Genomic DNA, 60,948 nt, shown 5'->3' with positions numbered 1-60,948 from the left:
TTTAAAACATAAAAATGATTTTTTTGTTTTGTTATTTCACTAGAAAAAAAAAGTAAGACTGTAATAATACTTAGATAGAGCAGTAAATGCCAATAGGAAAAGAACATGTTTTTCCTGTGTAGGTTGAGCAAAGTCAAGTGTAGTGATATTGCATTGATGCTACATTCTAAAATAAATTTTGAAGTCTGAAGAACCCTTAAAGAGCTTTCAAGTATTACCCTGGGAACTAGAGCCCACATCTGAAAATCACTGAGCTGGAAAAAAATTATGAGACTCAGTCAATCCAAATCTAACTTTATTGTCTTTCTTATTGCACATGTTGAAATCCATGTAATCTATGATAAAAATAATAATCCCAATGATCAGTTATGTACACTAAAAATGTGATAAATCTAATGTGAAAGTGCCAAAGTTAAAATGATAGAGGTTTGTCTGTTTTGAGCTGCTGGTGGATCGCTGCTGGTAACGTCTTCAACCATGATTAGTTTTCCAGCTTAAAAAGCAAGGGACACAAAAATATAACTGTAAACATCACAGCACAATTGTCTTATGGATCTAACAATTTTCACTTACAGCCAGGGAGGCGGAGCGCACAGCTTGTAATTGGAAAAAGACCCTCCCGCCTTCTTCTGGACACACCGTCTTCAGTTCTTCTCGGGTCATACTGAGCAGCGTGGAGCCTTTCAGCCCCCCTAGACAGCGTACCGTACTGCAAACAGAGAAATATTTAGAGTAGTGAACCTTGCTTTGTGGATGTACCAGCAACCTCCCCATTAGGAACTGCGCTCTCCTTGCCATACCAGTCGCAGCGTATTACCAACTTTCCACCTTTGGAAAAATAGGAAGTGCCCGAGACTGAAGGAACAAGATGACTTCCTGAGACAATGTATTGTACACAATGATAAAAAAAACTGCTGGTTGTTGCTCTCGGGTTTGAGATGTAAAGTACGCCATAGAATAATTCTTACTCTCCCCACCGTCTTATATTTTCCTTTCGTTCAATAAACAGCGCTTTTCAAGTTACTGACGACCTCCCCTAGTGCTTTACAATGTGCTTCACACGTACCCATTCACACACACAGTCACACATGGATAGTGGCGTCAACCATGCAAGGCATCTACCTGCTTATCGAGGGGAATTAGGAGTTCAGTGTCTTGCCCGGCTACACTTCGAGATTTAACTCAAAGGAGCCAGGAATCCAACCTGCGACTTTTCTTCCCAAGACGATACACATCAATACACATCCAAACATGTTTCCATCTTCTTTGGATAACTTTGTCTTAGAAACTGGTGGATTACTAAAATAGGTCCCTGAGTTTTCCAGCTAGAGTAAGTTTCTTGTTTGATCATCACATCATTGTTTTGATGATCGTATTGTTCATTTTGGTTGTTGTAAATGCACATCATGTTTGTGAAGTATTTACTCGCGGTATCCTTTCTTATCAGTACTTTCCCTCCCTTACCTTATCATCCAACCTTAGACTTCTCAGAAATGTGCAGTACCAAACCTTGCAGAGGGAGTTATCCTTTCTTTTTGCCTTGTAATGCAAGATCCTAGAGGTGCCTTTAAGATTTCCATGTTCCATTTTGCAAATCCACACCCTTTTACTATTTAAACTGTGGTTAACACATTTTGATGCCATTTGATGGGAGATGTGCTTCCTATCGAAAGGACCAGACGTCACTCTGATTTTAATTTTTTTTTGAAACTTTGTAATAAATGTCCTCAACTGCATTGCCTCGCTCCTGCTTTATTTTTTCATAGTCGAATACTTTGTCTGGTCCTGGAAAAGAACACGTTTGTTTCGCCTTCAAAACCTACTGATTTTCACATTGAACGGTCATTATTGATTTTCATTTGAATCTAACACACTTTCTTCAAAGAGAAGTCATGTACAGTAAAAAGATGAATAAATACACCTTTCATAGTGTATGTAACAATAATGTCTCAAGATTATCCAAGGGCCGTAGAAAACCTTCTAACGGGCCACATCCAACCTGCGAGCCTTGATTTTGACATATGTGAATTTGATACACAAAACGTATTGCGGTCTCTATACTATAACTCACATCTTGGTGAAGCCCATATGTTCAAGCCAGGCTTTCACCTCAGCTGGTGTGGACTTCTTGCTTAAAACCGGAGAGCTTTCAGTAGGCTTAGGAAAGAGAGAAGAAGATTTAGCAACATTCCATAGACAACTTTTAAGACAAAGGTCGGTAACCTTTTTGAGAGAGCGCCACAACTCTTAAGACAAACCTGCTTTCCAGACAAAAGCTAATTCTTCTGCAAATTTTATTTTACTGTGTGACAGTGATTTGATGAAATGTATGAGTTAATAATAATGCCAGACCCTGTGTCTCACATTCCACATTTTAAACTTGTCACCCTCCCGCAGTTACTTTAGATTGTTGAGGCTCATTTTCTATTTTTTTCGTAAATAATGGTTCCAGAAATAGGTACAAGCAGTTGTTTTTTGAAAAATGGTCACAAAATACTGCAAACGAAAGTATTTCCCTTCAGAGATTTGCCACACCCAATCAAATTCGTTCACTCCTCCAGCTCACCCAATCTAATTGCTTTATGTACTTGGGTGGCATTTATGGGAGTTTACAGTTTATTTTCTGTGGGTTTTCATCATAATGTCTGTTAACAGTGAACATACGTATTTAATGAGCTCACGTTCAAAGGATTTCTTAGCGGCGTGCAGTCAAAACAATCGGTTGGTGTGAACCTTGCCTGTAAACTACTCAAAACGGTGCTCTTTATATACTGGACCAATTATAATTAATAGTGTTGGATAGGCTTTGCACATGCCTAGTTCCATTCATGGCAAAACAATTGGAGCAACACGGATGAAACTTTTATCTCCGAGCCATATGTTCCCAACCCTTGTTTTAAGACATCATTTAGTGCAGGGGTCTCAAGCAAGGATCTGGGGGAGGTTGGGCCAAATGGGGGTTTTCATAAAAACAGCTGTTAAAAAACATTCCGCTGTTCTTAAAGGGACAGTGTTAGATATTTGTCTACTAGATGTCGCTGTAATGTGTAGTGCAACCAAAAACGAGTCCAAAGAAGACTACCAACTACTGAGAAAGAAAGTGAGCAAAGAGAACCATTTTCTTCTATTTTTTATCGAGCCTTACTCAAAGGAAGACAAAAAGAAGGGATTTCTTTTTTAAAAGCAATAAAAAAAATTGAGTGGAAGAAATTGGAAAGAGGCAAAAAAATGAAAATGAGGAAAGTGGGGAAAAATAAAGCAAAAAGGAAAATGGAGAAAAAAGACAAAAATAAGAAATGAAACACAATTTTCTCCTATTATTTTTTTATTTTTTACCCCTTTTTTCTTGAGTTTTATTGTTATTTTTCTTTTGTGTTTTTCTTTTTTCTCTTTTCTTTTCAAAAGTATTAAGGTGTGTTTTGTTCACTTTAATTTTCTTCTTCTTACGTTGTGTTTTCAGCACTCGTTTACGGTCGCACGACGGAATACGTCGACACCTAGTGGGAAAATGATACACACTGGCCCTTTAACTTTTATATCAAGGTGGGGGGCTCATCATCCCAAAGGGCGCTAGTTTGAAACCACTGATTTAGTGTATCTAATGCATCTAGCAATCAAGCCTTATGCTTAGTCTGTAAACAAACACAGTGCAGCTCAGAGCCCGGTAACCTTAAAGTGACAGTAACTTGCATAGCAGTCACCTTATCATCAAGTTGTTCTGGATTGTCTGTAAGGACGTTGTTGGGAACGAAACCTTCTTCTCCTCCACTGTTCCGCACTTTCCACCACAGCTTGGACACATCCAGCAGCTGCAGCAATGGCCCAGAAAACTTTGAATTGGATTTTGATTATTTGATTTTTTTTCCTCCTAAAAACGGATTGGACGACATCCCACCTCCACTTCTTCGCCTTTGCTGATGCTCAGCTCTCTGCTGTTCCTGGCGATGAAGTCGTGCGTGGAGCGCATGCGACGCAGCTTTTTCTCCAGGGGCCTAGCATGTCAAATAAATCATGCGTTTACCTAAATATAATCAACAAATGTTTAATTACAATATCAGCAAAACATTATTTTCTTATTCCACTCAAAATAATCTGTTTTCATGGAGCGTGTTGTAATATTGAAATATTTTACTTGATGTAAATAGTCATAATTTTATGATTTCTTCTCGGGTGGAAACATACAGTGTGCAGGGATCAGAATTTTCCGCGGATCCGCGGATTTCCGCTGTTTTTGAACCCCAAAGGTCATTCCCGTAAATCGTCTAAATTCGATGAGAAAATATTTTGGGGGGGTGAGGTATGATACGTGACTGTTTCATCACCCCAAGTTAGCAGTTAGAGATCGCGAGAAAAATCGGCAAAAAGAACCGCAGCGCATTAGATCTATAACACACAACGTGGTTTAGCTAACAAATAGATCGACTCCTACCATTGGTCGATAGGTTCGCTGATAACCAATCAGCGGAGCTTTTGTTCAGAGCATTGGCTTTCTCAAACATGGCGCTCCTTCCGGTCTTTTCAAACGGTGAAATGAGTGTTTGAAAAAGTAAATATGAAAATACTAAGAAAAGAAGACGAGGCTTTTGTCTCCGAGATTGATAAAGGAATCAAGAATAAATTTAAGTGGTCATGGCTGGAGGAGACTGTCACAGACTGACATGTATTTTCTTTAAGCATGTTCAGTTTGTGCATTCTATTTTCAAATTAATGATGAATGGTTATTAATGTATATATTTTCATATATATTGTTGATTAGTAGCTAAATACAAGGTCCATCTTCATCATCAAAACACAACAACAATGGTGATGGTTGTAACATTGTAATCCCCCAATTGTTTTAAACATCTTAAAACTGAAAAAAATACATGGTTTCTGTTTTGTTGGATTTAATTCATTCTAGTGAAATTTTCACATAGCAAATAAGATAAATGCTGTTGACCCCTGGACCCTGGCTATTTCAGCTGAAAATGAAAATCTCCATTCTGATCCCTGAGTGTGTTGGCCTGGAGAGGAATGGGCACACCCAGGCTGTACTTGCCCAAGACACACCACAGGAAATGCCCCAACGACCTTATGGTTAAGGGATCTAACCAACCAACCAACCAACCGTAGTCGTATTTAATCAACTTTTTGATTCATCTAATTAGTCTTAATTAGTTGACTTCCAATTTTTCAGTCTTTATTATTCAGCTTCTCTATTGTTTCTGTTTTATTTTGTAGCCATAAAGTGGCCTTGAACGATATCAGTACCTGTTAAAACCACTTAAATCAATGGGGTTTAGGTTTGTTTTTCTCAAAGTTTAGGGTTTGTTTTTTTTGGACCTCCCTTATACCGGAAGAGTGCCTCTATGCCGTTATCAATTTCTTTAGGTTTTGTTTTTACTCATGGTATGAAACTGATTGTCAGCCTTGTTAGTTTTTGCACTTGGGAATTACTACAGCTATTGTGCTGTAGCTCATTTGTGTCCGAAATGTTCTGTACAAAAAACTTCAAAGGAACTACTCCTCTCTTCAGCTTTTACTTTGACCAACCTCTTGTTGATGATGAAAAGATGAGCACACCAAGGAAGAAAAGTTGTTCTTCAAGAGCGAGTGAAATAGTCATATTTTACACAAAAAAAGTTTTAGGAATTTCAAACCCTCAAAAATGATTTAAACGATTAATGATCAAAATAGCCTTCATTTCATTTGTAAATCACTTAGTTGTATGTCAATAAAATTTATAATGATAATGACATTGAGAGTAAAAGATAAGGCTTTAAATTAGGATTTTAACATCTGGTAAGGGAGGGGTCGGAACCCTTTTTGAACCCAAAGAGTCTTAAAAGCGAAAATATTTTTATTTTTTTGTTTTTGTTTTGAGAGAGCCACACCAAGTATTTTAAGATAAAATCTATCAAAACCGCCAAACCTGATCTTCAGACAATAGCTAATTCTTCAGCTCATTTTATTTAACTGTGTGACATCAGATGATTTATAAAATCTATGAAATAATAATAATACCAGAGCCTGAGTCCCATATCAATATAAATATGCTACTTTAAATCAGTCTTCCACCTGCAGTTGCTTAAAGGAATACCCAAATTCTAAAAAATGTGAGAAAATAGTACATGTTTTTTTTAAATAGTATTTATATATATGTCGATGGTACATTCCAATTATTTTCCGAGATAATGAATTTTGAAGACGTCTGTCTCGTCTTTGACTTCCTGAGCTCTGACATCATGTGAAGCACACCTGCACCTTAGCAAGGCGGTCACCATATTGGTTAACATGTTAACTACTCGTAAAAAAATGTGAGTGTTTTAAGCCAAGTTTTGTTCGTTTTTGTGGAGAATGCCTAGGCTTTGTTTTGCAGGTGGGTGCAGCAATGGTACAACAAATGGCAAGCAGCCAAAGGGGTGCGAACTGGCAAAAGCAAAACATAGAGAGCTAAAAGGGGCGAGACCAGCCGGGACACGGCATGCTAGCCGGCTGCTAAAAGTGGATAACTGTGACCAATCAGCTGAAAAAAGGGGAGGCTGGCTCACCCAAAACAGTGCAAAGGTGTGCAGAGATAAGCCTACAAAATACATTGATTGGCATTAAATGAGAAGAAAAAACTTTCAAAGCATATGTCTATGCTCCAAATGTAAAACTGTACTGTTATACTTGGACAGGCGCTTAGCTCTATATTGTTGCCTGTGAGCATTTTAAAAACGGCATAAAACCCTCTGTAGGCCTGCACGTGTACCTTGCAGGGATCCTGGCCTGCTGTGTTGCGACGACAGGAGGTGACGGTGTCCTCTTGGTGTTTATCTGCACACACAAAGTGAATGTTCTCTTGGTGTTTTTTTTTCTAGTTCACTCCAAAAAGAAGGGCTGACCTTACTGGGCTGGGACCGCAGAACCTCATGCGCCACTCGTGGGGTCTCAGGCGCGGCTGCTGGGGCCTCCCTTATCTCGGGTGGTTGCCAGCCATCAGAAAACTCTAATGTGTATGTTGGGATGTCTTCGTCATCATCTGGCCATTTGGTACTAGGTCAAAGTAAGAGACATTTTCACTCGTAATTTCACTTTGATATATACTGTCGTCTTAAGAATTAGGTCTTTATAGTCATTTATAAAAAGGAAGTGAACATTGTTTACGAATTAGACGTGGAACTCCAAGAAAAGTATGTAATCTAAAGTTACAAGAGGAAACGAGATAAAAAAAGAAAGTTTAGATAAATAAATGTTGAAGAGGATCTACTGAGCAGAAGTAAATGGAAGGAGACCAAGAAGAAGGCCGCAATTGACGTGGATGGATAGTGTTATGAGGGCACTGCAGGAAAGAGGTCTATATATAATGGAAGCTTGAGCTCTTGTTGGTGATAGGAATGAGTTGAGAGGTGTTGTGAAAGGATAGTGGGATGTTTGGACGTGTTGCAAGGGATGGGCAGGGCACCTGTATAATACGGCAGGGGTAAACCAGTGAAAGCTGTTGGGCCCTGCTGTTGAACAGAAGAGTGTGTTGTGTCACCCTGACATGGCCGCTTTCTTGTGTCCCGTTTCATCTGGAGGGACGAAAGCATGACCCACTTGGGTACCGAGGTGCTTAACTTGTTTGGGTGTTTGGGCATTTGGATTGGCCATAGTCCCAAAAATTTTGTGTGTGTGTTTTTTTGCTACTTTTTCCCTTTTTTATTTTCTTTATTTTTGTATGTGTTTCTCTTGCTGTCAGTCACCCCTCTCGATGGATATGACCAGGGTAGATAGATAGATAGATAGATAGATAAATGGATAGATAAATGGATAAATGGATAGGCAAATATATTTACAAGGCAGTGCTTTCATGAGTTAGTGCAATTAAAAAGTACTGCAATGACATTTAGCAGCAACATAATTTCAAAATAAGTCGAGTAATAAGGAATGAATACTCATTTTTCTGTAAATAGACGAACTACATTGTTTTTCACACTCTTCTGTGCTTGTTTAAGATGGTGATGGCCCTAGGGAAGGAACTGTCTCTGAGCATGTTAGTCCTCGTTTAAAGAGACTTGTAGGGTCAACCAGAGGGCAGCAGGTCAGATATGTGATGGCAGGGGTGAAAAGTCTTTTATAATGATCGTGCAGTGTTTGCCTGCTGCAGCTACGGAACCAAGTTATTATGCGCATTCCCTGAACCCTACTTAAGTGGGGGAAAAAAAAACACTTTTTTAAAAAAAATTCAAAAGATAGTTTTTCTCTCAGATCTGGGACTACTGGACACAAGATGCCTTTACTCATGTCCTCTATTCTGTTGCTGATGGTGTTATTTAAAAGGAATTTGGGGATTCTTTATCTTAAAACAGCTGCGTAAAGTGTTCCTTTAGTCTTGCTAGTGCGAAGCTAGAGTTGCTCAACTTGACATTGCAAATCATGCAGATAAGATGCTGGCTTCCTTTCGGTTCCATTATAAATGTGAATCTATATGGTACTTAATCTTGCGACCAATTTTTTTTCCCCAAACGTAGTAGAGATTGAAATACGAAGAAAGTAATTACACAACGTACTCCGATGACATTCACATGTTGGATGACACCTGAGTGCACTAAATTCCATGCAGCACTGATTGGCCAAGCAATGACATGTGATCATCTGCTGCCGAGCACTGCTTGTCATTGCGTATAGACATAATGAGGCGGTATGTCTTCACCTGAGCCGGAGAGGCTCCACCAAACCCCTTAGACTGACTCCCTGAATCCCTAGCGATCGATCAAACCCAAGGTTAAGAACTACTGTATTGGTGACTCTGCTGCGGTATCACAAGCCGACAATGTTCTCCAGACTGGGCAGAGAGCATCCAATGATTTTCTGGGCTATGTTGATAACTCCTGTCAGCTTGCTAATGAGCTGATGATTTGTATCACCTGAGTTGGAGAAGAGAAACCTAAAAAATTGTGCAGGACATGCGGCCATCAAGAACGTGAGTGCCCAGGTCTGCTGTAGAAGAGCATCAACAGCTTCTGTTACAGGTTGCTTCTCTTTAGCAGTGAATGCTTAAAGGGACCACAATGTCCTTTATATCAGGTACAATAAAGTTGTGACTTAATATGAACAAATGAAAGATATACATTTGGAATGTTTTTATACATATTTAGAATTTTTTCTTATAACGGCAACAACAAACCGACTTGAGCGTGCCATTGCTGGTAGTGTGTTGCCAACCTTGGGATGTTCCACGCATCTCCGAGAGACTGCCACAACTGGTCCTCCTCCGCAGACGCCTCCTCGCTCATGAGGCAGATACACTGAGGACTAAGCAAGGGTGCCACCACACTTGCAGGAAGCTCCTCAGAGCAGTGACCCATAATCTGGAAAACACAGGGCACAAAAGTCCATGGTAGCTCAGAAGATCTTCAAATATGAATACATGAATTTTCAGCTTAAAAGAATTGTGGAACACTTCCACATTTTGTAGAAGGGATCCCTACCTACCCTCTTTCCTGAATCTACAGATTTGCACACTTAGTTTTAAAACATGACAATTCTGAGTTCTGGGTTTGGATTTCTCGCTTTCGTTATTTCTTGCTCTCAATCAGTCTCGTTTGCCTTTACCTATATTTATCACCCACTTCCAAGTTCTGTTGTAGTTGTCTTGATTTCACGGTAGTTTTCCTCCTATCTTGATTCGTCGTCTTATCCTTTTGCAGTACTCTGTCTCCTTGGTTCAGTGCTAGTTCGTTGTCTTCCAGGCAGCCCTATCACAGCACTCGGTGTACTTAACGCCAACTTGACCTCCTACAAATACTGCCTGATGAACTTTTAGATCTTCTGGTTCACTGCTTGGTCACTCGCTCTCCAGACCTTTCGCCTGTCTATTTAGTAATACTTGATTTCCTCCAGTGTCCTGGATGCTTACGCCTTGCGGTCTGCCTTTCTGTGAGGCAAACACTACCCCAATAAAGGACAACCGTTAAATTGTACTAATCTGTGATGCATTGTGCTTCCGCACCATCCTGAGAGAGCTGCTGACAAAAAAAAAATGGATTTATAAATATATTTTTTTTCAATGATTTTTCTCAACCATTTTTACAGAAAACATACTTGGAATTCAAACACTGCTTTTTGTTTTTTTGAATGTTACTAGGTATTATTTTCATTGAGTTTTGATCTCAACCAAACACAAAGTTTTGATGTTAGGAGGTTTTTTAAAAAAGAGGAATTGAGAGTGAATGTGTTTATTTTCTCCATTACAAGTTTTATTTCTTCAAAAAATAGAATCATAAGTGGAAACATAATTCCATGGGATCGTAATGTTGTTATGTTAGAAGTTTAGGCCCACTTACAAACGCCAACGCAGAGAAGAAGGAGTGCACAAATTGAGACACGTCAGGATTCGCAATTTTTCCATTTAGCTCCACCTGTGTATACAAGTACAAGTTTATATGCATGCAATGAGGAAAACAAATTCAAAGATACACACACCAGCTGGTTAAAACCACATTTGATCTTCTGAAGACACTCTGCAAACTCTGCTGTTGAGGGCATACCGGCTATTACTATCAAAACAAAAAGAATAAAAAGGAAAATAATATTTTAACTGGATTCAAATTCACAATTACGTCACAATTCAACTTGCGTTCGCAAACCTTTTCCTTGTTTCTTTTTCTTTTTATTCTTTGCATTTTTTGCTGCAATAGCGGCGACTTTCCCCATGAAGATTTCAATATCGGTGATGATATGATTCAAGATGTCCTGTAAGAAGGCATGGATGATGTAAGACCTCTTTTAAATTAATTGGGATTCTAATCAATGTTTTCAGATAGAAGACTCGATAAATAACAGGTCTCTAACGTTATCAGATACTTGAAGCAGTTTACTTTTTGACTTAGCTGTCTGGTCGCTCTTTAAACACCCGTTTTAAATTAATAGGACAATAATGTACAATGTCAAGTCAAGTCATGTTTATGTGTATAGCCCTTTATCACAAGGAGTCTCAAAGGGCTGCACAGACCAGATTATTGCAAACTAAAGACTATTTTTACACCACCCCCTGATCTGAAACCTACAAGAGGGCAAGGAAAAACTCAAAACCTCAACATAAGGTAAATGAAGAAACCTTGAGAAGGGACTGCACATGAAGTAATCCCCCTTACAGGCTGCAATGAATGTTGCAATAATAAATAACACACAGATATTGTCAACATGAATTATAGGTCATTCGTAAGCTATAGAATAAAAGTGTAATGGAAAAAAAAATTCCAAACAATGGAAAAATTGCTTTTGATACTAGATATTGATGTCTAGATTCCATCCCTTTTGACGTACCACGTTTTTATTCAATTCTGAGTAAGGTCTTTGAGGATTTACAGCTTCTACGTCGATGAAGGTGGCCTCCTCTCTGTTCTCCTCTTCTTCCTCCTCGTGGTCATCAAAATCCATTGGTAAGTCTTTTAAATGGGTAAACAAACAAGATTTTAACAAATACTTAACAATGTTGTTATCTTTAGATCAGTGTTTTTCAAGCAGTGTGCTGTGAGACCTTGCCTAGTATGCCGCAGGGAATTGCCCAATTTTATAATTGAAAGAAAGAGCATGCCATTTTTCAGTATCTTTGCTTTCCATCAGTTATCCATATCAGTAGGTAGCAGCAGGTCATTTTTTTTCTCCCTTTTACATTCATCTGCTCATGGGGTAGTGCAGTATATCTAATAACTTATTCTGTTTGATTAAGCTTTTTAAGAGTGCACTGCAAAAATATGATGAAATATATCAAGGAAAGTAGAACTTTTACAAACACTTTGCTATTTTTAATTATTAACTTCTCATCTCTCTCACCTCATTAGCCGTACCGCTTATCCTCATTAGGGTCGCGGGGAATTATTAACTTATTTAACTGAAAAATGCCTGCGATTGGCTGGCAACCAGTTCAGGGTGTCCCCTGCCCACTGCCCGGAGATGGCTGGGATGGGCTCCAGCCCCCCCCTGCGACCCTAATGAGGATAAGCGGTACGGCTAATGAGATGAGATGAGAGATGAGAACTGAAAAAAATAAATTGAAACGTAGTAAATTATTTTTGCTCATATTGTTATTTTTTGTATCTAATAGAAAAAAAATTGATACAAATATAGTAAAACTACAAAAAAAGATGACAGCTAAATTATGAACATAAATTAATAACCTGTATTACCTTTGGTGCCACAATGACTATAAATGATAGGAAACACGTTATACTCTGTCAAAATAGGCAAACATTATGCTTAAAAAACAAAAAACACATGAAACCTGTGCTGGAAAAATATTTCAAACATTTTGATGGATGATATTTTTTCAAGTGTGCATTGGCTTCAAATAAGTTGAGAAAACACTGCTTTGAAATATCACCATTGTAATCCGGAGGGACCCATTCGGGGACGTCCTCTCTGGGTTCGACTTTTCTTCGGGTTTCTGTTTCTTTGTTTTCTGCACTATTGAAAAGAAAAGTGGAAACTTGAATCCAAATTCAAATATTTCTCATTGAGTTGCTGTTCCTACCTTAAACAAGCTTGCCAAAGACCCTTTTGCACATAATCAGCCTGTGAACAAAAAAAAAAAAAACCTTTTTATCAATGGCTTCTTGTTATGATCCCTAAGCAGTCATTCCGAAATGTTTTCTAGCAATCTAGGGCCTCATGAATGAGTTTTTTTCCCCCTGACCAATTTTCGATTCAGACTAAGTTGGTTGGAATTCGGACTGTGTTTGAAACAGTCCTTTTCTTACTTTCACCATTCTGATCCTAGAGTAAAAGAAAACAGCGAGCATGCGTGTGAAATCGCTCACAGCATTGAGGAAAAAAATGGTGTGGTTGGTCACTTTGAGGTTCCGTCAACGCATAAGTGAGCTAAGCGGCTGCTTATGGTCCCAAAACCACAAGGGGGCCCCAAAGAGTAGTTAACTTTTTGGCCACCAACTTTGTCCCCATTGTCACTTTGTGCGTCTACAACAAAAAATACCTCTTCAAAAATACAACAAAAATAATACAAACTAACGACATAACTAAATATTAAATATAGTGCTTAAAAACAGGGACTTCATATTATTTGGCTTTCACTCTGAAAATAAAAAAATATGATAGAAATACTAAAACAATACTACTACAATAATACTATAATATAAAATACTACTACAAAAATATTACCCCAGAAACACTACAAAAAATACAACTACATTAACATTACAAAAATACTAACGAAATATGAAAAGAATTGACAAAAACACAACTAAAATGTTGCTTTGGAGATACATAAACAATTACTTCCACAGAAATACTACATAGACACCACTTCATAAGACTATAATGCAACACTGCTAGAAAAATATTATTACAGAAATACAACTACAGAAGTATCACAAGAGAAATACTGCAAAAATACAATTACAGCAACACTACAAAATATTTACTAGGGAAATGCGACAAAAATACCACAAAAACAAAACTACAGTAATACTGTACCACTGATACACAACAAAAATTCTACTATGGAAATACTACAAAATACAACATAAATAATACAAAAGTACTAAAAAAAATAATACTGCAGTAATATTACAAAATGACAAATCTTATAAAAACTACTTTAATATGTCATGATTGCCGAAGTGAAGACACCTGTGGCAATCGTTTGGCGCGCCAGAGCGTGCTCTCTGATTTGCTGACGTTCACTTCTTAAGCGGTCAGCGTCCAGACAAGGACGTCCGATCGCACTCCTGTGTTCTTGTGTGTTTCGCCAGATTGCAAGTACCAAAGACTACTCTCCTGTTTTGATTCCTGCCTTCGGTTCCGACCTGTTTCTGCCTGCGTTTACTAGCTACTCTCCTGCCCTGGCCATCGACCTGCCCGCTAAGACGTATTGATTCTGCCCACCTCTCACGGGACTGCTGTTCGTCCGATCGCTGCGAACTTTCAGCTCCCGCTAAAATAAGTGCCACTTCCGCATCACGAGCGACCTGCTCCCCACAATCAACGATCACTGGATCGTGGATGCCAGCTTACATCTCTTTTCAAATAAGACTAAGAAACTAACACAATTGGGTTCCCGTCTCTGTTCCTGGTCCTTGACATAATACAACAAAAATTCTATAAAAACCCAACAAAAATACTACAGACATGCTAAGAAAATACTACTATGGAAATATTATAAAAGACTACTGCAGAACTACAAAAATACTATCAAAAAATACAGCAATACCACAAAACAACCATAGAACTTCAACAAAAATCTAACACAAGAAATATAAAAAAAAATACAAAAACAAATACAACTAGAGTAATACTTCAAAACTAAATATCAAATGAAGTGATTAAAACTGGGACCTACTATATTGTTTTGCTTTATCTGTGATAAAAAACGACAAGACAAAAATTTTCAAAAGAAATATAACATGTAAATGTATGCATGTATATTTATTCTATAAAGGAAAATTGGATCCGTCTCCAAGATGGGCCCCCGACTCCAAATCGTTGCCCATGGAATGAATTACACTTGTACGTATGCAAATGGTCAAGTAATAGGAGGGCCCTAATCTAAATTTGCTTAGGGCCCCATGATGGCTTGTAGTTTGAATTCTTTCTTGTGCATTGTAGCATTCGTTTTCGGGTGCATTACACAATTCAACGACTCCTAGGGGTCCAATATTACACTTTTCCCTTTAAGTTGAATGTGATAGACATGTATATAGAATTCAAGTAGAATGAGTCTTACTTTTTTGCTCAGTGTATCTGGTTTAAAATAATTTCTCATAGTATCGTTGCTTCTTTTTTGGTGCGTGTGTGTATTTGGGGTCTTCAGTATAATTCTTCATACAACTTTGGCCATTTCCGCGTATTTTCGACTCTTAGCTGACTCAAGTAGTCAGGAAACCAGCAGAGGTGAATGGCTGTTACTCATGAAGCATAGCTCTTTTAAAACATGTTTGGATGTGATTTTCTTACCCTGACATCCTCACAGTGGAAAAGAAAAACACTTGTGACATGTTTCTTGCTTGATTTGACTGTCACCGCCAGGAGTGAGTTTGACACCGAAGTGTCGAGGACCGCCTTCAGTTCCAGGACCTCACCCGTGTAAATCGCCTCCAGCACCTCCTAAGACAAAATCCAACATGATCTTTGAGTCCTTGAACTCAAAAGCGGCCTTCTAAGGAACAGATTCCTTATCAGCTGGTGCAAGTGACCTTGGTCTCTGTATCAGTAAGCAGCAGGTCTGATCCGCGAACCTCCAGCAGCATGTTCTGGCCCCACACCCGACCCATCTTGTCCAGAAGATTCAGCCTCTCAACGCAGTCAGTGAGGCCTTGTAGATCTTCGCCATCCAGCTCACACGTGAGGAGATGCTGACATGACACAATAAGTTGAAGGCAGGTTTTTTACTGGTGCTTGAAATCCTCGAGAATGCTTGAATTTCAATGTCCTATTTTCAAGGATTGTAAAGTGCTTGAAATTTGGTTGAAGTGCTAGTAAATGGTTGAATTTGCCATGTTTCTTAACCCGTCTTCTTATAAATGACACAGACACTCATGTCTTTGCTTCGCTATTGCATTTCTTCTTCCCACGTGATAACCGCAGCTGGCATTAGTTTGTATGGCGTCCTATGAAGCATCATCGCCTCCTACAGGTCACGCCCAAGAGGACAGGTGCATGCTACACCTAAACAAGGCGCTATGAAATGTACATTAATGTAAGGATTACGATTCAATTATGGACATTTATTTTGGGCCAGGCAAAAAATGTAAGTAAGCTTCCCAGTGGTAAATCGTAATGGAAAGATTTTCATGTAACTGAAAATCTAAGGCACATTTTACTTAGTCACTTATACGGGATAGAGATTTGTCTCAACTTTTACACGCATATTGTTCAGATCCAAAAAGATATTCGAGATTTACTCAATATCTAAAAATCATGTTTTGATTAATACACACGCAAGATTAAAAATCATACATGTAAATCCAGATATATTTGTATCTCTGCAAAATACACGATTGACACCAGATTTCTTCTTTTAATGGTACTGGAGAAATTGGAAAAATCAGCTTTGAAAGTCTTTTAAAAAGAGCTTGAATTTGGGCATGAAAAAGGCATACCAACCTTGTAAATGGGTACTTGAGTGTGAAAATTAGGAGGTGGATTTTCCATGACTTTTATCAGTATTTCAAATGTTTTACCAAGTGTTAAGTATATCATTAACTATTGGACACATGCAAAGGAGATTGCTGAGAATACAAGAGTTGTCTGTTAATTTGGTTATTATTGCCCACTGTGAATTATTGGCTCACTTGATGGTTATTTTGACTATTATGCACTGTTTACATCATCGTCTCTGTTGTTCAATCATGTTGCTGTTCTTTTACTACAACACTCTTTAAAGTGATCTGCTTTGTGAGTATCTACAGATCAATACATTTATAAACAAGAACAATCGCTTTTGTTTACTTTTTATACTTTTAATTAAATCCCAATGTGATTGATAATGTGCTTCTTAGCATTTAGAATTATTTTTTTCCTAAAGAAGATTACAGTTTTCTTACGAAACCATTCCTGCCAAAAGAAAAAAGGGGAAAAAACGTTCTTACTCTCAGCGGGCAGGTTCCGACAGTGTTATTCTTGGGTTTTAATATTTACTGACAAGTCTAGGACATCTGGGTAAAAATAACCCAAAACTGGTTAAACAAAATAAGACCGATTCATTACTTAAATGAATATCATTCAACTTTATGGGTTGTTTTGTTCAAAACAACCACTTTTTTGGTTTTGACCTCCCTCCATCCATCCATACATCGACCACACTGCTTATCCGCAGTAGGGTTGCAGGGGTGCTGGAGCCCATCTCAGTTATCTTCGGGCAGTGGGCAAGGGACACCCTGAACTGGTTGCCAGCCAGTCGCAGGGCACACAGAGACGGACAACTCACTCGCTCATTCACACCTAGGGACAATTTAGACCAGCCAATTAACCTGACATGCATGTTTTTGGAATGTGGGAGGAAACTGGAATCCCCGGAGGAAACCCACACAAGCACGTGGAGAACATGCTAACTCCACACAGGCAGGTTCTATCACACGACCTCAGAACTGTGCCGCACACACTCTAACCACTTTTGGGGAATTTTTTCATGCAAGTTTCAGTTTTGACAAATTATCTAAGTGAGGTGGGATTTGGGGAATTTTCCACTGACTCAAGTTTCCTTTTTGCTACAGCCCTCTTCCTCTGTTATACAAATGACTGACAGCCACTTTGATTGCACAATTGTGAAAGGATCGCAGCTTTGTACTCACAAGCTCATAATATTCTGTTTGATTGTAATAAAAATCACAACGTAACTGCTTCACTCCAGCGTATCTTATCGGTCCTCATAAATTGTTTTATGTTTTATCCCTGCATTTAGGGTGTGGATCCCTTTCTAACAACAAATTTGCTTGTACAATGTTTTGCAGAAACATTTGTCAAATGTATTTTTCCGTTTTGAGTAATGGCACCTCACCTCCACTCGGTAATGGAAATACTTCATGGTCTTGGTCATGGAGGCAGCGTACTCCTTCCTTCGCACTGTTGAAACATGATCCAATCGCTCAGCAGTTCAGAAAACTCATCTGAAATCTCCAACAGTGAATGGTGCGGTTCCTTACAATATATTGATTTAGCGCTGGGCCTCGAAATACACGAAACCTGCGAGGATGCTTCATCTGTGAATGAGTACACGCTGTCGCAACAAATGGGAGCAGATTAATTGAGGCCTGGGAAAGGTACCCACACCCTGAATACTGAACAAAATCACAAATCAAATACAGTGACATGAAGTCAGGGGAAGCAAGTTATGCTCTGCCTCACCTAACATCATGGAAAATTTAAATGATTTTGTCACTAATCCATTAGGGTTGGGTAGGGTTACTTTAACTGGATTACTTTCAATTACTTTTGGATTACTCCAATACCAACTATGCTAATAAAAGACAAAATAAACTAGATATGAATAAAATTACTAAATTTTGTGCAGGCTTGGAATACATGGAATGGTAAAAATGATGTTGGCAAGCGGTTTGGATTTATTTTCATTTTGTTTCTGTCGCATTTTATGTTAGTTTTGCCAGAGATCAAAGCCAGGAGAGAAAGCTTACCACGTGTTGTGAGTCATAATTTTATTCATATTTAGTTTATTTTGTCTTTTATTAGCATAGTTGGTATTGGAGTAATCCAAAAGTAATTGAAAGTAATCCAGTTTAAGTAACCCTACCCAACCCTGTAATCCATCATACACTTACTCTATTAAAATACAGTACTCATGTTCTTATTGTAGTTCTGTTTGGTCACTGTTGTGTGTTTTAATGAAATCATGACGTGCAACAGGAAGGCGGACATACTTGGAGTGGATGGATCCTGCATAACTGCTGGTGTCACTCCTGAGTGGACTTTCACTATTGAACATTCTTGCACACACCTGCTGTGTCACATGAACGTCATAAAACAAGGTTGGTTTACAGTGTTTTTAGGTTGGTTGCGGTTCTAAAAGAATTCAGGAATTGTAAGGTTATGGTAAGGGCGTAGGTTTTTATCTTGGCATTATTAGGGGCGGCACATTTTTTTTAAGTGATTAGATAATATCGACGGAGACAAAACAATGATCGCTCAATATTGGTGGGGACACCTCCCTTCTGTCCATGCCAAAAACGATGTCCTTGGGTTAGGGCTATAATCATGAATTAAAAAGTCAGCGATGGCAAGGATGTAAATAATCTTGTTTTGATCAAACTTACCTAATACTATTTTTTATTATCTTTATTTTTAGGAATGTTAATACATTTGCTGCATTTTCCCCTCAAAACAGTCTTTTCTGTATACAGGAACTAGAAACTTAAACCAAAAAGTTTTTGTACAACAAAATCTGAACTAGCTCTTACTGAAACATTTTTCAAATGCTTTATATATTTCAAGAACTACAGTCATAAAATAATGAATGTATCGATATTTTTAGGTATAAAAAAACCCTTTATTATTTGGGAATATAGAATATTTTAGGGTTTCTATTATTTACAATTACAAATTTTCACATTAACAATAATAGCATACCTGACAACCTCAGCCAGTTGCTCCCTTTATCAATGATTGGAATCCCTCTTATTAACACAACGTGGCCCCCATTTACTCACGGCAAGACCAAGTATGTAGAATGGAAAGGGTAATATTTTTTATGACCAACTGAACAACACATTTCTCTCAGCAAATTACCCATGTGAGGTGGAATTTGGGGAAATTTCCACTGACTTAAGTTTTCGTTTTTGCTACAGCACCCCTTCCTCTGGTATACAAATGACTGACAGCCATTTTTATTAGCCAATTGCTCCCTCTATCAATGAAAGGAATCCCTCTTATTATCAACACATCCTTATTCATTCTTTTCCCACCTGTTATAGAAAGCAGAAGCTTCAATGTTTTTTCTCCCGTACAAATTATTAAGACGCTGTAGCTACACAATTAAAAGTGATCAAAAAAGGTATAAAATACAGGGTAGATATCTAAGTTAACACGTATGTAATAGCAAATCCAATTTGTCTTCATACAAGACCGTTTTTCATTTTTTATAGTCAAAATTACTTTTATAAGATAAAATTGTCTCAAACCAAAACAGGGACCAACCTCGAATTCAACCATCATAATAAATTCATATATTTTTGTTACAGTTACTACTAACTTAAACAATTGATTAACAACAGTTTAAAGTTCTTACCTTTTTACGGCCTTTTATTCAAAATCCAACACAAATGGAAGTCATCCTTTGAGCAAACGCTTGAGGGAGAAGACAAAGTCCAACGTTTGTGACACAGCCTTGGGGAATCCAGGCGCGTCCCTGCTGTGGCATCACGCCCGAGCAAAGGTTAGGAGATACGGGAAACCGTGTGGAGTCGCAAAATGTTTATTAGTCGCCATAATGATCCGTTAAAGTGTGTTTTTAACAGTTTGACAGCTGTGTTTGCAAATCATCACCTACTGGAACTTAAACACATAATTGCATGTAAAGTCTAACACCTTTTTTCCTGAACCTTGGGTGATACGCTGAAAATTCTGCAACACTGCTTCAGATAAACTAAAAGTGAAACATGGAAAACATTTGAGAAAACATTGTGCTTTAAACCCTAATACTTCATTTTAAGAATAAATAAAATAAAACTAGGGCAGCACGGCGGCGCGGTGGTTAGCGCTTGTGCGGCACAGTTCATGTCATGGGAACCTGTCGTGGGTTCAAATCCATTTCCAGACATCCTGTGCGGAGTTTGTATGTTCTCCCCGTGCTTGCGTGGGTTTCCTCCGGGCACTCCGGTTTCCTCCCACGTTCCAAAAACATGCATTTCAGGTGAATTGGCCGGTCCAAATTGTCCCTAGGTGTGAATGAGCGAATGAGTTGTCTGTCCCTGTGTGCCCTGCGATTGGCTGGCAACCAGTTCAGGGTGTCCCCTGCCCACTGCCCGGAGATGGCTGGGATGGGTTCCAGCACCCCCGCGACCCTAATGAGGATAAGCGGTACGGATGATGAGATGAAAATAAAACTATGCTGTGCAATGCACACACTACACAGGCCTGAATTAGTGAGGTCCAGTTCAGGGAGGCATTATGGAAATATAAAATCAAAAAAATATTGAAAAGTTATAATTATTCAGTGTTGAAGTTCTTTCTCATTTTATTTCACGTTGTTTTCTTTTTCAAAACAACTGAATTGTCTCACATAATGAGGACCTGCAAGTGCAGAGTGAGGCACGCAATTCTTTTGCCTCATGGCACATGGTGGTTGAGAAAACAAGGATTCTGATTTTTGCGCAGACCTCGTTCGTTTTAAGGCTGTTTTTATTACAGGAATGTTCAGTTTTTAATGGAGGTATGGCACTCTTGGGCTTCCATAATACCATAATCTTCTCATAATGTACTGGAGCATCCACAGACTCAAGCCGCAAGTGACACTAGGTAAACAAAAGGGTAGCTAGGAGGGGCGGTGCGCGGAATCAAATGGACTAAACCATATCCAGGCAGTGGAGTATTTCTGATGTTGCGTTGTTCTCATTTTTGTTTCGTTTTACTTTCTTGTATTTTAGTCTGTGTTTTTTTATTATATCCAGGCCTACCCTATTATTTTTTAACAAAAAGAGAGTTTTTAAAAACCTATAATTTTGGGGGGGGTGCTTGAGCACCCCCAAAACAGGCTAGTTACGCCCATGAATTAGGGTAAGACAATACAAATATTTCCCCCCCCTGTGCTACTTTTCTTGCCCCCTAAATCAAATAATGAGTAATATGTAGCTTTATTTCTTGTAAATCCAACTGTGCCGTGTTCTTTACACGAACCTCGCCGCACGTCACTGACTCGTATAAAAATATCAAGAATATTCTTTAAACAATAGATTCTAATGAGATTATATGTGTAGCATTTAACGATTTTTTTTTAAATTACAGATTGGTCTAAAACGTTTAATCAATTGTGCATTTTAAACGTTTTGTAATCAGATTTCTTGTGACTGTTTGACCACATATCCCAAAAGTCCTTGCGTTGCTTTGCACAACAATTGACTTCCGTTCCTTTTCAATGTCACGCGAGAAAAGTTCCGGGTTCATTTTTGTCGGTGGTGGCAAAAAAGTCAAAACACTCTCCCTTTCGAGGCGTTTTAAACACGTCTTTTTGCTGTCACGAGGTAATGTTGTGTTCAATTTTTGTTTAAGCGATTTTAGGATAAATTGAGATAGAATTCTGTTTGCATTTTAGCACCTACTGAGCTTCACTTACTTCACTTGGCAGGACAAAAAACTTATAATGATGCTCAAAGCTGCTATTTGCAGATTTAAAAGTACAGTGTGTATTATTTTACGCCGTATAGTGCTAGAAAAACAATGATTGAATTAATAAGCAATGATTCCAGAATTAACTTATAAATGTGCCGTTTTAAAAAATACTCGCAGGTCGTTAAATCTGTATTAAGTGTATTTTACATAACATGAGCCTCACCTATGGGCAGCTGACATAATTGTCTGCCATCTTGCCGCTACGGATACCCTCAAAAACGTTCTTAAAGACTGGTCAAAGAAATTACGTTTTAAAAAATCGTGTCAGGAAAGCAGCAAATGATTGATTCCATACTAAGGTACTAATAAAAGAAGTTAATATCTTAAAGGGATTTATATTTTAACATTTAGGATACTAATTCGTACATTCTATTCCGCTAAGGTTGCCCAACGCACAAAACCAAACAGCATGAGTTTGAAAATAGAAAACCTCACCCCAGATTGTTTTGAAGCCAATAGGGGCAGACAATCAAAACAGAATACCTGTCCTGTATGAATATCCAAACTTAACACGTGTTCTAAACAAGCATCATTCATCATGATTCATACACGGTCAAGAATGTTTTAATTACGATCACAAACTTCATGTTATCAGACTTTATTGTAATTCGCTGAGGATTTGTGGACTCTCATGAGACCTGGGTACGCCCGGGAACTGTCCATTAAGGGTAGCAGTCATTCCACCAATCCTGAAGGCTCGAGTTCTTTCAATTGGGGTAGAATGCAAATTTTCAGTTTGTTCTGTCTGTCATAACAAAAACGCACAACCAGAAGGGTGGAAGAAAAAATCTATCTACCTTGGTCATATTCCTCAAGAGGGATGACCGACAGCAAGACAAACACATACAAAAACTAGGCAAAGAGGGGGACGGTAGACCGAAAGGCCCCGCAAACCCTAGTTATAGGGTCACTAAATGTGAGAGGATGTGGAAGTAAAGCGACTGAGTGGAAGAAAGAGGATATCAGAAGGATGATGACTAAAAGGAAGATTGATGTCTTAGCCTTGAGTGAAACAAAGATGAAAGGAAGGAAAAATAAAAAGGGGAAATGTGGTCCTGATGAAACAAAGATGTACGTTGTCGTAGTAGTGGAAAGGTCTTGGGATTACAGTAAGGGTGTGTCTTTCGGGTCTGTGAGCAAGCATAAAAAGGGAGAAAAAGAAGAATGGAGTAGTTGTTGCGATGGGCTTATTTGCTGTCCAAGATATCTTATTTTAATATTATTTTTGGAAATTAAGTACGGCACTAAAATTAGTCTGCTTTTCATTTTCAAATAAATTGCTCACAATGACTCAAATATTGTTATGCATCAGAATTCAAAATAAAGCTAAAAAGTAGCACATTAAATGGATGACCAATGACTATAGAAGACGAGTGTGTTATGCTTTCTAACAGACTATTTTGTCTGTTACCATAGCTATGTGACTTTGAAGAAATCAAAAGTACATTACCTTAATGGGACAGTGTGTAATATTCAGTGCCTTCTACTGGTTAAAAAGGCGTTCATTCAGTATAGAAAAATACATTGATTTGATCAGACAAAAACACATGTTGTTATACCCAGAAAAATCATGGGTGGAGAAATTTGGATTTCTTTTACATAGTGGAATCCATACAAGTCGCCGCCATGTTTTTTTTTTTTGCCGTTTTGTGGGTTGCTGTGGCACTGGTTTTCGTTTGCATTAGAGAACAGTGCCATCTATGGTTCAAATATTATGCACTGGGGCTTTACGGTACAGTTAATCCAGCAGATATTTGAGCAAATTTGACAATCTATTCAATGTCTAATCTGTTTCAGATGAGATTGCCACGCAGGGTTACAATACCTCACACATCTGGCAGGAGGGCAACCACAGCCCCCGCAGGGATTTTTGTCCCGGATTGCGGCTCCATAGAACCACGTTCCATTCAACTTCTACAGGACTTTGTCTCCCGAGCTACACGGTTGTTTGCCATCAGCGGTGCCGGTCTCTCCACAGAATCAGGAATCCCGGATTACCGATCTGAAGGCGTTGGACTTTATGCCCGCACTGACCGTCGTCCGATGCAGCACGTGGAGTTCGTCCGCAGCGCCAAATCTCGTCAGCGTTACTGGGCTAGGAACTTCCTGGGGTGGCCTCAGTTCTCCTCACATCAACCAAACGCGGCTCACAAGGCTTTGCAGTACTGGGAGGGACAGGGAAAGCTGCACTGGCTAGTCACCCAGAACGTGGATGCTCTGCATTCCAAGGCGGGACAGAAAAGACTCACGGAACTTCACGGGTGCGCTCATAGGTAAGAAATCCTTGAAAATGCTTGAATTTCAATGTTGTGTTTTCAAAGATTGAAAAGTGCTTGTAAATTCTTGAAATTGTTGCCAAGTTTCTCAACAAGTCTGCCACCCCAAAAATATTCCAATACTGCTCTTGGGTGTCTTCGCTTTACCATTTCTCTTTCTTCGTGATTAAACTGGCATTAGTTTGTAAAGTATGGCACTGAGCTATGAAGCATTATCGCCCCCTATGAGTCTTGCCCAAGAAGTCAGGTGCATGCTACAACTAAACAGGGCACTATGAAATGTGTACTAGTGGAAGGATTACGTGTTAATTGGTTGTAATTAGTGTAGTGGTTTGCACATTCTCCCCCGACGTGCGTAAGGTCCCTGGTTCGTGACCAGGTAGAAACATGTTGGCCTGGAGGGGGATGGGCGCCACCAGGCTGTATTTGCCCAAGACACCCCACAGGAAATGGTGCCCCTACGACCCTAGTGGTTAAGGGATTCAACCAACTATCCATCCCATCTTAGCTGCACCGCTTATCCTCAGTAGGGTCGCGGGGGTGCTGGAGCCCATCCCAGCAATCATCGGGCAGGGGACACCCTGAACTGGTGGCCAGCCAATCGCAGGGCACACAGGGACAGACAACTGGCTCGCTCATTCACACCTAGGGACAATTTGGACCGGCCAATCCACCTGAAATGCATGTTTTTGGAATGTGGGAGGAAACCGGAGTGCCCGGAGGAAACCCACGCAAGCACGGGGAGAACATACAAACTCCGCACAGTAAGTCCGGTAGCTGGATTTGAACCAAACAGGAGGTTCCCAAGACCTTAGAACTGTGCCGCACATGCGCTAAAAACTGCGCTGCCGTTAATATCAAATATTAATATGGACATTTATTATTGGCCATGCAAAAAAAGGAAGTGTTTCCCAGTGTTAAATTGTTATGCGAAAATCTTCCTACAACTGAAAATGTAAGCTACATATTACTGTTATTTTTACCCAACACTTCTATCTCGGGAGAGATTTGTCTCCAAAATATTTACACACACATTGGATCCATGCAAAACACATTAAACATAAATTGAAAAATTCACAGATCTACAAAAAAATTGTAAAATTCCCCCCACACAAACAAATGAGCTTTTACACACTGAACAGATTTAAAGTTGAACTACAGTAATACCCTGAAAATGCATTACAATAAATTATTCAGTGCCATAAATACAAAGAAATTGACCCTTTACAATTCGATTTTAACCAATTCACACGCAGATCCTCTGAAAATCACCCCAAATATATAAATACAAATAAAATAAAAAAAAAAGATCAGCAGTCTCAATCAATATACTGAGTGAATCCAACTTTGGCTCATTTTTTTGGTTTTGCTTTTGATACATACAGTACTTTTTTTTCTTTCTTCCGTATTGATCTCAATTATTACCCAACCTATAAAGCCCTTGTGATGTATTGAAGCTGCACGTCAATTGTTAAAGCAGAATGGCAGAATTCGTGTCAGTTTATAACAGCCCATTGACACGTACAATAGCAGCAAGATAGTGACTTTATTTTAGTTGTCAAAGTCAACAACAAAAAAGTTCTTCTGATTAGCGCTGGATTTTTTTCCCTTAAAGGTACTAGAAAAGTGAAAAATTGGGCTTGAAAGTGCTTGAATTTGGCCATGAAAAAGGTGTACAAGCCCTATGTTAAAATAACATGCATAATGTTTGATGGTACAGGTCAACTTGGAGTGCCATATAATGACATAAAAATCCATTTACTACTTGGAGTTACCACTTTCAGGGTAGTATGTTTAGGCTGCGGCATTATCTCGGCAAGGGAGGAGCTCCAGAAGCGTTTTGTGGAGCTCAACCCAGGCTGGAGGGCTCAGGCCGGGGCGGTGGCTCCAGATGGGGACGTCTTCTTGGAAGATGAGCAGGCGCTCACTTTTAGAGTTCCATCCTGCGAGGTCTGCGGGGGAATACTGAAACCAGAAGTCACCTTTTTTGGCGACACAGTCAACAAAGACACCGTGCAGCTTGTGCACAGCAAATTGGCCCAATCGGACGCGGTGCTCGTCATCGGCTCGTCGCTTCAGGCAAGTGTCACGAGAGTGCAGTAAAAACAACTGAAGTCTTCCTTTCGGGGGGTTCCGACTTGTGTGTAAATGATGTCTGTGCTTTATCCTCTGCGGCATTCAGGTCTACTCAGGATACAGATTTTTACTGGCGGCTAGCGATCGAAAAATCCCGGTCGCCATAGTCAACATTGGGCCTACGAGAGCAGACCATTTGGCCCAGTTAAAAGTGAGAGGGCGCTGTGGGGACGTGCTTTCAATCATTCAACCTCTCTGATGGTGATTTCACCGAACTTCAAATTACTACCTCAACCTCTCCACTTGGATCACCGGTTTCCATCTTTACACGTAATTCTAACTGACCCAAATATCCGGCTATTATTGGCCATAATGTATTCCATTGGCGTCTACATTATTGGTGAGATAGCATGCCTGTTCTCACCTCAAATTTTCTACCAAAACTTTGCTTAAATGGCATTTATATCATATATACAAATTACTTAACTAAATAATAGTTCAACACGATATTCTGAATAAACAGTCGTAATTGAAGGTGTAGGCATACTAGTGAAACACTGATAACTCTTATAGTAATATACACATGAACTGCAAGTGTCTCTCTTCTGACCAGCTCAGTGGCCTTGGGGGTAGGGTGCCCGCCCAGAGACTGGGAGGTTGCTGGTTCATACCAAAAGACTTACAACATTGGTACCCGTTGCCTCCCTGCTTGGCGTTCGGCATTAGGGGTTGGAATTGGGGGGGGGGTGCTTGGGCACCTTATGACTCCCAACGAAATGTTGCAACACATCAGTTGGGTTGAGCGAGGGGCTGGGAATCCCTTCCTGTGTATCAATCTCCCAGAAAGAGTCAAAAATGCGATTGTGTTCTTGACTCTAGTCACCTCCCACCATGGGGGGGATATGGCTCCAGTATAAATATATATATATATAATGTTTAAAGTGATGATTTTTTTTTTTTTTTGCTAAAAGGTTGTACACTTTTGAATTACATCAGAGGTACACAGGCAGGCTGCTCTAAAATGGAATTAAACCCAAATGATTTTCCAACTGTTATATGGGGTATAGTGACATGCAGTGAGGTTGGTATCTAGTAAGACACAGATATCCAAAAAATGAGCCTACATTTTATTTATTATTTGATTCGCAAAGAAAGCAATATATAAACCGCAACATAGGAAAAAAATATATATTATTGTCCTACCTTAACATATAAATGAAATCTAAGAGCTGCATCAATAGATACTGTAGGTAACCCTCTAAGAGAAGTTCTAGGGATGACAAAATAAAATACTGATTGGGTTCATTTGCTAATACAATCACTAATTCTTTTGTTTGTGGGTGAGGTGTGCGCCGAATTGAAATCCTTAGTATTACTATTGCCCCCTGCCATGAGGCAAGAGAATTACATGCCTAACGTTTTACCTGCTCAGCACAGTAATACGTTACATTCGAGTATTAAAAGAAAATTCATGACTTGTATGAAAATGAGCAATTTTGGAAAAAAACAAAATTGTGATTTAAAATAAGAACTTTAAAGCTTAGATTTAATATATTTGTAATATTTCCATGACAGGTAAAGCCAGCCTCACTAACCTCCTTTGGCTGCACATCACAGATATGCCTCAACTAGTCTATACACAACATGTTTGTCGAAAATGACTCCAAAATGCGAAAAATCTTACCTGTTTTTATCCATGTCTGGGGGAAGCCATTTGTAAAGTTGGTGTCAGGTAAAAAAGAAATCATACTTAGCTTCAAATGATGGAGAATCAGGTTGCTTCCCAACAAAAAGATGTTGAACATTGTGTGCTAAAACCTGAGCGTTTGTTATCTCTTCTTCTCTTTAAGTAGTGTGCAAATCTGCCTAAATGCAGCTAATGTATTCAGCATTTTTATTTTTAGACAATTTAATTGGGACGTTTAATTCCTCATGTGCAATATGCTTTAAGTTTTGACACTAATGTACAATGCACTTTTAAAGGGACAGTGTGTCATATTTGGAGGGGGCTTCTCCCAGGGATTAAGTGTAAAACTGCCTTTGATGAAATCCATACCTAAGTTCAAAGTATACTATCTACTATATGCTTTGGCTATTTTTGCCTGCCATCTTGCTTCGGCACTGGATTTCGTTCGCATTAGATAACCGTGCCATTTAGTGTTCAAATATGACACACTGGGGCTCTACATGATTAAAATGTTTATCTCAGCTTAATTTCAGTGCTTTCACTTTAAAGCCAAAATGTGTAATATTTGACCACTTGATGGCACTGTGTTGTCTGATGCAAGACCCAGTGCCACAGAGCACATGGCAACAGGATAATGGAAAAACATGGCGGCCAACTAATTGTGGATTCCACTGTGTAAAAGAAATAGAAATTTTATAATTTTTTGATAAAGCTCAACATTAGTAAGATAGTTGATGTATTTCGCCTACTATTCAAATCAATGTTGTTATTTTTTCCTGAAGGTTTTTGGTACCACTAGGAGGCCCTAAATATTACACACTGTCCCTCTAAGCTGATAATTTTACCTCTGTACCCAGGGTAGGGACGATTTATTCCTGGTTAAAAACTGGTTTTTAATATTAAGCAATTTTGGCATGTTCAACTTATTTTTATTTTAGTTGATACAACACAACATCTTAGATATAAGATGGATATTTGCTTTGAGATATATAATTTGTCACCTAAAATTGACTTACCACGTTTTGGACCAAAGTATGAATTATCTAAATTTAGTTGGTATTTGTCTAAAGTGGTAAATTCTGAGGTTAAATATGTCTTTTTTCTGTTTTCCAGAAATCATGTCCCGTTTTTAAATACGATTGCCCGTCACCTCATGCTGTATTAATAAACGAGGAAAATCATTTTTTCAACAGTTTAATGGAGTCATGAATACAACTTAGTGTCACAGACAGACTGACGGCAGGGCGACTTCAGACTGACAAACGTTAAGGTCTCTCAAGATATTTTGCAGCTGGAACTTCTCATAAAGACCAAGTGTCCAGTCCTCCAGGCCGGACTTGGCCTCATTCCGAAGGACGGCCGGGATACTGAACGAGTACAGGCAAGATTTATAACAGCTGTTGCCGACCGGCCATGTAGCGGATGCTGTGGTGACGGTCAAAGGGGTCATAGCCAGGCAGTTTTCAAAGCTCTGGGTTTGGTCGAACCAATAGACGGCGGGGTAACCCAGTAACAGTCCGAAGACGGTGCTCAGGTTCCAATCATCTGAACCTTCTGCCTTGTGAATCCCTTCGTCACTATCCTTTTCTGCCTCAAACCCCCCGAGAAGTAAAAGGAGCTCTTGCGCGATGTTCTTCAGCCCGACTTTGATCGGCTCGATTATGACGGGCTTCTCCAAAGAGTGGCGGATGTCTATGACGACGGGGTCTCTGTCGCAAAGCGTCCTCTCTAGATTGGACCGCGTTAAAACCGGGTTAACTATGAGAGCGTTTCCGCTCAATTCTAAGGTAACCAGGGAGTCGGAAACGAGTTGGGAGGACTGACAAAAGCGTAAATACCGATGCACCTGATCTGCGCTGGCGGCATTGGCGTCATAAAGCATAGCAGGTTTTAGACCCGTATCCACAGCTATCAAGTTTATAGCCACCTCCAGACTCTGTCGGACGGTGAGAGATTTCCTTCCAGTGGACAGATATTTCAGAGACGCGGAAATGAAGAGCTCCTGAGCGTGCATAGTTTGACATTCAGATGTATTTGAAGTGTTGCCCTTTCTGCACAGTCCAGTTACTTCACAAGTGTTACAAGACCAAAGAAAAGTAAAAATTAAATTTAAAAAAAGATTTGATGAACTGATAAAAAACACATTTTTACATCTGTTGCTTCATCTTTTGTAGTCCACAACACCTAAAACCAATATGATTGAAGCGTTAATCATCTCATAACTTCATTTAGTATACATCAAACTACCGTAAAATCTGGACAACAGAATGCAGATGATTAAAAGCCACACGCAGAGAAACTCAACATTGTCTTGTACAAGCCGCACCGGGTTTTAAGCTAGGGAATTATAAAGCCATAAAAATGAACTCATTTACATCCATTTCTTACATTTTGAAAAAAAATCAGTGGGGAAATATCTAGTACAGACAAACACATTGTTCCGCGATGAAAACATTCGTTTGCGGACTGTGTCCACAGCTGTCAATCGTAATCAAAAGTCAATATTAATTCAAATGGACACGTGCAGGAGAGCGAAAAATACATTCTCACAACAAAACTCAATGTATTGTGGCGCTGGGGTGAATCCCTTAACCACACAGGTCATAGATGCACCAATTCCTGTGGTGTGTCTTGGGCAAGTACAGCCTGGTAGTGCCCATCCCTCTCCAGGCTAACAGATGTAAGGACATGTCATGACTGAAATTCAGAAGCCTGAACAATCACAGCAGCCTTTACCATGCAACTGTTTTTTAGTTCTCCCATCCTTTGTGTTGATAAAGCAATAGAGAGAACAAGTATCGCTACTACTACATAACAATCATTATGCATACCGACAATAGTTGCAAAGGGAGGTATACATAAAAATTTATCAGACTGATCAAGTCAAGTTTATTTGTAACGCCTTTGTTCACAGGTCCCTAAGGGCTGCACAGACTATTGCAAACTACAGACTTTTATGACACCATTGCCTGATCTAAAACATACATGATGGCAAGGAAAAACACAAAACCCTCAACAAAATGAAGAAACCTTGAGAAGAGACTGCTCATGAGGTCATCCCCCTTCCAGAATGACCAGGCTGCAACGTATAAGGATGTTTGCTGCACTCCTGCATATATGTTCTTGCCAATTTAACTAATATTGATTGCTGCGACTATCGTCTGCAAACGAGTATCTTCATCGTGGCCTATTGTGTTACTTTGATGTATTGGACATTTCCCTGCTGATTTTTTTTTCAAATGTAAGAAATGTGAATGAGGTTTTTTAATGGCCGTTTAGACCTTTGGCTTTAAATCCTGCAAAGCTTGTACACAAGCTAAGTTGAGTGTCTTCCTTTAATTTGTGGTTTTTAAATCAGCCGCGCTCTGTATTGCTGAGTAAGTATAATTCATCTTACCATGACCCGGATGTCAGTGTTAAGTGACAGGCTGAGGGGCCATCAAGTCGAAATCGGACAGATTTCTTGCAACCCAAACACCGGCCGCAAACAATCCCAGATTTACCAGGAGATTCCTGAAAACAAAAAAATACAGAATCGTTCTAAATAGATCGGTATAAAACAGCTTTCATTGTGCTTAAGATACTCTCCAAAGCATTGTATATTCAGTGTAGCATGATACACACCTAAATCAGGGACCACCAACAGGTAGCCTACTAAGGACAGCTGAGTAGTGCCTAGCCCATTTCTGAAAATAGCTCACCAGTGATGGGTTCATTGTGATTTCCTTGGATAATATTTTCTAACGGGGATTAAAAATCAGTGACATGATCGTGTCTCACTAAACATATTCTTAAAATGAGCCTATAATGATAGGTGCTGCAACTGTCTTTGCAGATCCACAAATACATTTACGATTTACATATTATTTGTAATCATATGTGTGTATTCATAAAGTCATAGTTTTTAGATCTTGAGCAAATCGCAAATATTTGTGGATCTGAAGATTACGTGTGTGTGTGTGTGTGTGTGTGAACATTTTAGAGACAAATCTCTTCCCATATAGGTGTTGGGTAAAATGACAGTAATAGGTAGCTTGCATTTTCTAGTTACAGGAAGTTCTTCACACTACAATATAAGTGTTGGGTAAAATGACCCTAATTGGTAGCTTACATTTTCAGTTGCAGGAAGTTCTTCCCATCACAATATAGGTGTTGGGTAAAATGACCGTAATCGGTATCTTACATTTTCAGTTGCATAAAGTTATTACCATTACAATACAAATGTTAGGTAAAATGGCAGTATTAGGTGGCTTACATTTACAGTTACAGAAAGTTATACCAATTACAATTTACCACAGGGAAAATCGACCATAACTTTTTCTATAATCCATAAGAAATGTCTAGAATTGATGTGGAACCCAATGCAAAAGTCATAGTGTCCTGATTAGGTGTAGCATGAACCTGTCTTCTTGGACACAACCCACAAAGGATGGTGATGCTTCATAGGTCAATACGGTACAAACTAATGCCAGCGGTTACTAATCACGAGGGATGAAGAAGTGCAATGGCAAAATAAAACCAACAGAGAGCATTGTCCGCGTTATTTTTAAGCAAACGTGTTATTCTCGCACTCTTATTTTCAATCCTTGAGAGCTCTGCATGCTCGCATATTTTAAACTTTTTAATTTTACCACTATTTGGTGCACGGACACCATTTTTTTCAGCAGTGCTGTTTTCCCTTTTAGTGATTTGTACGAGTGCTTGAAATGCTTGAATTTTAATGTTGTGTTCTCCAGGATTAGAAAGTGCTTGAGTTTTGGGTGACATTTTTAGGAAACACTTAAAATTGTCTCCATACCCAGGAGGTGAAGCGCTTGTCATGGGACATAGTGGTCACAGGTTCGATTCCTTGCTACTCTGAGATCAATAATAAAATGTCCTAGTGCAGAACACTGAACCCGGCTTATGCCCTCGATAAGCCTTGCATCGCTGTGGCCGCTATTAGTGTGTGTGTGTGTGTGTGTGTGTGTGTGTGTGAATGGGTAAGAGTGAGGGCTAATGTTAAGCATATTGGGAGGTATTCAGTGACTTGAAAAGTTGTATATAATAGTAGACCATTTACCATTTGAATACATAACGGTCAAATTCAAGGATTTCAAGCAGCCGTACGAACCCTGCTTGTGTCTATTTTCATATTCAAGGTAATATAATAAAATTCATGTTAAATTCAAATAAGGATTCATGATTATCATCTTATTCGACTAATCGTTCCAGTAATCGGTGACTAGTCGACTATTAACACAGTCATTTGTTGCAAAGTTATATAATAAATCATCCATTCATTTGTACCGAATCTGATGTGATTCATAGCGCAGAAGAGCACGCTTTTAATCAATTTATAAAACGGATTCTTGCAATGGTACCCTGGCAAGGACAAATTCCCACCGATGAGATGCTAATCATACCCGGAAAAGAGAAATTGGTGGAGGAATAAAAACCCCCTCACCTCATTTGAACTCACCTCCTGAAATCATTTCTATCGCCAGCAAATTTACACGCCGAACTAATCCATTCAGCGACGCCAGACGAACTCTTTTTGCCCCCGACTCCGCTCATGATGCTAACGGCAACTAGCAACGAGACTGGACCGGAAGTTACACGGGAAGCGATGTCTACGGAAAACGACGAGGCTCTAAAAGGCTTCGTTTGCGTTTTCCTTTCGTTAATGAGTGAGGATGTCCGCCACTCGCTATCGTCGCTTCCTGAAATTATGCGAGGAATGGCCCCGCAACGACAACAAAAAGGGCCGGGATTTGGGAACGTATCTCCGGCAGCAAGTGGCTGCTGCGTTCCGCGAGGGTGAAAACACTCAGGTGAGGAAATACAAGAGTTTTTTTTTTTTAGCAACAAGCTAAAGCTGAGTTAGGGACGACCTTGCTCGCCCTTAACTCTAATGATTATTTAACAATGTATTCATGTTGACATTTACATGCTCCATTACGATATAAACATATTTTTCCCGCAATGGTTGGTTTTATTGAACTTATTCAAATTTTGCCTCCCTTGTATAAAGTATGACGATAACTCCAATACTGACTGTAACTGGTTGAAACACTATGGACGTAATAGTAAAATGCCAAGCGAGTGCTGAGAATTTCCATTATTGTCGACATTTTAAATGTCTTATTATTATGACTGTAAAGCTGAAAATGCCGTCTAAATCAGTATTGAATTATCAATTTAATGTTTGTATTAGAACAGGGGTCGGGAACCTTTTTGACTCAAAGAGCCATAAAAGCAAAAAATATTCATTTTATTTTGGGAAAGAGCCACACCATATATTATGAGACAAATTTACTAAATTGCTAAACCGGCGCCCCAGACAAAAGCTTAGTCTTCAGCACATTTATTTTTGATAATTTGATAAAAATTATGAAAAGAGAATAATGCCAGAGCCCCTGTCCCAGATTCAACAAACATACCACTTTAAACTTGTCTCTTTCTTGCAATTACTCAAGATCGGTTAAACTCCTTTTGACCCCTTTTTCATACATATTGGTTTCAAAACCAGATGCAAGCATTTATTTTGTAAAAACGTCACAACATTCTGAGAATAGGGAGCCTTATGTGCTTACCTTTGGCGAGAGATGGGAGGGAAGGCTTGTACTTTTTGCATAGCTCCACCCATCCCTCCCACTCACCCAATCAAATGACTAAGTTCTCTTCCGGTGTTTTGGCGTATTTACAGTTCTGTGGATTCATCATAAAGTATCTGAACACTGAACACACATTATATAGTGAACTTTTAAATAAAGGATTCTTTAGCGTTGTACAGCCAAAACGAGTTTTTTTCCCCCTTTTTTTGTGTGACACCTTGACTGTAAATTGTAGAGAAAAACGTGCCCTATATATACTGCGAAGTGTTATCTTTGTATTTAGCTTTGATTTGGCTTTGCGTGTACCTGATAGACAACTCCGTAATTGAACATTATGGAGACATTTTGCATGCAATCAAATTGGTCTCTGAGCCTCAGATACTCATAGAAAGAGCCATATATGGCTCGCGAGCCATAGGTTCCCGACCCCTGTATTAGAATATCTGATTCTTAAAGGAACAGTGTATATTTTTAACCACTAGACGGCGCTGTATTGTGTTGTGCAACGAAAATTAACTACTTAAAACACTGAAACATACAGATTACAGAAACTCCGTGACCAAAAAGAGCATTTATTGTTTCGTTTTTTTATCCAACCTTTTACAAGGTTTGAGGACAATTATGTCAGCTACCACTAGGTGAGGCTCGTGTATTTAAAATAAATACTAATTTCATGACCTAAAATATACATTCATATGACAGTTCATTTATTTAAATCGTTTAGGTGTTATACGTCGAAATGCCCCTGGGCAAGACATTGCACCCCTAATGCCCGCAATAGGCACTTAGGCGCCTTGCATGGCTGCCTCTAGCTATTGGTGTGTGAGTGTGTGTGTAAATGGGTAAGTGTGAAGCACATTGTAAAGCGCTTTGGGAGGTCTTCAGTGACTTGAATAGAGCTATATAAATGCTGAACATTTACATATACATATCTTGGAGGAGCTAAATAATTGGGACTGCTCCTTTAAGTCGAATGCTGACCATTACTGGTTGAAATGTTATGGGTGTAATGAGATATATTGTCCGAATTTGATAATGCCTGACTATTTTAGAACGACTGTAAGACTGAAAATAATGTTGACATAGGTCTTAAATTCTCAATTTATTACACCACAACAATTAGAATATCTGATTCTTAAAGGGACAGTGTGTATTATTTAATCACTAGACGACACTGTGCTATGTTGTAAACTAAAATTAACATAGAATACAAATTCCAGAGACTTTAAGTGACCAAAAAGAACAATTATTGTTCTCAGCCTTTGTAAAGGTTTGCGGACAATTATGTCAGCTACCACTAGGTGAGGCTCATGTATTTATAATAAATACATTTTTTTTAACTTGGAGCATTATGAAAATGCACATTTATATGACAGTTCTAGTTTTAATCATTTTAAAGTTGTTGTTTTTTTACATCTTGGAGGACCTAAATAACATACGCACTGCCCCTTTAAGACAAATACTGTTACTGTTTAAAATATTATGGATGTAAATTACGTCCATGCGAGCATGCACCTGTCCTCTTTGGTGCAACCCGTAGCGGGAAATGACGCTTCATGGGACAATGCCCTACAAACTAATGCCAGCTGCCGTTAATCAGGAGGAATGAGGAAATGCACTGTTTTCAGATCGCAGACACGGAGAAGTGCGATCGGACCTACGAAAGCCTGGCGAGGATTAATGCAAACACGTACAGGAATCGAGTGAGTAGATTGGACATCGGAGGTTTTTCTTTCAGGTTATGTGATTTGAAATTTGATTCATGTGGATCCTTGAAAAGTCTTAAAAAGGCATTGGATTTTGTTATTCTAAAAACGAGGTCTTAATTGGCTTTAAAATGTCGTACATTTTTGTTTTCCTTCAGCTGTAGGAACCCTGGAAAAACACTTTTTAATGCCTTTTGAAATAAAATTTAAGACCAAATTGACATAAAAACCAAACAAGATTGAACTAAACAAAACAATTAAAATAAATGTTTATTTTAAATCACATTTTGGTTCAATTTAAAACTTGAAAAATTCAAGTTTTAGACATGGTCAACAATGAATAATGTTTACAGTCCTTCACGGATCCTCATAAAAGAAAAACAACTGTCAGATAACTTAACTCATAAAGAACTCTTCTGCCACATTCATGAAGCATTTTTTTTAACTTTTTGGTCCGGAGTAAAACTTTATTGAAAAACAAATCACTGCACAATTTTCAGTATAGCATCAGGAAAGCACAAAAAATTTATTGTCCACATCCAGGGAGTACAGATCCATATTACTACATTTTTGTGTTTACATTTTAATTCCAATCAAGGCCTTATTTTAGAATATGAAGACTTTTTAAGGATCCACGAGAACCCTGTTTTCAGGTGGAAAGTTGGAGAAGAATGTGATTAAAAATAGATAAACATTTGTTTAAAATTGCCTCTCATTCATGAGGTGTTATTAGTTCCTTTCAACTAGTGATGTAAGCATTGGCAATGGGTTGTGCTGGCGAAGCCCAAAATATTAGCTCATGCTAGCTGTAAACGCTGTCTGTAATGAGCTAACAAGACATGAAAATAGCTAACTGCTTATGGCTTCATGCTGACAAATTACGCTAACGGATACATGTTTAGTAATGCTAACAGTGACGATTACATACTAATGTGTTGTGCTAATGGCTACACGCCAACAAATCATGCTAACAAATTATTCTAATGGGTACGTGCTAACAAGATATGCTAACAGCTACATACTAACGACCACATACTAATGCATTGTGCTAACAGCTACATGCTAACAAGTAGTGCTAACGGCTAAATGCTAACTGCTTAATGCTAAGAAATTATGCTAATAGATACATAATAATAATAATTTCCTTTAATAATTTCCTTTGTATTGTCATTCTTTGTAACAATGTACACAGAACGAAATGTCGATACACCTGACCCGTTGTAGCGAGCCAATGTTATAAGTCTTAGGTATGACTCGGCCGAGGCGCGAACCAGCGACCTCCCAGTCTCAAAGCGGGCGCCTTACCATCTAGGCTACTGAGCTGGTAACAGCTAAATGCTAATGCCTTCATGCCAACGAATCATGCTAATGGCTACATGCTTACAGTTGAATGCTAACAAGATATTCTAATTAGTTATGCCATAAACTACATACTAACGGCTACATGCTAACGACTCCATGCTAACAAATATTGCTAACGGCTACATGCTAACTGCTACATGCTAACGAGTCATGCTAACAATCACATGCTAGCAAGTCATCCACTCGTTAGCATCCACCATTTACCTTTGCTTGAATTTCATGTGGGACATTGACCCACTTGGGCCACCCCTGGAAACTTCCCTGGGTACCATGGTGACTCATTAAAAAGTATGGGCCCTATGCAGGGATCAGAATGGAGATGTTCATTTTCAGCTGAAATAGCCAGGGTGTTCTAAATATTGTATAAACACAAAAGCTAAAATCATTTCATAAATAAATAGATTTATAAATACCTCATTGGGATTTTCTGTCACACAGGGGAACCAGTGGTTGACTGCTGCTAGTATTTGAAGTGGAAGGATTTGGAACGGCCAATAATGTTGAACCGGTGGTGTTACTGTTAGTTTCACTGCCAATTTTAAATGCGGATCGGAGTGCATAATTTGATCGCCGGCAAGCTATTTTTGCTTTGTGCTTGTTCATTTTAGCATGATCGATCAGTGCCACACAACCTCGCGTACCATAGTTGATCAGATCGACACAGTATAGACATTTTGCTTTCCCTGGAACATCACACTTTGCGATGAACTGGCTCAAAGTTTTTGTAACTTCCTCGATCTTTGCGCCGATTTTAACGTTTACTGTGACAGTCTTCTCCAGCCATGACCACTTAAATTTATTCTTGATTCCTTTATCAATCTCGGAGACAAAAGCCTCGTCTTCTTTTCTTAGTATTTTCATATTTACTTTTTCAAACACTCATTTCACCGTTTGAAAAGACCGGAAGGAGCGCCATGTTTGAGAAAGCCAATGCTCTGAACAAAAGCTCCGCTGATTGGTTATCAGCGAACCTATCGACCAATGGTAGGAGTCCATCTATTTGTTAGCTAAACCACGTTGTGTGTTATAGATCTAATGCGCTGCGCTTCTTTTTGCCGATTTTTCTCGCGATCTCTAACTGCTAACTTGGGGTGATGAAACAGTCACGTATCATACCTCACCCCCCCAAAATATTTTCTCATCGAATTCAGACGATTTTCGGGAATGACCTTTGGGGTTCAAAAACAGCGGAAATCCCTGCCTATGCATTCTGGATGGGCCCAAGCATCCATTGAATGAGTCATTCATTTTGTATGGGCACATTCAAAATGTTATTACACTGCAATAACATTTTGTATGGGCACATTCAAAATGTTATTACACTGCAATAACAGTGTTACTACATTACTATGGATGCGATTTTTTTTAATTTTTTTTTATTATTATTTTTTAAGACTTTCCTCCATGCATTTTCCTATTGCTAAGGACTACATGCCTACTGTTACATACTTGATGCCGGTTTGATGCCAATATCTTCCAGAGCCAGCACCAACTCTCACAATTGCCTTGGGAATTGTCTTGTTTGTTTTACTTCTTTTAATTGTGTTATTTTGTTGAGTTGACCTTCAATTTAAGAAAAAAAGTCTTAAAAAGTCTCGAATTTAACTTACCGGTACCTTAATATGTAGGAACCCTGAATGCAACTTCATGCAAATTACTGTAAAAATGACATCAGACACATTAATGAGTACATATTTTTAAAAGATGGTATTTTGTGTCATACCCAAGGTAAAATATGCCAACTTTATGCTACTTTAAGAGATTTATATGTTGCAGGCCTTGCATGGAATAGCCGGTTTCCAGAAGATAAAACTATTCATTTTATTATAGGGTGAAGAAGAGTCGTGTCTTTCTTGTGTGATCGCATCTTATAATTGCCTGAAGAAGTCATTACACAGCATACATTTCACCGGCGACACGCTCCCTCTAGTGGTCACATTTGCAACCTGCACACTCCAAACCGAATGTGGCTTTTTTTCTATATCAACAGATAATAAATAATACCTTCAAACATGTGACCATAAACCTAAATATTTTACGTCACCCATCGCTTCATGGGATCCTCTGTAAATGACGACATTTTGACTTATCGTTTGTTCTCAGTTTCCCCGAGTGAGAGACACAAGCTTCACCGGAGTCTCGGCAGAAGAGTGTAAATTAATGTGGTCTGGTAAGAAAACGGGTGTTATTGCCGTCTCATTCGCTCGACTCAAACTATAACGCATGTTTTCCTGATTTTCAGGTGGTCAGCAATCAGAAGAGGAAAAAAAGAGTTTGTGGAAAACGTTTACAGAGAAGTTCTCTTCCAAGTCAGCAGAGGAAGTTCCAGAGAAAGCACCAGAGAAATAACATTTTATGCACTTGTTTTGATTGTTAATATGGAAATTAAAGATTGTTATTGCTATCCTGTGGGTTATTCGTGTGAATCGTGTATTTTGCACAGCCACAAATATATCTCCTATTTACACATACGATCTTGAGTAAATCGCGAATGTGTTTTTCATACAAATCTCTCACCATATAGGTGTTGAGTAAAGTGATGGTAATGTAGAGCTTACATTTTCAGTTGTTGGAAGGACATTGCTGTACAAACTAATGCCAGCTGCAGTTAATGGCAACGCTAAGCCACCCGAGAACAGTGTCAATGTCATGTTTAAGGAGACTTGTTGAAAGACGGCAAAAATTTCAGGCATTTACAATCACTTTAACCCAAATTCAAGCACTTTATGAAGGCTTTCAAAGCCAGTTTTATATTTTTTCCGGTACCATTAAAAGGAAAAAAAAATCATGTATTTCCCAGAGCCACAAATATATCTGAGATTTACATATGAGTTTTAATCTTGCGTGTGCATTTATGGAGGTATGATATTTAGCTTTAGAGTAAATCACGAATATATTTGTTTTTCAGACAAATCTCTCCCCATATAGATGTTCAGTAAAAATTACAGTAATATGTGACATTTTCAGTTGCAGGAAGCTTCATTCCAATTTTCCACTGGGAAACACCACCCTTATTTTTTTAGCATGGCCCATTATAAATGTCCATAATTGATACATAATGCTTGCACTAATATACATTTCATAGTACCCGTTTTAGGAGTAGCATGCACCTGTTCTCTTTGGTTCAAACTGTAATGGGCAATGACGCTTTACAGGGAAATGCCGCACAAAATAATGCCAGCTGCAGTCAATCAGGAGAAATAAAGAAATGCAATGGCAATGCCAAGCCACCCGAGAACAGTGTCAACATTTTGTTTAAGGAGACTTGTTGAAAGACAGGGCAACAATTTCAAGCATTTTCAAACATTTCAAGCACACTTACAAACCATGTTGAATACTCGTAGGTCGAGGAATTTGTATACATATTACATTACTTACCAAGGGGAACGTGACATGATAGCTCACAGTCTTGCTTTTTAGAGTCTCTGTTTTTTCATATTTCTTTGAGATTTGTAGCGCTTGTTTTTCAGTTGCATTACACAATACAGTGACATCTAGTGGTCAAATATTGCATTGTCCCTTAAACTTCCACTTTAAATGGTATGCATAAATGCAGTTAATGTGTTTATGATGGTGTAACAAATACCTTCAATTTTCAAGGCATTATCTGACATTACAGTTGGTAGGTATTATCTCTCTACTTCATCTCTCATTGCGGTACCAAAAAAAACCCTGTAAAAAAAAAAATATATGTTTTTTTGTTGTGTGCCTCTTTGAAAGTGCTAAGGGGAAATAGTTTTTATGCGACATAATACATTACTAGGTAAATATTTAAAACCTATTCCAACAAAAAGGGGTTGTACAAAATTTGGAACTTTGGTACTCTCTGCCGCCATCATCTGGCTTAAAGTCATGATGGCAGCCTCGGTCAGCTCATGATGTGCGTGCATTTCTCAGACGTGTTCGAATAAACTGTTTTTTGGGGGGTTTGGGTTGTCCTTTGGACTCTACTAGAAGCAGGTCTTTTCTTACTTTCACCATTTTCATGCTGGACTCACAAATGAAAACAAAGAAAAATAACCGGCGGGGACGAGCATGATGTCACTATCCAGCACTTTCCCCAGTCCCCCCTTTCTTAAAACCTAATGTGATCCGTGAGCTGTGATAAAATAAGGTAGAAGCAGGTAGAATCATTGGAAAATAAAGCGTAAGGGCTCTTTGAACTCAGTTGGGCATTGTTTACACATAATAGAGAAAACAGAAAAAAATAGAGAAAATAACTTTCAACTCACCTCACATGACGCACGCCTTCTTCAATTCTACCGAAACTGAGAAATAATCTTAACGAGTGTCATGTTATAAATCATCAGGAAGAATTTTATTAACCCAGGCACAGTTCATACAAAAGCATTATGCATAGTTAAAATACCACACTCCAAATGTTATTTGACCCTCTCAATAACTGCTCATTTAGTTTTAACTTTAAATGTTAGTTATGACTGCCAATGAAGATAGTGCTGGTTCATTCATCATCAACTAACTGATCCAGTGATATCACCGATCTAATCAATAAGGGCTCAGAAACCAAAAGCTTAGTGCAAAAGAAAAAAGATCATTTTAAATGTCCCACAAACAGATTTAACCACCATCTGATGCAGTTTGATCGAAGCTCGCGTGAACATCTACCACCTTCTCCTCTACTCGTCCTTTTTCTCGGGATTGTCTCTCCATATGCAGTAGTTGAGGGAGGTGGCCAGACAAAGCCAGGCCAGGTAAGGCGCCATCAGCCAAGTGGCAGGTCGGCTGATGGAAGACCAGGACCACATGGTGGCGCCGACCGTCCCGGTGAGGAGCACAATTTCCACGAAGGCCTGACGTCAAACGCTTGAGGTTAGACAAATTTTGACCCTATCGGGTGACGTCGCGTTGCGATTCCCGGATGTATGGGCACCGTGACGGACGGCAGTTAAATAAGCAGATGAGGTAAACAAAAAGCAATAACCACGACGGACGAATATAACCGCGACTTTTTACGAGGGTGATTTCTTGCTGTGCAAACCAGCAAGGTTTTAAGCCCAGTTTAGCATTTTATCGTAGAAGACGGAAGACAGGGATGGATATCTGCAATTGGATGGACGGGCAGCCCCCCCCCAAGTACTTCAGGATTTGCAGCAAGCCTTTTATGTATCTCTGAGCGATTTTACGTGAAGTAGAGACAAGTCACGTCAAAAACACCCAATGTAGCAACTAACAAGTTAGCTAGTGCTACTGTAGCCAAAATAAAAATGATAAATAATGAGCAGTTTTTGGTTATAGTCGATTTGAGATTTGATGGCACCCTGGATAAAACATATTAGCATACGCAACTAAAGCCAGTGTCTTGCATTTTGCCATTGAGAGGTACCTCTACCTGTCAGCGCAGCAACACCATCTACTAAGACACAGGTGTCAAACAGGCGGCCCGCGGGCCAGATCCAGCCTGTGAGACACTCAGAGAAGCGCAAGAGAAAAACAAGCTGCAGGTTGAAATATGTCAACTTAATGTTGCCAAAGCCAGGTGCCTCAAACAAAAACACTGTACTTGTATCTCTCTCTCTCTCTTCCACCCTTTTCTCCCACTCTCTGTCTCTCTTCTTTCACTCTGTGTCTCTCTTTTTCTCTTCCTTTGTGGCTCTTTGTCTCTTTCCGTGTCTTTTAAACTTCTTTTGCTCTAACTTCCTTTTCTCTCTTTTCTCTTTCCCTCTTCCTACCCTTCACGCTTTCTTTTCTCTTTTCCCTCCTTCGGTCTTTCTATTTCTCTTTGGATTTCTTTCTTCCTCTCCTTTTCTTTTCCCCCTCTCTCACACCTTTCTCTCTTTTGTTTCTCACGCTCTCCCTCTCTTTTTCTTTCTTTGAACACACAGGGTCATTTTAGATCCCACCTATGAATCAAGGATTAATACTATCCACTTCCTTTAACCCTCCTTTGGGCCATCAAACTGTTAATAGCAAAGAGTTTTTTGTATGATGTCACCAGTCACTCATACTGGTCTTTTCGGAGTCTCCAAAATGACCCCTCTTGGGAACGCTTAGAAAAATGTGCAAAATACTAATGTTTCATTTTTTAGATTCGAATTTGACCTGGGACCAGGTAAGGGTTCATGCATTTGTCCCATCTGTTTTCTAGCTTACATGTCCATGCTACACTCATCTTGCATGTCATTGCAACAAAAAACAATAAAAATCAGAGCCTACCATTTCTGTGTGTTCCAATTTAGATGACTCAATGTTGGTAGCACTTGCAGTGATTTATTTAAGTTGAGCACAAATCTTTTGTCGTACCTTTCATAAGAAGCCAAAGATGTCCATGTTCTCCAAACGGTTCAAGAACAACATTCAATTCACTTGGGGTACGTCTTGGATTGAGATTTTAGGTAAATTATACAGCATTATAAATATGTTAAATTTAAGTTAACAGCAGCCTCTACTGGGAAGCTCTGTAAGGGTTGCCGTCTATGAATCCATGAAAAAAAACCCCTCACTGTTATGCGTTTATACAATCGCACTACGTGACATCGCAATGTTGAGTAATTTCGGTCAATCGTGCAGCCCTACAGCTTACCAGTTTACCGCCGTCCGTCATGGTGTCGGCACCTTCCGTCAAGTGGTTATGGTGTTCGCAATGAGTCGAAATAAGGATTAGCATCACAATGGTGGGGTGAGCTTACCAATTTGATTTTGTGGGCACCAAAGAAGATGGGCGTCCAGGCCCAGTTGAGTGCCAACTGCGCTCCGTAAAGTCCGAGGGGCACGACCGCATTCTCAGTGAAGCCTCCAAGTTCTTTCCATACCAGATAAGAGCCATACCTTTTGTCAAGAATCGAAACGGGAAAAATAGGTGCTAGAGTGAAGTCTTTATTTCATTTTTTCCTGGATTTCACCTATCCCATCATTTGTTTATTCATTAAACCAGGGGTCAAAAACCAGGAGCGGCTATTTTCATGAGAACATCTAGCTCAGAGATAAAATTCCCTCTTTTATTGCATCTAGGCCAGGAGTGCAACACCGTGTTTCTACCACTAGGGGCAGGAGCGCTGTAGCACTTTTCTACCTTTCTGGCTGGTCGGGATGAATGTTATGTTCTTCACGTTTCTCTTACCCAATGAGATGCATCATAATACACATACCACGTAGCATTTCCTAGATATTTTTCTAAGAGGATAGTTTGCGGAAATTATGGAAAAAAAATTACGAATCTCTAACAATGCACACTTTTAAAGCGAATGTTTATATCGCTCAAAAATGTCAAAGATTTAAATCTGTAAAACGGAATGGAGGATGATGAATGACCACTTAATTCCCCATGGTTAGAATGGCCACGTCACATAGCTGAAGTCACATAACATCCGTTTACAGGGAGTTCCAAATGGTTTGACCCCCATTTGCAGTGTACACCTATGACATGGCCAAATCCAAGCACTTTTAAGGTACATTTTTCAAATTTTCCCGTACCTTCAAAGTAAAAAAAAAAAACAGTGCCGATCAAAAGAATGTTTTTTGTCGTTGTGGACTCAAGCACTAAAATAAAGTTGCTAAATTTTGTGTGATTTTGCTCCAGTCCTATCTATGATCTTTTTAGTTCAAGGGCTGCTATAAACTGACATGAATTCTGCCATTCTGCTTCAACAATGCACGCGCACCTTCAATACGTCACACTTGTTTACAAACTTGGAAAAGACTCGATTTTTGTTGGGTAATAATGGAGTTCGATACAAAATATGTATAACAAGCAGAAGAAATTAGCAAAAATTTGACTCATTTTAATGATATCGATTGCTCCGAAACATTCAATCTTTCAATCTTAGACACTACAGATCTTTTGCTTTTTAGTTTTACTTATTTTAATACATATTTTTGGCATGTTTTTCAGAAGATGTGTCTAAATTCGTTAAAATATAAATGTAAAAAGTTACTTTTTTGCATTTTAACATTGAACAGTCAATGCTTTTAATTCATATTTTATTGTTTTGCATTTTTAGAGATTATAAAAATGTTTGGTGTGAAAACAATCTAAAAGTTTTTGGTATTACACAAATTCTATTTGTAGATCTGTGAATATTTTATCCCCTGAAAACATAAAAAAAAATGCGAGAAAATTATAGTTTGATTATAGTTTGAATGTGCCTCTGTATGATTTTATCCTCAAAAACACCTTAACAAAGCCAAAGATGATATCCAGGTGTCGTTTGTCTTTTGTTAAAATTGTATCAGTTTAGGTTGTCAACTTTCCCATTCAGAAAAAGACAACGCAGAAGTCCTTCAAAGATAGCGGCTGGCTGTCTCACCTCCCTAAAATGTGCATCTCCTCCCTATCTATGCTTCCTTAGAAATATACTGCATCATTGTCTAAGCTTACCGAAAAATAATTAGCTTCTCTCTCTACAGGAGGGCTAATCTTTATCTTCCAAGGTCAGTCGAGCAGCTGGCTGGATACTTTAACCTTTTCGTTTATCATGACAGTGTGACACCTAGCGACCAGCATTATATCGTTTTATGTACTCATGTGATCCTGTATAAGCCAAACAGATGTGTTGTTTCACGACTGTGTTCTGAATAACTGGGCCAGTAGTTATCGGATATGTGTGATTTTCTGAGCCGATCTTGGCAGCAGATCTGAGGGACAGCTCAGGTTGGATGCGCTTCCGATGAAAAAGCTACCCAACTCAATCTCCGACTCAGAGTGTGTTTCTTTGTTTACCTGAATACAATCTCAAGTTTTAACCTTGACAAATGATTCATTAATAATTAATTTGGTTCATATTTTTTTACTATTATAGATAATATATGCCTGAATTCCCATGACTAGTCTGATGAACTTGTACTTCTAGATGCGACAGTACTGCTTCACATGACAACCCGATAATGAGGACAGGAGAAACCATCGTCATCATTTTTACACACTTTGTTTACAGTATATTTATTCATTTTAAAGCGTGGTCTATCGAGTCAGACTGCCAGGAAACACGGCAATGGAAATCTTTTTAAGTATTTTCAGGCACTTTGCCCAAAATTCAAGCATTCTTCTGACCTTGAAAACGCAACATTAAAATTCAAGCATTTTCAATGATTTCAAGCACCAGTACAAACCCTGCATTTCATAGGCGAATAGTTTTAATTTTTTTCATTGGAATAACCTCAAATTTTCACTGGTCACGTAGAAGCAATTTTTGTGTGTAATGTTTGGCATTTCTATCTTTTCGGGTTAAGAAATACTGTTCACTTCAAACAAAAAGGCGTTTTGCGTGTTGGAATATGCTTGAACTAGTCTTAAGTTAGTTCGTAATCAAATCCTCAGAATCCGCCCAACTGACGTTTGTTGAATGTGGCCTTTCAAACACTCCTATGAAGACTACGCAGGAAGACTTCATGAACATTCTCCACTGTCTCAGCAGATGTTGATGTCTATCAAGGTGGTTTCAGGTTTGCATAGGCAGCTCTTTTCTTGAATTTTTTGTCGCAAAGTCATAATTTGTTTTGTCGTTGATTTAGTCTTTCCAAAATGTGTGAATAAAGCATGCTGCACTGTCCTCCAGACAGAGACAGAGCATACTATAACACGCAAAATGCCTTTTCTTTTGAATTAAATCACATTTTTGAAAAGATAGGAATGCCGAACGTTACATACAAAAACTTGAAAGCAGTGAAAATTTGAGGTCACTTTACTGAAAATTGTCAAAAAGATTGGACTACGAAATGGGGTCAAACATTTTGGAACACCCTCATTCGCAGTATATCGTGACATTTTTACTACAGAACTCTGCTTGCACCTTGTTTTAAAACCATTTATCACGACAAAAACAATGGTCAAAATGAATCTCTGTGAATTTAACTGGAGGGAACCACATTTCAAGTGGGATATTTGTTGATAAGGGACATGTACTCTGGCATGAATATTATCTCATATATTTTATGAAATCATCACAGGCCACACAGTGATAAAAACTGGGATCAGCTTTGAAAGCATTGCTTAATTCTGTCGTAAAATATAAAAATATATGAGCTCTCAATACTCTTCTTGTATGGGTCTTTGAATCAAAATGGTTCCTTGAGTAAACACAGAATGAGGTTATATAAAACTGGTATTCCTTGACAGGATGGCCAGAGCAGAGATATGGAATTAGGCATTTAGAAACACGGCTTAACCTCATTTCACCTGTGAGTTGTATTGTTCACCGCTTGTTTCTATAGTCGACTAAGATGCTTTGCCGAGTGACCCTTACCCCATTCCCGTATAGAGACAGGTCCACACCACAGGAAACGCTGCATTCGGGGGCCTCCACGATGGTTTCTGCAGGGTGGTATACCAGGTCTTCACCTCTTTTCGGGTGATGTAACCACCAAAGAGCCCCCCAACGTGTGGCAGGGCCGTCAATCCAACCATGTGCATCCACATTCTAAAGACAATAAATAAGTAATGAACACAATATTTGCACTTAAAAGTAAGCATCGCTAATTATAATATTTAGGAAGAGCAGAGGCAATGCTGTCCTCTGCTGGCCAATGTTTCACATGCAGGATGTCTTCTGTTTACCTCAGTTTTGAAATTTGACCCGGCAGGAGAGGTCATCGCGCCAAATAATTGCTCATTTTCGCTAGATTCTAGGATGTAAGATGAAGTAACCTATGCCACTTTTTTCCCTAAATTCAACCCAAGCACCCCCGACGTTTTCAAAATGTTTTTAAATTGTCTTAACAGAGGACAGGTTATGCTTAATTATAATGAAAACCCCCTGATTAAAAAAGTATAACGTAAAGAAAAAGTGAACAATGCAGTGTCGGAATACTCCACTCTACATCTTGATATGGTTCAGTCCATTTGATTCCTAGCACCGATATTGCTCCTCTTTCACACGGCTAGTGTCACTTGCGTCTGTGGAGGCTACGATGTATTATGTTATGAAGTGGTTATGTTGAACAGCTATTTGACCACCCAGTACCATGACTTTGTTATCATCAACAGATATTAGTCTTAATTTTAGCTTCATTGAATGAAATCCAACAATAATCATTAATTGTCATGTATGTGTAAGCTACAAGTGTGGACCTGGCAATGTGACGGGTCCCAGATGACCCCGGGTACCACACAACAATATTGATTTAAAGTGGCCTAAGCCTCACCCTCAGGGTTTCTGTAAAATAAGGAAATTGTGTGTTGGAATGAGTCTGTGTAAACCACTCTGCTTGAATCCTTTCACTGATGTCATTTTATTTACAATAAACAATACCAAACATTCTTTATAGACAAGTAAAATACACAAACAAGGTAACCAACAGCAAAATAAACAAGTTCCGTTTGTAAAGTTCCACATTACTTCAGGTACCACACAAAAATATTATTTTTAAGTGGCCTTTTTTAGGAAGATTGCGTGTCGGAATGTGGCAGTATATACCACTCTGTTTGAATCCTTGCGCTAATGTGATGTGGGTGGAAGTGACTCACGCCGTAAAGCCCACTGGTGAACCGATACCGCACAAAAGGTTCCTACTTTAATGACAACACACTGTGGCAATATTGTAAATTGTCTTTGGTTTTTCACCATTTAAATAAATACATGGATTAAATAACAAAAATTGTGTTCAATAATATTTAAAGTAAAATAAAGTGCTCCCACTAATATATGAGGGTATCACAGCGACACAGCTTAATTCGTGAAGTCTAGTGTGGAATTATAAAGTGTTAAATAGCATCCATCATTTTCTTATAAGTTCTGAGCTTCTTCTTCTGTGTGTGTATGTGTGGGTACTCTATTAGAAATAAATGAGTAAAAACTGGGCATAGGGTAGTAGTAGTGGTTACTGTAATGTAATGTTCACTAATAGGAAGTGACAGTCCTGAACAGTTTTGAATGATCCTGAATCACTTTAAAGGGACAGTGTGCTGTCACAGTCTTGTTCCACGGACAGACTGAGGAGATCATTTCGTACTCATTACCCTATTTCTATTAGTGTGCATTTTTCGTAGCTCTATTTAAATACTCTATACCAACACATTAAATGGGTATTTTTGTATTCTATGTCTTTTATTTTATTATTTCATTTTTCAACACAAGGATACTGCTGGATGTACAAATTTTCCTACGGGGATGAATAAAGTATCTATCTATCCATCATTTAGTGCGTCCTAGTGGTACAAAAAAAACTATTCAGTAAAAAACAAACATTGCTTTCAATAGGTAAAAATACATCATACCAATGCTAATTCTTATAAATAGTCATGGCTCGAGGAATTTGTATTCATTTACATTGCAGAATCTATACTTAGTAGTGGTCGCCAAGTTTGTCTGGTATCTTGCTGCTACGCTGTGCTGAGTAGGTGCTGTTTTTTGTTTGCATCAGACAATACACTGCCATCTAGTGGTCTAATATTACACGGTTACCTTAAAGTGAAATGAAGAAAAAAAAAAATCTGCTGGACACTCAGGGTGCTCAGCACTCCCAAAGTTTAAAACCTAAAATGGCCCTTGGTTCATGTTGACATGTCAGCCACCATTAGGCACCAGTCGTTATTTTACAGTGGTAAATAAATTAAGGGCGACGATACAACAAAACTATATGTTGTGCAAAAAACATTTATGTTGTTGATGAAACGTCCAAAATGCATTTATCTGTCATTGAGAGTGTTTTAAATAAATCAAGGTTCATATGTAAACAGGCAGTTTCAGGCAGGTTACCCTTACCTTTTGGCTTGTTGTTGGTCTTTCACGAATTGTTACGTTGTGTTACCTAATTCATTACAAGTACTGCAGTTTTGTAAGCGTCAGGCTCTTGTCTTGTGATACGAATGTCTTAAATGGGAAGGGCAGTCTTATCTAAAGCGGTTAGAAGTCACTCCCTTGCTGCTAGTATGCGTACAGAGATGAGTACTGTACTCACGGCAACATTTTTGTATCTTATTCCGGTTTAGTCTTTGCTTCCGGTGTTCGTCACAGCTCTGACAACAAAGATGACAAAATCTGTCAAGATGAATCGTACTGATTTAGTTCCCTTGTTACGTATATTTTAAAAATCAATTAAATAAATATGTCCCCTATCCAATGCCCGAAGTCACCATGATAAAAAGAAGTGTGACAATGAATTAATATAAAATAGTTTTACATGACAGTACTGTATTTTAATATGGCATTTTAAGTATTTAAAGCAGAGGTAGGAAAACTACGGCCTGTGGCTCACATGCCACCTGCAAGGCTCGCTCCCGCCCGCCAAACGAAAATTTAAATATTTTAATGACAGTAAAAGTAAAGTATTACTCATAAAATAATGTTTTAGGGCCACTTTTGTCCCCAGTAACCATTTGAGGGTCTAGGATAAAAAATACTACAACAAAAATACTAAAATAAATACTACAAAACTAAACATCAAATTAAATGCTTTATAAACAGGGGTCTGATCTACGATTTTGCTTTCATTCTAAAGAAATAGACATTAAAAAAATTGTAATACGAAAATACTACCACATAAAAACTGCAAAAATACAATTAGATTAACACAATCAAAATACCAAAAAATAATCAAAATATTTTTACAAAAATACTACAAAATACCACTACTGAAAAAAAAACTATTACAAAATATGACAAAGTATTTATTTACTACAAAAATACTTCTTCAGAAATATTACAATACGAAAAAAATAATACTATGAAAATGCTTGGAAATATTTCTCCATAACTACTTCAAAAATATCACTACAGTCTCACTATAATTACAACAGAAATAATACAAATACAGTGATAGTTAAACAATGCTACACATATACTACAACAATTCTACTATGGAAATACGACAAAATACTACTATGGAAATACTAAAAAATACCAATTCATGAATACTATTATAAAAAACTATTAAAAATATATTAAGACAGAAATATTACTACAAAAATACTACAAAAGAATTATTAGGGCAGAAATACAAAAAAACAAAACACAACTAGAATAATACTTAAACATACTACAGATAAACTACAATTTTTTTTACAGAAATAGCATAAAAATACTCTAGCAAAAATACTTAAAACATATCACAACAGTAATACTACAAAAAGATTATACAGAAATACTACAAAAACACAATTATGGTAATATTACAAAGCTAAATATCAAATTCACTGCTTGAAACAAAACCCTTTTATTATTGTGCTTCAATTGTGAGCGAATCAAAACCAATTTGATGAAACTATCCATCCATCCATTATCTGCAACGCTTATCCTCAGTAGGGTCGCGGGGGTGCTGCAGCCCATCCTAGCTGTCTTCGGGCAGTGGGCAGGGGACACCCGGAACCGGTTGCCAGCCAGTCGCAGGGCACAGAGCGACGCACAACTAACTCGCTCATTCACACCTAGGGACAATTATGATCGGCCAATTCACCTGAAATGCATGTTTTTGGAATGTGGGAGGAAACCCGAGTGCCGGGAGGAAACCCACGCAAGCACGGGGAGAACATGCAAACTCCAAATAGGAAGGTTCGACCTCATGACCTCAGAACTGTGCCGCCGCATATGTCTCTCCGGCAGTGACAATATATTGCCTCAAATACTATGTAGACTTACCATAGAACAAATGCAGACATTCTTATTAACTTTATCCAATGTGAAGCACATTGTAAAGCGGTTTGGGAGGTCTTCATTGACTGAAAAGCCCTATATAAATGCAGACCATTTACGTTGAGTCGGTGCTGTGGACGACCACATAGCTATATCCAAAGCAGACACTTTGGAAAGGGTAAAAAACACATCCCATCACCCAGCTTCTCAGGATACCTCGTATCAGATGTGCATGTACCCCATGCACACCATTTGTCTAATATGTAAGAAAAAACACCAAAAACACGGACAAAAACTGACTAATTGCAATGCATTTCTATGGAAACTCAGAATGTCCAAGTGTACAGTATTGGGTTTGGTACACGCACTGTGATTGTCTCATCACGTTTGGGGGCGCGGCTTAGCCTTTGGTCAATTTAGAACTTAAAAGGCACAGTGTGTTAGAAAAGACTGAAGTTATTTAAAAAAAGATTGATTTAATAAATCAGCAGAAATACATAAACTCTCATGTGATTGTTCATTTTCAAAAATACCCGTAAGTTCATTTTTTTGACATAACATAAGCCTCACTGCTACAGGTACCCCCCAAAACTCAAAAAGGCTTAATGAAAAAATAAGATTTTTTTTATTTTTCCTTGGTCTTTTTAGCACTTGTTTTCGGCTGCACCACACAAGGGAACTAAATCTGGAGGTTCTGCGCTGACTCATTTTCAAGATGCACTTGAAAAATCCATTGCAGCCCGGTCATCCTGGAAGGGGGATTACCTCATGTGCGTTCCTTCTCAAGGTTTCTTCACTTTCCTCATGAGGTTTTGGGTTTTTCCTTGCACTCATGTAGGTTTAAGATCAGGGGATGGTGTCATAATAGTCTGTAGTTTCCAATAATTTGTGATCTGTGCAGCCCTTTGAGACTCATTGTGATAAAGGGCTACACAAATAAACATGACTTGAACTTGACATCTAGGTGTTGTCATGATTACTAACTCAGATCCCCTGGAGCAATCATGTGGCGCCTGGGTGGGCGCCTTCTGATTGGCTGGCACTCCTCTCTTAAGCACCCTGCACCCAGAGGGGAGTGTCAGAGCGTACATTCTTGTAACTCTGTGTGTTTCTCCCTATATCCCGTTCGTTTAGAACTCTGCTTACCTGATTTTTGCCTGCCTCCGATCCGACCTGTTTCTGTCCCACGTTTTGATCTGTTCCCCAGCCCTGGTAAACACGACATGCCTGATTTCTGCACTACGATTGACGACTCATTCCGAAGTTATCTCCCCGGCGCCGCTGCTGACGTCTGACGGTCATCGCGTCTCCAGCAAGCCCTGAACGCTCCCTTAATATAAGACTAAAACGAATGCTCTGGGGTCCACTGGTCTGTTCTGGTTTTCTGACAGGTGTCAAACATAACACACCATCCCTTTAACATTTCACATCATTTAGGCCCAATTTCAATCCAATGATTCAATTCAAGCGTTAACCTTAAAACTTCTTCTAGTTTGGATGCTTGGGACGACACAGATGTAGGAATTTTAAAGAGTATTTTTACAAATATCTATGTATTTTGTGCTGTGAATGAAGTAATGATTGTCAATGTACGCAGACTTCCTCAAATTGTATTTCTAATTACTTCACTTTCTTAATTGTGTTCTTTATTATGAGCATTTTGTCTACTCTTTATTAACAGCGATACTACAGTTGAACATACCGTGTGTAAGAAAAAATATGTTGTAAAAATATTTTAACATTTTGTTTTTCTCTTTTCCCCAGTTGTAATATTTATCTTTGGGATCAATCTGCAAAAAAAAACAGTTTTTTTAATGAAATATTTTGCATCAACTGTAAAAAAAGCATCGATTCATTAATTATCTGCACCGCTTATCCTCAGTAGGGTCGCCGGGGTGCTGGAGCTCATCGCAGCTAGCTTCGGGCAGTGGGCAGGAGACACCCTGAACTAGTTGCCAGACAGTCGCAGGCCACACATACAGACAGACAACTCACTCGCTCATTCACACCCTAGGGACAATTTGGACTGGCCAATTAATGTGGGAGGACACCGGAGTGCCCAGAGGAAACTCACGCAAGCACGGGGAAAACATGCAAACTCCACACAGGAAGGTTCGGTCTCATGACCTCAGAACTGTGCCGCATACGCGCTACTGCGCGCTAACCATTATTCTTGTAACATCTAAATCCCCTCCAAAGGTTATTTTATACCACATGTGGGTAAGTGTGAGAACTTTGTTTTATTTCATCTAGTAAAATTGTTTCCATTAAATGTTAAAAATATGTTAAATATATGTTAAATATATATATACATATATATATACCTCATCTCATCTCATTAGCTGCACCGCTTATCCTCAGTAGGGTCGCGGGGACATATATATATATATATATATATTAGTAATTCGACTCAAAAGTCAACATTTTGGAGGTATCCTATTTTCCATTCATTATCTGTTTTATTTCTCTGTCTCGTGTCCTGCAAGCGTAGAGGAAGTAACCTTCGCTTCCATGAGTCTGATCTTTGATTTCACTGCTTTGTTCTTGTCCAGGGGTCTCCAATATGGTACCTGTGGGCTCACTAGTGCTGGGTCATTGTGATTTTCTAGTACAATGATTTTTTTTTGTGGATCACAAAGTGGGCAGCACGGCAGCGCAGTGGTTAGCGCATGTGCGGCACAGTTCTGAGGTCATGAGATCTAACCCTCCTGTGTGGAGTTGGCATGTTCTCCCCGTGCTTACGTGGGTTTCGTCCGGGCACTCTAGTTTTCCTCCCACATTCCCCCAAAACATGCATGTCAGGTTAATTGGCTGGTCCAAATTGTCCCTGGATGTGAATGAGCGAGTGAGTTATCTGTCTCTGTGTGCCCTGCAACTGGTGAGATGGGCTCCAGCACCTCCGCAACCCTACTGAGAATAAGCGGTGCAGATAATGGATGGATAAGTTCACAAAGTCTATCTAACCCTACTTCCAATAATTAACCATATAGTAAAACCAGATACCTTCTTATCTTATGTTATAGCTTTCAGCTTGAAAGTTGTTCTTGTCCCTCCAGATGGGTTTAAGTTGGGCAAGTGCGGCTGTGGTTTGAGCTATCCTGGCCATGATTTCTGGTTCTGACCCCTCTTCTAATATGACATCTCTAAAATATTTAAGTTTGGTGAGAGGCTCAAGTTCTTGGTGGTTGATAGTGATGTTTGCAGTGATACCTTGGGTGTTGTTTGTTATTACTTTTGTCGTTCTCTGTGCTGATTTCCATCCCATACTGCAGGGGTCGGGAACTTATGGCTAGCGAGCTATATATGGCTCGATAAAAATATGTTAGATGTACTAATTTCTTTGTAGTGTTCCAATTCTGATTAGCTGTCAATTTTGGTGCACCGCCAAAGTTACTCTTATCATGCATATTGTTTGGTCCAGTTTATGAAGGGTACAGTTTTACCTTCAGTTTACATTCAAGGTGTAACATCAATATACCTTGTTTTGGCTGTACATTGCTAAAGAATCCTAGTATTTCATTAAAAAATGTATGTTCACTGTTGAGACACTTTATGATAAAAGCCCACACAACAAACTGTAATTACCCACAAACACACTAGACAATTTGATTGGGTGAGCAAAGCTATTCAACACACCACGCTTTCCTCTCTCTCACATGGGAAATACAGTACATCCATAAACTTTTTGTCTGCAGTTTTTTGTGACATATTTACAAAAGATCCTGCTTGCACCTTGTTTTGAAACCGTTGTTTACAGGGGACAAAAAGTTCAAAATGAGCCCCAAAGATCTTAAGTAACTGTGGGGGGAGACATGTCTAAAGTGGTAAATTTGTTGAAATGGCAAGCTCTGGCATTGTTATTATTTTCTACATTTTATCAAATCATCGAACGTGACACAGAGAAATAAAATACGCTGGGAAATTAGCTTTTGTCTGGAGAGTGGTTTTGTTGGTTTTGCTAAATTTGTCACAAAATATGTGGTGTGTCTTTCAGTGCCCCCCCTAAAATAAAAAATAAAAAACCTAAATATTTTGCCATTATGGCTCTTTCAGTCATAAAAATCCCGTCCCTGACATACCGGCAAATGACCAGATCTCTGAGTTCCTGTTCTTCTACTGGCAGTCCGGCAATATCATCAGCAAAAAGGAGGTTAGTGACCTTGTGTCCGCCAATGCTTCAAGTTGGTCCAAAGCTCCAGTCATGATCCTCTCCAGAAGGATGTGAAGTAAAGTTGGAGATGAGGAACGCGTTGTGTGCCTAATTGGGGAAAAAAAAATCAGTTAGGGAATACCTTTAAGGGTTTAAGATATGTTCTTACTTTGATCAATTGAAAAATAAACACTTAGATGAAACATTGAAACTCGTTGAGAAGAGTTGGAGGAATCCCGGTTTCAGACGTCGATCGTACTTTTAAAGACATCAGCGGACTATTTCCAGGCCCGATCAGCGGATGACAGATGTGCGCGTCATGGCCCCTCCCCCGGCCCCTCTTACCCGGCACACCTTTCCGCACCTCCGCGCTCCTCAAGCCCCTTTTTACCTTCCTTGATGCTTTTTCTCCACCTCGCCGTCACCCGTTCAACTTTCACCTCTGCAGCCGCTCGCCGAATGTCACGCAGCCATCCAGATGCTCGTGCTGCAGTAGCGGGGGGCGCGTCATAGAGGTGGGGGTGATGAGCTAGCGCCAAAGAGAAGGAAAGGGGGGTGGGTCGGGGGAGGAAAAAAATAACAACATTATTACAGCTTTTCACCGCAATCTTAGCACTATACTCGTCTCTGGTTGGGGCCGATCTCGGCATCTCCTTCCCACCCCCAGGACGACACCTGCCTGGTCGCTGCCGCCACGCGCGCTCGCTCGACCGCCGGGGAGAGCACATCGGCGGTGGAGGACATGTGAGTAGCGGAGCGCCGTTTCTCCAATTGGCTTGCTGCTAGGTGCTATTGTAGCCTCATGCAAGAAGCTCGTTGCGCCGTTTAGCGTCACGGGCGGCGTGCTTCGGGGGCTAATGGAGCGAGCTGGCTGCGGTTTCCAAAGGATGCATGGCTGCATGTGTGCAAGACGGGGTTCTGGTTGTGTGACAAGTCAGTAACGTTGGCTAGCGCGCACATATTGAACGGTGTGGGTTTTGTGCAATTTCAGCCACAGTCAGATGTGGAGGCCCGGCCCGGAGCGCTCACACTGCGGCGGGGGTGCATGTGTTTTGCTGGCCGGGCCGCGGAGTGCATACGGCGTGAGGGGGGGATTGCAGCGTGACCACCAGGGCAGATGTGACTGGGATTTTTGCCTTGAGCTGGCTTGTAACACAGGTGGAGCTTTACCTTGCTTCAAGGCTCATATGCAGCGATACGCAGGTTACTGACATGCACGTGAAGTTTGCCTTTTTGTGTAGTTACTAGTGTTGGGCACGTTATTGGAAAAAGTCAAATAATTGCAGTTACTAGCTACTTAATTTTTAAGTAATGGTGTTACCCTCCAGATTACTGACACCCAAATATAGAACATAACTCTGAAAGTACCCACAGTAATCCCTCGGTTATTGCGGTTGATGGGGACCAGAACCCCCGGCGAAAAGTGGTAATAAACACCTTCATAAAATCCCCTAAAGGTTGAACTTAACTCGGGACGACGTCCTCACCGACTGAGAGTATACGATAGTAACAAAATAACAACTGTACATCTACAAATGAAAACACGGAAATACAGTTAAACAAAGTCTTTATCGTCATTACACAAAAGTTAAACAGAATTGGGGGTCATCTCCTTTCAGGGTGGGAAAGCGATTTAGAGAACACGCTACCATCGGGTATCATCGGATTGAGCCAGGTCCCCACAATAATTAAAATACAACCGTCCCGAACGAAGTGGTTTCCGATGAGTTGTAATTCCAGGTCATCATTTTCTCGGGTAATGGATCTGATATTGATGAGATACATACTCCACAGGGGTAGCTAGTAAGGGTTGTAAGTCCATAGTAGTAGGCCAGACCTGCACCCTCCCTATTGCCTTGTCTCCCGACGCTGCCTCAGTCTCTTCCTGGACCTGAAAACAATCCACGGAGCTACCATTGGTGATCAGCGTTTCTTCGTGCTCTTTTGACTTTCCTCAAGTCTGATTTGATGAAAGAATTTATTTTCAATGTAACAAGCCGCTAAAACCTAGCTGTCGCCATGCTACTCAGATTGTTTTGATGGCCACATTGACTGCTGTTTGACTGACATCATACACCAGCCTATCACAGTCACGCACACAGTCACGCCCACCCAACACACGCACACACACACAAACACATCAAGCTTGATTTTGTCATGTTATTTGTTTGGTGACTACCTGTTTGTTTTTTACTTTGCCCTTGCATTTCCATTTCCGGTTTGGTCTTTGTTCCTGGTGTGGATATTGTCAGTGTTTATTTTGTTTGGAAATGGTATTTGTTTTGTGAACCCTTGTTTGCTTTGTTAATTGTCCCTGATTCTGTTATTAAATACCATCTTTATTTTGAGCACCACTGCCTCAGTCTGGCTTCCCTTCACTTGGGTTCACCTACAAAACAGAATCCTTCATATTTCTTGGTTTATACAATCTTGAAAGCTTGCAAACTAACTTAGTTGAGACATTCCATATCCAATTTGTGTTTAGTACTTAAACCACTTGAAGATTTCTGGGTAATGTCCAGGACATTTTCTTTTTATAGGCATGGTGTATCACGAAATTAATTTTACAAATAAAATTAACAAAATTCAGCACCCTTTTATGTAAATTGTGTGTTTTAATCTCACATTTGCCCCATTGATTTAGTTGTTCCTGTAAAAGGAACACACCTTCCCTACACGCTGCCTACCATTCAATCCTGGTGACACATAACCAAATTCGCGCATTGGAACTGACCCATTATTTCAGAATTTTATTTTAAAGTTGTAAATTCGGCTTGGATGCAAGTGTATAAGGTAGGGAGAATATCAGAATGTCATTAGGGAGATGTCACGCACCCTCGTACTCTATGCTTGAGATGGCGCTACCGTAACTATTTAGTTGTGTTGTGTAAGCAATCATAAATAATTCGCAATCGGAATCAATTTGCTGCTAGAATTGAGAGTCGTATGTTACTTCATGAGCAAAGTAGGATCAGTCAAAGAACAGGTGATGTAGTAATACAATAAATGCTGTTGAAAAGTAGCGGCGTAATGTTGTAAGAGTTACAAAATCGAGGCACGTAATCGCGTTCCAGGAACATGTTCCTTTGTAACGCGTTACTCCCAACACTGGATATGACTGCACTTTTGCCTCGAGCGCACTCGTTTCACAGGCGTAGCTTTGCATCACGTCAAGGCTCACACAGCGACATCCAGGCTAATGCTATGCACGTGAAGTTTGCTTTATACATAATTGCATGGCGGAGGTTCGCAGGTTGGAACGCCTACTCACTGCAAAACTTGATGTCTCAACACGTTTGTAGTCATTGACTTGAGCTGCTGAGTCAATAACTGAGTCAGCCCTTCTCAAGTGAAGGACTAATGATACCAAAAGAAATAATGGATGGCACATTTGTCACGTCCTTTTTCTAACAAACCTTGTTGAATCATTTACTTGCTTCTTACTTAAATTTACATACCGCCACACATTTTATCTTTTGTAATACAAAAATGTTCAACTAAAACCCTTGACAGAAATGCAGTTATTACATAAGCATAAATGTTTTTTTCACTGCCATACAAGTTTGCTCTTGTCTTGAGTTAACCTCTTCCTGACAGGACAGATTATGTTATTTGAAAATATATCTAAAATAATTTTCCTGCAGTCTGTTGGTCTTATGAACAAGTTTGTCTCAACAGTTGAAAAGCCCGGCAGGCTATTTAAAATCTCTAGAAAATCTGAATACAGTAATCCCTCGGTTATCGCTGTCAGGGTTGGGTAGGGTTACTTTAACTGGATTACTTTCAATTACTTTTGGATTACTCCAATACCAAATATGCTAATAAAAGACAAAAACAACTAAATATGAATAAAATTATGACTCACAACACGTGGTAAGCTTTCTCTCCTGGCTTTGATCTCTTCTATCTCCCGGCAAAACTAACATAAAATGCGACAGAAACAAAATGAAAAAAAATCCAAACAGCTTGCCAACATCATTTTTGCTGTTCCATGTATTCCGTTACTCCCCAAGCCTGCACAAAATTTAGTAATATTTATTCATATTTAGTTTCTTTTGTCTTTATTAGCATATTTGCTATTGTAGTAATCCAAAAGTAATTGAAAGTAATCCAGTTAAAGTAACCCTACCCAACCCTGGTCGCGGTTAATGGGGACCAAAACCACCCGCGAAAAGTGAAAATCCGCGACGTAGCGACGCCACGCCCCTTCAAAAATGCTTTAAAAAAAAAAAAAAAATATATATATATATTATTTTTTTTTTTTCAATTTTTTTTTAGACCCGCGACGCTCTGAACCCGCGAACAGGGAACCGCGAAGTAGCGAGGTCCCACTGTATTCACCGGTTACAACAGTGATATTTGACAATAGAAGAAGCAAGCCCAGGAGAAACTTTGAGAGTATAAATTAAAATCACAAATGCGTACATGCTAATATTAAAAAGCCAATGAAATAATTATTATTGCATCAAGATTTTTGGATATAATTTCATGGGTAGTCGTTAACTGTGTTTGGGAACTAACTTGTAGCCCACTCATCTTACTAAAAGGTCTTCTTTGTTAAAAGACCTCCTCCAATTATATGTCCCTCTACCTGTTGCATCGTGTTTTGCTCAGTTGTTGCGGTGAGACTTTCAGTGTATATTATTTTATCCTCTGTGCTTTCAGGGACCAGAACATGAATCTTCTCGTGAAGATGTTCATGGAGCACAGCAAGTGGCTTGTGACAACGACGAGGCCCAGCAGAAAATCCTGGGACTGAAGCAGGCGTCCCTTCA

The 60,948-nt window shown here is 39.2% G+C and overlaps 7 protein-coding genes across 12 annotated transcripts in view; 3 read left to right on the top strand and 4 right to left on the bottom strand.

Annotated features, from left to right (window-relative positions):
* Positions 1-278: 278 nt before the first annotated feature.
* eps8l3a (EPS8 signaling adaptor L3a) lies at positions 279-17,674 on the bottom strand. Its single transcript, XM_088338285.1, has 18 exons — positions 17,604-17,674; positions 17,459-17,523; positions 15,156-15,314; positions 14,917-15,066; positions 12,479-12,519; positions 12,329-12,411; positions 11,272-11,393; positions 10,593-10,698; positions 10,429-10,502; positions 10,290-10,364; positions 9,169-9,314; positions 6,867-7,017; positions 6,734-6,798; positions 3,896-3,992; positions 3,702-3,809; positions 2,072-2,157; positions 574-709; positions 279-493 (listed from the first exon to the last, which is right to left on the bottom strand). The coding sequence occupies exons 2-18, from the start codon at positions 17,495-17,497 to the stop codon at positions 482-484; spliced, it is 1,650 nt and encodes a 549-aa protein (XP_088194411.1). The 5' UTR covers positions 17,498-17,523; positions 17,604-17,674; the 3' UTR covers positions 279-481.
* sirt4 (sirtuin 4) lies at positions 17,508-32,693 on the top strand. 5 transcript variants are annotated; one of them, XM_088338287.1, is made up of 6 exons: positions 17,508-17,589; positions 18,322-18,443; positions 23,596-24,071; positions 25,859-26,153; positions 26,257-26,361; positions 28,951-32,693. In XM_088338287.1, the coding sequence occupies exons 3-6, from the start codon at positions 23,596-23,598 to the stop codon at positions 29,044-29,046; spliced, it is 972 nt and encodes a 323-aa protein (XP_088194413.1). In that variant the 5' UTR covers positions 17,508-17,589; positions 18,322-18,443; the 3' UTR covers positions 29,047-32,693. The 5 variants fall into 5 exon arrangements, with proteins under 5 accessions (XP_088194413.1, XP_088194414.1, XP_088194416.1 ...); XM_088338288.1 differs by lacking the exons at positions 17,508-17,589; positions 18,322-18,443 and adding an exon at positions 21,545-21,650 and having other exon boundaries at positions 30,752-32,693; XM_088338290.1 differs by lacking the exons at positions 17,508-17,589; positions 18,322-18,443 and adding an exon at positions 21,545-21,650 and having other exon boundaries at positions 29,031-32,693.
* Positions 29,016-29,860, bottom strand: c6h1orf74 (chromosome 6 C1orf74 homolog). Its single transcript, XM_088338291.1, has one exon. The coding sequence runs from the start codon at positions 29,849-29,851 to the stop codon at positions 29,060-29,062; it is 792 nt and encodes a 263-aa protein (XP_088194417.1). The 5' UTR covers positions 29,852-29,860; the 3' UTR covers positions 29,016-29,059.
* On the bottom strand, positions 29,851-33,513 carry tomm6 (translocase of outer mitochondrial membrane 6 homolog (yeast)). The gene is made up of 3 exons (XM_088338293.1): positions 33,299-33,513; positions 31,235-31,350; positions 29,851-30,021 (listed from the first exon to the last, which is right to left on the bottom strand). Exons 1-2 carry the CDS (start codon positions 33,391-33,393, stop codon positions 31,254-31,256), a joined length of 192 nt encoding a protein of 63 aa, XP_088194419.1. The 5' UTR covers positions 33,394-33,513; the 3' UTR covers positions 29,851-30,021; positions 31,235-31,253.
* Positions 33,379-39,905, top strand: uqcc2 (ubiquinol-cytochrome c reductase complex assembly factor 2). The gene is made up of 4 exons (XM_088338292.1): positions 33,379-33,650; positions 36,062-36,136; positions 39,605-39,671; positions 39,744-39,905. The coding sequence occupies exons 1-4, from the start codon at positions 33,513-33,515 to the stop codon at positions 39,848-39,850; spliced, it is 387 nt and encodes a 128-aa protein (XP_088194418.1). The 5' UTR covers positions 33,379-33,512; the 3' UTR covers positions 39,851-39,905.
* Positions 39,906-41,792: 1,887 nt separating this feature from the next.
* tspo (translocator protein) lies at positions 41,793-50,387 on the bottom strand. The gene is made up of 4 exons (XM_088337161.1): positions 50,158-50,387; positions 47,701-47,874; positions 44,149-44,287; positions 41,793-42,312 (listed from the first exon to the last, which is right to left on the bottom strand). Exons 2-4 carry the CDS (start codon positions 47,871-47,873, stop codon positions 42,139-42,141), a joined length of 486 nt encoding a protein of 161 aa, XP_088193287.1. The 5' UTR covers position 47,874; positions 50,158-50,387; the 3' UTR covers positions 41,793-42,138.
* Positions 50,388-56,490: 6,103 nt separating this feature from the next.
* frs3 (fibroblast growth factor receptor substrate 3) overlaps positions 56,491-60,948 on the top strand; it is a 20,686-nt gene continuing 16,228 nt past the window's right edge. Inside the window, exons 1-2 of one of the 2 annotated variants that reach the window (XM_088338283.1) lie at positions 56,491-56,917; positions 60,839-60,948. The exon at positions 60,839-60,948 is cut by the window's right edge and continues 19 nt beyond it. The gene's annotated coding sequence lies outside the window, so the exon portion shown is untranslated. Of the gene's footprint in view, positions 56,918-57,989; positions 58,093-60,838 lie in introns of those variants that run through there. The other variant, XM_088338284.1, reaches the window with a different exon arrangement.

This window comes from Urocampus carinirostris, chromosome 6 (genome assembly GCF_059441175.1).
Source record: "Urocampus carinirostris isolate Australia breed hairy pipefish chromosome 6, RoL_Ucar_1.0, whole genome shotgun sequence".
NCBI lineage: Eukaryota > Metazoa > Chordata > Actinopteri > Syngnathiformes > Syngnathidae > Urocampus > Urocampus carinirostris.
Note: the sequence above shows the minus strand (reverse complement) of the source record. Positions and strands in the feature narration are given on the sequence as shown.

Bases quoted from the DNA above. Each gene is read 5' to 3' on its own strand.
- tomm6 (XM_088338293.1), bottom strand. From the start codon at position 33,393: ATGAGCGGAGTCGGGGGCAAAAAGAGTTCGTCTGGCGTCGCTGAATGG. The intron at 31,351-33,298 runs GTGAGTTCAAAT...TTTTGTTTTCAG, and splicing joins GATAGAAATGATTTCAGGAG to GAATCTCCTGGTAAATCTGG.
- uqcc2 (XM_088338292.1), top strand. From the start codon at position 33,513: ATGTCCGCCACTCGCTATCGTCGCTTCCTGAAATTATGCGAGGAATGG. The intron at 33,651-36,061 runs GTGAGGAAATAC...CACTGTTTTCAG, and splicing joins GCGAGGGTGAAAACACTCAG to ATCGCAGACACGGAGAAGTG. The intron at 39,672-39,743 runs GTAAGAAAACGG...CCTGATTTTCAG, and splicing joins GTGTAAATTAATGTGGTCTG to GTGGTCAGCAATCAGAAGAG.
- sirt4 (XM_088338287.1), top strand. From the start codon at position 23,596: ATGAGATTGCCACGCAGGGTTACAATACCTCACACATCTGGCAGGAGG. The intron at 24,072-25,858 runs GTAAGAAATCCT...TACCACTTTCAG, and splicing joins CTTCACGGGTGCGCTCATAG to GGTAGTATGTTTAGGCTGCG. The intron at 26,154-26,256 runs GCAAGTGTCACG...TGCGGCATTCAG, and splicing joins TCATCGGCTCGTCGCTTCAG to GTCTACTCAGGATACAGATT.
- eps8l3a (XM_088338285.1), bottom strand. From the start codon at position 17,497: ATGACCAAGACCATGAAGTATTTCCATTACCGAGTGGAG. The intron at 15,067-15,155 runs GTCACTTGCACC...ATTTTGTCTTAG, and splicing joins TTACTGATACAGAGACCAAG to GAGGTGCTGGAGGCGATTTA. The intron at 12,520-14,916 runs GTAAGAAAATCA...TTTTGTTCACAG, and splicing joins TCCACTGTGAGGATGTCAGG to GCTGATTATGTGCAAAAGGG.
- c6h1orf74 (XM_088338291.1), bottom strand. From the start codon at position 29,851: ATGCACGCTCAGGAGCTCTTCATTTCCGCGTCTCTGAAATATCTGTCC.
- tspo (XM_088337161.1), bottom strand. From the start codon at position 47,873: ATGTGGATGCACATGGTTGGATTGACGGCCCTGCCACACGTTGGGGGG. The intron at 44,288-47,700 runs GTAAGGGTCACT...TCTTGACAAAAG, and splicing joins TGTCTCTATACGGGAATGGG to GTATGGCTCTTATCTGGTAT. The intron at 42,313-44,148 runs GTAAGCTCACCC...GTTTGACGTCAG, and splicing joins GTGCCCACAAAATCAAATTG to GCCTTCGTGGAAATTGTGCT.